We start from the raw sequence: 72,089 nt of genomic DNA, 5'->3' as shown, positions 1-72,089 counted from the left end.
CAAATTAATGATCGCAAGGCAACGTTGCATATTAATATCGCACAGTCTCACTTTTATTTTTGTAAAATTAAATTAAGAACAAAAATATGGGTCACACTCAAATTAATTTAGACATTGATTGATGACGGGCAATTGAGCACTTAGAAAACATGACAATATAGACAAAGACAGCTAACTTTCAGCATTAATAATTAATTAAGGTTGTGGGGTTCCATTCACAATGGGGTGTGAATTTTCAGCGCGAGGGCATCCCGTGCTACATGAAATGACAATCGTACAAGTTGTTCACTATCAATTGATTATAGCCAATTAGGAAAGATAAAATTCAAATTAAAACATGGCATGATATTATTGGGTTATTATAATAACGCTTTAGTATAGTGAAAAAATAAAATTTAAATTAAAAATATAAAAACATGATTTTTATTTTAAAAATAAAATTAAGACAATTAATGTAATTTTAATTTAGTGACAAAAATTAGAACCAGATTTACTGTTCAGTCACATTGCCTTATTCCCGTGTTCACCAAAGTGTTGAAAGGATTTCTTCGGTTCAATAATCTTGAAAAGGTGTGTGATTAGATTAGTTTATCAAAATTATTATTCTTCTTTGGTCAAAAAGGCAAATAAATAAAGAACATTAAGTTCAAACTACAGCTAATACATTATATCTAAATTAATGATTGCAACCTCAACATTGCATATTAATCAGACACTTTCACTCAAATTAATTTAGACATTTGATTTGATTTGATGACAGGGGCAATTGAGCATTCAGAAAACGTGACAATTTAGAGAAAGACAGCTAACTTTGAGACACCGTTTTCAGCATTAATAATTAAAGGTTGTTGGGTTCCATTCACAATGCAGAGTGCATTTTGGATACTTTGAATTTTCAGCGTGAGGGCATCCCATGCTACATGAAAATGACAATCGTACGAGTTGTTCACTATCAATTGATTGTAGCCAATTAGGAAAGATAAAATTCAAATTAAAACATGGCATGATGATATTATTGGATTACAATAATACTTTAGTATAGTAAAAAAAATAAAATTCAAATTAAAAATATAAAAAATATTTTTTTTTATTTTTAAAATAAAATTAAGACGATTATTGTAATTTTAATTTGGAAAAAATTATGAGTCCCTTAAAATTCAGAAGTTTCAAGTTGACTTATTGTTATATAGGTTTTTTTTAATAATTTTAAAACTTGTGTTATGTAATTGTGGTTGAAATATTCTAATATTTATAAAAAAAAAAAAGTAAGTCTCTGACTGTGAACATGTGGTGAGCCGCCCCTTGAAATATTCTACATGTGGTGAGCCCCCCTTGAAATATTCTAATATTTATTAAAATAAATAAAAATAAAAAAGTAAGTCTGTGAACATGTGGTGCCCCCCATTTGATGATTTATGAGAGGAGAGACTATGATTTTGTTCACCTCTTTAATGGGATTATTTTAATCCCATAAAAAATTAAGGGCGTCTCTTTTTTTTATTTTTCTTTTTTTCTCTAAGTCTCTTTTTCTTCTCTCTTCTCTCTCCCTTTTCTTTTCTTCTTAAACCAGCCTCATGCTGCCACCGCATCCTCTCACGCGTCAACCACCAAGGTTCCCTCGTGCGCTAATCTCCTCGCATTGCCGTTGTATCCTCACCTTGTCGTTTCAACGATGAAATAGGGTGAGGTGGCGAGGAAGTGGCGATACAGCAGTCTGGTGGTGGCAAGGCAGTTAGAGAAAGGTGACAAGAGCAAAGGAAGGGGAAAGAGAGAAACTGGGTGGGTATAGACCCCCCCAAGATGACCATTTTACCCCCCCCAAACTAACCGGGGTGAACAAAATCGCACTCGCCTTGAGAGGGTGTGTGATTAGATTAGCATTATCAAAATCATTATTCTTTCTTAGTCAAAAAGACAAATAAATAAGAAAAATTAATTCCAAACTATAGGTTGATGCATCACATCCAAATTAGGGTCATGCTATTTGTATAGGGAGACTTCTACATATTAGGTTACAAAGCAATATTATCACAATAAATTGAAGATATTTTGAATCTAAGTTGAAGCAATTTATTGCGACAAATTGGATTACTCAAATGGTGGCTGCCCACTGCAATTAGCGCGGGGCGAGGCGATGGACCACGACAATCGATGAGGGGCGAAGAGGCGAGGCGGCTGCTTGCGATGGTCGCTGAGGCTACGGCGAGGATGCAGCAGCAAGGGGCGAGGGGGTGAGAAGACAATGAGATGCAGTGGCAAGGGCAAGACAGCTACAATCGGGCCACGAAGATGCAGCGATGAGGGGGCAAAACAATGGTAAGGGGCGAGGAGGCATTAGAGGACGAGGCAACAACAGTTGATGGCAATGGCTAGAGCTTGGTTGCTGGAGGGGAACCGGAGAGAAAGGAGACGGGATGAAGGACAAAATGACCAGCAAAGAAAAAGTAAGAGAGGAAGGAGTTGAGAAAAAAAAGAATAAAATGATCTTTTTAACACTCTGTAAGCCTTCTATAAAAACTCTATTGATAAAATAATTTTATTTTCTAAATTAATAATTGTAACGCAACATTACATATCAATTAGACAGTCTCACTCTCACTTTTATAGGATTAAATTAAGGAAAAACATATAGTTTGGGCTCGTGGGCCTTTGTGTTAAAGCCCAAGGTTATCTCATCCAAATTGAATTGTTCAAAGCAAATTAATTTAATTAATTGTGAAACACAACATTTTGTAGGGTACCTTACTTCTAAATGTGTATTCTTATAACCGTAATGTTATTTATACATTAATTTTTTATACTTATAAAATTATAATTATTTTTTAAAATTATTAATAACACTTCTTTATAAATTATCAACTACATTTCATAAAAAGTGTTTATAATTTTTTAAAAATACACTTTTTATTGTGTAAAAATGTTTATAGTTTTAAAAAATTGAAAACACTTATAATTTTTGAAAAGTATTTAATAATTTACAAATAAATATTATTAATTTCTTAAGAAAGTATCCATGATTATGTAAGTGTTAAAAGTTAGTGTATAAATAAATTAGGTTGCGTTCTCTTTAATTATTTTCAGATCATTTTTAATTTTTAATTTTCTAAAATAATAAAAATACATTTACTTTATCATTTTTAAAAATATATTTTCAAAAATAAGAAAAAAATTTGTAAAGAAAATCTAAAACAACAAAATATTATTTTGGTTGTTTTCAGCCAAAATAATTTCTAAGTTCAAAACATGAAAAATAAAAAAAGAAGAAAAATTTATTCTTAAATTTTAAAAATAAAATTATGTATTTATTTAAAATTTTAAAAATATAGTATATTTATATTATAATTAAAAATATAAAATAACATATAGTATATTATTAAGTATATTACACATATAATGTATAATAATATTTAATATAAATTATCACTCAAATGTTAACAATTTATTATTTTATTTTAGTATTAAAATTTTATTAAAAAGAGTTGATTTTATCATTTAACAATCAAATTCATTGAATAAAATATTATAAAAGTAAACTTGTTTTTAATTTTCTATTTTAAGAAATAATTTTTTAAAATGACAAAAGGAACACGTCTTCAGTTTTTTTTAAAATAGACTATCAAAATAGAAAATTAAAAATAAATTTAAAATTGAAAACTAAAAATTGAAAACACAAACGCAACTTTAGGCTGCGTTCTCTTTGCTGTTTTTAAGTCACTTTTAGTTTTCAATTTTCTAAAATAATGAAAATGCGTTCTCTTTACTGTTTTTAAAAATGCATTTTTGAAAAAATAAAAAAATAAAAAAAAACTCAAAACAACAAAAATATTATTTTGAGTGTTTTCATCCAAAACAAACTCAAAATACATTTATTTATTCATATTTTATTATTGTGATGAAAAAATATTACAAAATTCATTAACTTTAAAATGTATATATATTTTTTAATAATATATTAACATTAAATATTTCTAATTTATTGAATAATCAAATTTATTGGATAAAATATCATTAAAAAATTATTTTCAAAATTTCAAAGAGAACGCATTTTTTAATTTTCTGTTTTGAAAAATAGTTTCATAAAATGATAAAGAGAACACGTTTTTAATTTTCTAAAAACAAACTATCAAAACAAAAAATTGAAAATGAATTCAAAACTCAAAATTAAAAATTGAAAGGCAAAGAGAATGTAGCCTTAGTGTTTTACAATTCAAATGTGTGAATTTTTAAGTCATAATTTTATAAACAATTTGATTATATTTGTTATCTTATATATCTTAATATTAATGTGATTATTTGCTATATATTACCACGTGGCACATTAATTTTCAATTTGGACAAATAGGTCCAAGACAATGTTAGACTAAGTCTAACTAGATAGATATTGTAAATTATTTAGATATTGTAGATTATTTAGACATTAAAAAACTTGTGACAAATATGTCTAAATTAATATTATTCTTTTCACGAGCTTAATGTATAAATATTCTAACTTATCTACTTAGTCAAGACCAATTTTTATCTCCCAATTACTCAAAGATTTGAATGTCATCAGATTCTTGAAAATGCACGTATAGATGATCGTGTATGTAGCAATATAAGTATAGCAGCAACAACTACAACTAAATGGGTTTAACTAAATAAATTATAATTCATCAATTATTATGGTGATATTTTTTTCATATCTAAAAATATCCTATCAAGTTTTATTTTTTGGTTATTTTGTTTGTCGCTTTTATTAAATGCTTGTTGTCATTCATTTACTTTTCTTATAGCAACTTTTGTTGGAATTCTAGATAAATTGACCATATATCCTCTTAATTTTGTCTATTTGGGTTAAACACTAACTGAAATTAAAATTCTCCCAATCAATATTTGAGTTTTTTAAAATTAGCCACGACACTTTTTTAAATGGACAAAGTTTAGGTGTGTTATGGCTAATTTTACCTTTTATATTAATTGGGTTATGGACCATCCATGCCCAATCTTGACCATCTTCTTGGGCCTAATCTCGGCCCCCTTCTCAAACCCAATCTCGGCCCTTTCCTCAAGCCTATCTCGGCCCATTCTGATCTTCCATTTGGATTTAGTCTTGGCTCAGCACCAGTCTGTCACGACATCATTCTGACTCTCGCTGGGTATCTGCGTGGCCGTCTCAGATCCCATCCTCATTAATGACGGATCTCATCCACATTAATGAGGGTCCCGTAGCTACCATGCTGTCACCTGGGACCCTCCACCGGCATCGGATACCCAGTTCCATCACCTGCAAGCACACGTCTCATGCATGCAAGATGATGACATCTCTTCCTTCTATATCAATTAGCTCTCTTTGGAGTGAATGTATGTTCTCATCACTAATCTACTAATATACTGCCCCATTTTATTCTCTTACTCACTAGACCGTCGGAGTGCTTGCAGGTGCCAGCTGCCACCCGGACGGACCTATTGTCGGAGCCCGTGCCCTACTTCTAATTACCCTCATTTGATCAGGAAGGAACATCTGGAGCCCATCATGGGGTCTGGTAAAACTTGTCTGTCCCATAAGCTCACTAAAAGCCTTTCAAACCACTTTCCCCGCGGCCGCACCATGGAAAGAGCTGGAAATACTTATACCCAAAGGACAAACGATGACCACCATCGCCTAAACATCCGCACCCTTTCCTACATTGACCCACCCCCGGTTAGTCGGATAACTAAGGCTGTCGACACCATCATTGAAGGTTTTACCAATTGAGTGTCAAGTTTGGAACGAAGTCAATACCCTCACACAGTCATGACAATAGATGACACCAAGAAGAAAGCGAGAAGAATGGCCTGACACCCCCCAATCTGCTTCACAGATAAAGATCTCAAAGGAATGAATCTGCACCCTGACGACCCCGTGGTAATTTCGGTTGTCGTCGAGGATTTTTTGATAAAAAAATGTTTTGGTAGACCAAGGTAGCTCAGTCGACCAGTTATACCTATCTATCCTAAGAAGAATGGGCAATCCCGAACGAAAGTTGGGACCCTTTAATGAAAGCTTGATCGACTTCTCATGAGAGTAGGTAGAGGTTAGAGATTGTAACATCCCAGATTTTCAACTCAAATATGATGTAATATCTAAGATTATTAGATTCTAATACTTGAGGAAATAGGTCGTTTTAAGGGATTATAGAAGTTTTGAGGCAAAGGTTCAGTTTCTGAACCAGTGGCAATATCATAACTACTGAAGTTCGGGTAGAAGTGTAATTAGGAATTGCAGGGTATGGGTTATGGCATGGCTGCCATCACTCATGCACATACACACGTACAAATATATATATAATTATATAATTATACATTATATTATACATTTAAATCCTATTTCTTATTTTTATTTTATTTGAGTAATTCCCTAATTACAATTATACCACCAAATACTGAATTAATTTGCATTTCAATACGCAAAATTAATAACCAAAGATTAACTCGATAATGATGATTCTGTCCCAGTGTCCTCACCAGGCTATCGTTTCATCCCGAAACCACTGAAGGGTTGCTCATTACGCAAAATTGAAGCCCCTCTAGGGTTCCGTTGATTTTTCGAGAGCCTCCTACAACGATTCGGTTTTTCAACCTAAATGACAACTGTATTTTAGGTGTACCGAAAATTATTCCCGATCTGATTTCTTTTAATACCATAAATCCTATCTCGGAACGCTCATTGAAACCATATCATTTGCCTTAGACAATTTCACCCCGAGGCATTCCCTGTAGTTGGTTGGGTACTTATAACTGCTATCAAACTAATTTTTTGGTATTCTAAACTTGCCTAAATTACGTGGCAATGTTACGTAAGTATGGGTTCTTACACAGGGGAGCTTCGGCTTAGGTCAGGTGGCGGGAGTATCGACCTAGGGGAGCTTCGACTCAGTTTTTAGATTAGCTCAGGGAAATCCCAAGGGAAGACTGTTAGATTAGCTTGGGAAGGTCCCGAGGGAAGACTTGATTAGACGTGGAGATTTGTGTGCGTGATTTATGGGTGGAGGGATTGTCTCGGGAAGACTTGGGATCCTGTGTTAGAGCATAGAGTACTGGAAGATTAGAATTTAGCGTGGGAGCACATAATATTTATTGCTTGCCAATTCATGGCTATAATACCCAAGAACTTTGGGTTATTATTTTAAAGGAAAAATATAAATTTGGAGAAAAATGGTATATGAAAAGCCCAAAAAATTGACTGAATCAGCCGAAGGGAGTACCCTAAAGCTTAAATATTTAAGGAAATAGGAATGCCTCTAATGAGCATATCGAGGCATGATTTTTAAGACTAAAAGAAATTGAATCAGAAACCGTTTTCGATACAGCTATGGATCAGGTTGAAAAATCGAATTCTCATAGGAGATTAACGAAAAGATAACGGAAGCCTTAGGAAGCTTCAGTAATTTATCAAGTAGAACAACTCTTCAAAAGTTTCAGGAAGAAATGAATAGGTTTAAAGCCAAAACGAAGAAGCGGGCCTAAGTGTAATTTTCTAAAGTTACCCGAGAAGTCAAAATGTCATTTTTTCCAAAATTTTTGAGGGAGAAATTGAAAGATTGGAACTTGAGGGACTTAGTAGAAATTATGGAAAGTAAACCAAAATTGAAGGGGCAAAAGTGCAAAAACTTGAAACTTCAGCCATGGAATCTGACCAAGCCACGGACCCTCGCCAACCAGCCATTTCAAGCATTGGGCCAGCAAGAGGGATGGTTGGGGATCTTGTAGGTGTGATCATTGGCCGTCATTGGGCATCGGGATAGTCGGATTTTCGAGAAATCCGACCAAGAAGCTGGCCGAAATGTCGAGGCCTGCAACTTGCTTTTACGGTCGGTTGAGGATGGTTCCAGGTCGATCCAGGGGAGGGGGAGACGCCTAAGCCAATGGGCAAGGCGGCCAAGGCCATTTCAAGCTTCGACTTTGCCTATAAATAGGACATGTGTTGGCTGAAAATTTCAAAGATTGGAGGCTAAAATCGAATGAGTTTTTAAACAAATTGAGAGGTAAGGATAGAAGGCTTTTGTTGCCCATAGGCTGAAGGTCATATCTAGAGCATTTCGTGAGCAACGGAGGAGATCCGAACCTTCGTCGGAAACCTAGGTTGTTCGCCTGGCCGAGAATTCGAGCTTCAAGTTGAGGAACTTTCGGACCTCCTTTCAAACTGATTCAGGTACCATCATGACCGATATAACATGTAGTTTCATGAGGTGCAAAAATCTAGATTTTTCGATGTGCCGTCGCGGAGAAGATGACTGGCGCGTGAAGCTCACGCGTCAGTCTCACACACCCTACCACGTGCCGGCGCGTGTGGCCTTGTATTTTTCTATAATTTTTTTAATATTATTAGAAAAATATTTTAGGATTTATTATGTAAAAATATTTTGAAAAAAAGTGACATAGGTATTTATTTTAGATTATTAGAGAAATTAATTGGAGAAAAATAGAGAAAAAAGGCAAGAAAAATGAGAAAAAATATTTTTTATTGATTATTTAAATAAATATATTGCCTAGGGTACTTTTGGATTTGAGGTGAAACATTTGGTGCGAATTTCAAAGTTAGCACGCAAATCGAGGCAGTTTGCATGCTTTTCGAGATATCACGATAATTGTGAAATGTGAGTTGTTTTGTCCCTATAAACCATATTCGATATGATTACATTTTTATGCATGATATTTACATACGTTATAATCATTTTCGCCATACTTGTTCATATACTGTTGCATGGGAAATCATGATATATGCATGACACGATATTTTTGACATATTGAAATTCGTGCATGGGGTTGGGATGTTACCCTGAGAGTGTAACCGTAATTCCCCTAAGGAAATTAATGGAACAACGTTAGGCTTATCCTGTAGAGGTTCGAGATTCTGCTTAAGGTTCCTTGCCGAGCTAGTGGGCCTGAGAAGTTACACTAGAGTATCTGTTTATAAATGTCCATACATCATCCATTTATTCATTCATGCTTATCTAACCATCACTTAGAAGATTTCATCTTCTAATATTAGACTAAGATCCCTGGCATATTCCACGTTCCAAGCGAGGTAAGCGGTCGGAAGGGCAAGGAAGTGATCGAGGCATCAGCGATGGAAATTTTGTGGGTCCCATGTGGGGCCAGGACCATTTATTGCTACCAGCTATATTGTTAGGTTTTATCAATATTTGTATGATGTATTGGGTAAACGATATTTATAAACCCATGTATGTTATGTTTTCGAGGTTTCTTACAGGTTCTGATCTTGCTTCCGCTTATGTTTTAAGTGTATTATTTTTCTCTATGTTTGGGAGTGATATATATAAAGGTTATGTTGAGAATTTATTGTCGATTTATATTTGATGTATATAAAAAAAAATCCTAGCATATATTAATACCCTAGAAGGCGGGGTGTTACAACGGCAACGATAAGTTTGTTAGGGACTTCGATGCTAGTGTCTTCTATGTGGGCCCCAAAAACCATTATGTACACATTTACTTATACAGTTAATCTTTGTCTGGTGTCTCATGCTGTGAATGTGTACATATTGGGCATGGGGTATGCAGGTTGCACCGGGTTATTCTCTTGAAGCTCTAGCATTTGTTTATTGTATTCACTTGCTGAGTCCGTGACTCACCCTTGTTTTCCATTATTCTAGGTAAGGTAAAAGCTTGAGTTGGTGGGTTCGTTCGATGGTGTTGGGATTGGTTCGTCGGGTCATAGTGCCGTGTGTAGAGCTCTCTTGAAGATGGGGTCTTGGGTGTCGTTTTATCTTGTTAATTTGTGGAACTTAAGTTCTTTGTTGTTAACCTCGTCTATATAATTCATTGCTAATTATGTGATAAGAAAGCCATGGTTCGTTTTGCATTGAGTAGATGTGAGTTGTTGCCGTGTGTTTCTATTCTATATCATCTTATTAATAACTCTCTCACAGATCATTTATGCTAACGGGAGCTCTGGGAGGTAGAACGTTATAAAATTAATTTAACTAATTGTGAAACCCAATATTTTGTAGTGTACCTTACTTCTAAAGATGTATTCTTATAATCGTAATATTCTTTATACATTAATTTTTTATACTTACAAAATTATAATTATTTTTCAAAATTATTAATAATTCTTTTTTATAAATTATCAACTACATTTCATAAAAAGTGTTTATAATTTTCTAAAAGTACACTTTTTATTATGTAAAATTTTTTATAATTTTAAAAAATTGAAAACACTTATAATTTTTGAAAAGTATTTAATAATTTACGAATAAATGTTATTAATTTCTTGAAAAAGTATCTCTGATTATGTAAGTGTTGAAAGTTAGTGTATAAATAAATTAGTGTTTTACAATTCAAATGTGTGAATTTTTAAGTCATAATTTTATAAACAAATTGATTATATTTATTATCTTATATTTCTTAATATTAATGTGATTATTTGCTATATATTACCACGTGGCACATTAATTTTCAATTTGGACAAATAGGTCCAAGACAATGATAAACTAAGTCTAACTAGATAGATATTGTAGATTATTTAGACATTAAAAAATTCGTGCCAAATATGTCTGAAACAATGTTAGACTCTTTTTACAAGCTTACTATATGAATATTCTAATTTATCTACGTAGCCCAAATCAAATTTTATCTCCCAATTACTCAATAATTTTAATATCATTGGATTCTTGAAAATGCATTTATAGACGATAGTGTGTGTAGCAATAAAAATATAGCAACAACAACAACAACTAAATAGGTTTAACTAAATAAATTATAATTTATCAATTATTACGGTGATATTTTTCATAAATTCCTTGTATCTAGATAAATTGACCATATATCCCTTTAATTTTTTCCATTTGGGTTAAACACTAAATGAAATTAAAATTCGCCCAATCAATATTTAAAATTTTTAAAATTAGCCATTTCACTTTTTTAAATGAACAAAGTTTAGGGGTATTTTGGCTAATTTAAAAAAATATATAAATTAATTCATAAATTTTAAAATTTAGGATATGCTCGAACCTAGTAATCAAAGTTCATAGAGTATTAAATCAATTTACCTTTATATTAATTGGGGTTAAATATATTTTATTTTCAATAAAAATCACTATAATATTATTACAAATAAGTGTTTCATCTATATATATATATATATATATATAGACGTTGTAAGCACCCCCGCCCGGATATCCTAGCCGCCCGGACTATCCGAATGGGAGCACTTACGGAAGGAAAAAAAAATAATGAAACACGAGACAAAGACCACCCTGGCATGCATACACAAAAATAAGAACAGTAGAAGCAAATCTTAAGACATGCATGCACTACGGGTACCCCGCTAACACAGCGGTCACAAGATAAATAAATAAATATAAACTCCTATGCCGGCATACATAAGACTCGAGGAAAGACCTGTCACAGTACAAAATAATAGGGTAAACCCTACTCAGACATCAGAGTTGATAGGGATTGACGGGACTACCTGTACACCATACTGACTCTGTCGCTAACTCTCTTGCTCGGACCCATGCTGGCACTACCTGGAATGATGGAAAGTAAAGTGAGTCGAGAGACTCAGCAAGCATGAAGAAAAGAAAGGCTGAAGGCTGAACATAACCAGAAAACTCTTCCCAAAATAAACCCCCAGGTACACACAAAGCGTGAGAAGCTACAACACATCAGAATAGCATAATAAAACACATACCGGTCCTTGGGGCCCACACAAGACACACGGCACCCAAGTCCAATACCAACCTGCCGCTGCCCTGAAAGGCAACAAATATCTCCATAAGCCTGCGCGCGCGATCCCAGGCCGGTACTCTCGTCGCTCGTCCCCGTCGGTACTCCCGACAACCGAGCCATAGGCTCCCTCGGAACGGTACTCTCGTTCGAGAACTAAATACTACTAATAGCCATGCAATGCACATAAAATTCAATGGCGTAGTGAGCATCAACGTGATACAAGGCGCCCATACATTCAGGCATCAGGCCATGCTCCGCCCACATAGTAAACCACACGCCATGTATATGCCGCGCTGGATGCAACCTAACCAAGCTAGAATGTCCGTGTCCAAGCATTCTCAATAAATGAATATCCCAACATGCATTCCGTACCCATGTGCATATCAAATCATGAACAGTGATACAATGTATCTAATCATGCAGTAAATCATATACCGGCAGAGCTTGTCAGCAGTGCGTGGCACCGGTCAACGGCCAGTGACTAGGGGTGTCCACCCGACGGTCCACATCAGGGCCGAACAATAGTCTACCCCAACGTCACCAACAATCGACCCCTGCCCTACTGCTCGATAACTCTAACCGAACCATAAATAAATCCGAGAAAAACTGTAAATAAACCCGATAAAATCATAAATAAACCCGCCCGTCTAGAAACCTAATTCTCAGGCTGGTTCGGCATCATTGCCAAGGGAGTGGGGGTGGTACAAACCCCCATAAACTCACAACAAACGAAACTCTAGAAGTCTCGGATTTAATTTAAATTAAAACAAATGAATAAGAATAATAAATAAGGTTAGGAGCCGAATTAGAGTAAGGGAGATGATAAAACACAGGAAATCACAGGGTCTTTCACAGGAATTAAAGATCAGGAAGAGAAGGTTAAGAGCTTGCCTTTACACGGCCGTTCCTTGCTTTTCTTGCACACCCGTTGCGAAGTAAAATGTTCGCTGGCAATAAATAAAATCGCGACTTTAATTAAATAAATCTATCGTGTAATATAATTAATTTAGCCTTTTAAAATCCCACGTAAACGTACCACGATTAAAATCTCAACGAGTCTCATATTTATTTTAAATTAAATCACGCTAATAAGATCCTCGAAACCAGCTTAATAAATTAAATTTAAATCAAACATCTCAAAATTCTATAATTAATAAACGAATCGAAACAGACGAAGGGAAGGTATAAAATACGAGAAATCATAGAGTTTCTCACGGGAATTAAAGATTACGAGGAAAGCATTAGGAACTTGCCTGAAACTAGCTGATTCCGACCTCTCTCAAGCTCCCGAGGCAAATTAAATCATTTCCTAGCAAATAACACAACCGAAACTCAAATTAATTACTTTTAATCGCGAAAAATTTATAATTTAAACATAACATGCTTCTATTAATTTTTACCTACGTACCTGATCACTTTCCACGCCGAAATAATTCCAAAATCCCTTTATTTTTCATATTTTTCCTCTTCTTTTATTTTCTTCTTTTTCTTCTCCTTTTTTTCTTCTTCTTCTTCTCCTCTGCGCCCACTGCTCCAATGCTTTTCTTCTGCCTCTTCCTTCTTCTTCTTCCCTTCTTCTTCCTTTCTTTTTCTCCCCTGTTCTTCTCCCAGCGACCGCTGCCCCCTTCTTCTCCTCCATGGCGCGCACGCCTGTGCGCACCAGTGCCGGCCTCTGCTACTGCCTCCGCGCGCCACCGCGCACTTGCTGGCCGCTGCTGCTCGCGTCGCTCCACCCCCGCTGTTGTTGCCGCGTCGTTGCCATGGCCGAGCAAAGCTCGACCAGCCTCCCATGGCCGCCACCTCCTTCTCTCTCCCTCGTTCGATCTCTCTCTCTCTCAATCTCTCCCTTAGCCGAGCCTTCTCACTCCCTGCTCACTCTTGGCTCCCTCTGATCTCTGTCTCTCACTCTCTGCTCCTCTGCTCTTCTTTGAAAAACATGGCCACTGGCCATTCTTAAACCTCCACGCACATGCACACAAGTACAGAAATGATATCACATTAAATAATTAACTAAATTTAATCTAGGTAGATTTAATTTACACTTTTATTAATTTTGGGTTATTACATACGTGGTAGATTTTACGTATCCCTAAAGTTTGGCTAAAAGACGCCAACCATCATATATTTACAGAAAAATATTTAATATAAATTATCACTGAAATGTCAGCAATTTATTATTTTATTTTAATAGTAAAATTTTATTTAAAAGAGTTAATTTCATCATTTAACAATCAAATTTATTGAATAAAATATTATAAAAGTAAACTTATTTTTTAATTTTCTATTTTAAGAAATAATTTTTTAAAATGACAAAAGGAAGTCTTCAGTTTTTTAAAAATGGACTATTAAAATAGAAAATTAAAAATAAATTTAAAATTCAAAACTAAAAATTAAAAACACAAACGCAACTTTAGTGTTTTACAATTCAAATGTGTGAATTTTTAAGTCATAATTTTATAAACAATTTGATTATATTTGTTATTTTATATATCTTAATATTAATGTGATTATTTGCTATATATTACCACGTGGCACATTAATTTTCAATTTGGACAAATAGGTCCAAGACAATGTTAGACTAAGTCTAACTAGATAGATATTGTAAATTATTTAGATATTAAAAAACTCATGACAAATATATCTAAAATAATATTATTCTTTTCACGAGCTTAATGTATAAATATTCTAACTTATCTACTTAGTCAAGACCAATTTTTATCTCCCAATTACTCAAAGATTTGAATGTCATCGGATTCTTGAAAATGCACGTATAGATGATCGTGTATGTAGCAATATAAGTATAGCAGCAACAACTACAACTAAATGGGTTTAACTAAATAAATTATAATTCATCAATTATTATGGTGATATTTTTTTCATATCTAAAAATATCCTATCAAGTTTTATTTTTTGGTTATTTTGTTTGTCGCTTTTATTAAATGCTTGTTGTCATTCATTTACTTTTCTTATAGCAACTTTTGTTGGAATTCTAGATAAATTGACCATATATCCTCTTAATTTTGTCTATTTGGGTTAAACACTAACTGAAATTAAAATTCTCCCAATCAATATTTGATTTTTTTTAAAATTAGCCACGACACTTTTTTAAATGGACAAAGTTTAGGTGTGTTATGGCTAATTTTTTTTAAAAAATATACAAATTAATTTACCTTTTATATTAATTGCGTTATGGACCGTCCAAGCCAAATCTTGGCCCTCTCCTCTGGTCCAATCTCGGCCCCCCTCCTCAGGTCCAATCTCGGCCCTCTCCTCAGACCCATCTCGGCCTAATCTAATCTTTCCTTCAGATTCAGTTTTGGCTCAGTGCCAGCCTGCCATGACATCATTGCGACTCTCGTTGGGTATCCATGCGGCCGTCTCAGATCCCATCCTCATTAATGATGGATTTCATCCACATTAATGAGGGTCTTGTAGCCACCTACATGGGAACCTCCACAGGTGCCGAATACCCAGTCCCATCACCTGCAAGCACACGTCTCATGCATGCAGGAAGACATATCTTCTTTTTATATCAATCAGCTCTCTTCAGAGTCAAGGTATGTTCTCATCACTGACCTACTGATATATTGTCCCATTTTACTCTTTTACTTACTAGATCGTTGGAGTGCTTACAGGTGCCAGCCGCCCTTAGGATGGACCCATAGTCGGAGCCTGTGCCCCGCTTCCAATTGCCCTCTTTTGGTCAGGAAGGAACATCTGGCGCCCACCATGGGGTCCGATAAAACTTGTCTACCCTATAAACTCACTAAAAGCATTTCAAACCACTTTCCCAGCGACCACACCATGGTAAGAGCTGGAAACACCTATACCCAAAGGTCAAATGACAACCACTACCAGCTAAACACCCGCACAATTTCCTATATTGATCCATCCCCAGTCAGTCGAATAGCCAAGGCTATCAACACCATCGTTGAAGGTTTTACCAATGGAGTGTCGAGCTTGGCACGAAGTCAATACCCTCACACAATCATGACAATAGATGACACTAAGAAGAAAACGAGAAGAATGGCCTGACACCCTGCAATCTACTTCACAGATAAAGATCTCAAAGGAATGAATCTGCACCCTGACGACCCAGTAGTAATTTCGGTTGTCGTTGTAGATTTTTTGATAAAAAAAGGTTTTGGTAGACAAAGGCAGCTCAGCCGACCTATTATGCCTATCTACCCTAAGAAGAATGGGCATTCCCAAACGAAAGTGGGGACCCTTTAATGAAAGCTTGATCGGCTTCTCATGAGAGCAGGTAGAGGTTAAAGGTTACGTAGATCTGCCAACCACATTTGGGATGACCCCGCTGGTCAAGACCATCACTATTCAATACCAGGTGGTGGATTGCCAGGCGCCATACAACGTGCTTTTAGGCTGACCATATCTCAACGCTTTGGACGTGGTAGTATTGATCTCTCATCTATCCATGAAGTTCCTGGTATCTAACACCAAGGTTGGGGTCATCCGCTCTGACCAAAAGAAAGCCCGACAATGTTACCACAACAACCTCGAAACCCGGGGTCTCGAACCTGATAAGGACAGAAAGAAAACTGATGCCCCGGGTGGCAGCCAAACAGCGGACATCAATAACCAGGATCCGTGGCACCATGCGCATATGGTTGAGCTAGACCCGCCGATTAATTTTGAACTTCTCACAATGATTTATTTTGAATTCATTTATAAAGTTGACAATAAAATTCAATAATCCCAAAAATTCAGGTAAAAAGAAATGCCAAAACTCAGTTATTGTAATTATTAATTTTGAACCTTCCACGCTATTGCAATGGCTATCCATTGGGTGGAAGTTACTGCTTTTTGTGAAAGAGTAGAAGCATAGGCAAGATAAAACTAAGGGCGGGGGCGGTGGCGGTGGCTTAACCGGCTTTTTAATTTTTTAATATTATCTCTTGAATCTAAAATATTGATTTTTTTAATAAAAAAATAAGATCAACTCAGAGAAAATAAAATGGTATTTTTATAGATTAATTTTTGTATACAAGAATATAAATTATTTAAAACTAACTATTTTTCAAAAAAAATTAACTTATTTTTTAATGAGATTTTATCGATGAATGTGTGAATAATACTCCTTAGAGTTTATTTAATATATTTAGTTTTTAAGATTTAAATATTCTTATTAATTAATAGAATATTTTTAAATATAATAAAAATATTTAAATACCATAAAAAATACATTAAATGTATCTTAACGCATCAAAGAAAATCCTGGGAAAAAAAACCCTTCACATTACCGGAGAAAGTATTTGCTAATTTTACTTAGCTTCAAAGTGATGGGCCAATTCTAGTTTAGGGCCGTCGGCCTTTGTGTTAAAACCCAACGTTGCCTCATCAAAATTGAATTGTTCAAAGCAAATTAATTTAACCCAACATTTTGTAGTGTACCTTACTTCTAAAGATGTATTCTTATAACCGTAAGGTTAATATTTATACATTCATTTTTGATACTTATAAAATTATAATTATTTTTTTAATAATTAATAAGACTTCATTATAAATTATCAACTACATTTCATAAAAAGTGTTTATAATTTTTTAAAAATACACTTTTTATTATGTAAAAATGTTTAAAATTTAAAAAAAATAAAAACACTTATAATTTTTGAAAATTATTTAATAATTTATGAATAAATGTTATTAATTTCTTAAAAAAGTATCTATGATTATGTAAGTGTTAAAAGTTAGTGTATAAATAAATTAGTGTTTTATAATTGAAATGTGTGAATTTTTAAGTCATAATTTTATAAACAAATTGATTATATTTGTTATCTTATGTATCTTAATATTAATGTGATTATTTGCTATATTTTGCCACATGGCACATTAATTTTCAATTTGGCCAAATAGGTCCAAGACAATGTTAGAGTAAATCTAACTAGATAGATATTGTAGATTATTTAAACATTAAAAAACTTGTACCAAATACAAAATATAACATTTATCAATAATAATGATGATGAACATTTATTTATGAACAATGACACAAATAAAAAGGGCCAAAACAATCATTCTTAACCAAATCAATCACTTCCACCGCCTATTTTGATCCACCAAATAGGACAAATCAAAACCTTTTATCACTCAAAGAGTGGAAGGAATTAAAGTCCAAAGAGATGAAAGATTCTCAAAACAAAGGTAATAGATTGTTCTATAATTCTTCTATACATGCAATGCACCATCCATGTAACATATATTGGGTGGGGGACTCTCAATTGATGGCACACTCAACGCATTGATTGTGCCACACCCGCCATCTAATCTAGTGGTAGTTGCATATGCCCCAATATTTTTACTTGTAATGCCTCGTTAATGATGATTTAAATTAATTTTGGAGTTATTTGATTTAAAAGAAATATTAAAATAATTTATTATAATTAAATAAAAATAAATTATGATATTTTAAGGAAATAAAAAATTAAGATAATTAATTTTGTTATTTTAAGAATTTCTGAAATTAGAAAAAAAATAAAATAAATTTAATTGTGGGATTTTCAGAAGTTTTGGGCATTACTGTAATTAATATAGGGGGTGAAAGTGTGATTTATGGAAGTTAGGGGTGGCTGGTGCGAATTGCGGAAAGGCCGGAAATTCACTTTAAATATAACTGAAGTTATATATAGGTTGAAGGTGTGTGTGGGCGCAGGCGTGCGTGTGTGCGAGGCGGTCGCGGGATCGAATCGCAGGGGGGCCTGCTTGTGCGAGGGCTGATTTTTAATCAGCCAAGCGTTCCAAAACGACATCGTTTTGGGTTGAAGGTGGAGGCCGCCCCAGCGCTGCCACGTGGCCGCGTTCTGACCACTTCTTTTGGCCAATTTAAGGCCATTTTTTCACTCGATTTCAGCATCCAATTTCACATTCGAACAGTAAGAAAAATTTCAGAAAATAACAGCGAGCTCGTGTTGTGAAATTGAGAGATTTTGGGCTTCAAATCAGGATTAAATCAAGTTTAATCAGTGAATTAATTATCCAGGTATGTAAACAAGATAGTAATTAATATTTTCTGCGGTCGAAGTTTTAATTAGAGCCCAATTTTATTAATTTTGTCAAATAATTGGGATATTGCAGTTTGTATAATTTTGACTGCGTTTGGTCAAATCGAGCCTAAGGTTATCTTCGGAAAGGCAAGTTCTTTATACCCTCATTGTCGATTATTTCGATGTCAATTTATTTGACCTCCCTTCGTTGACTTCAGCTGTTAATAAGTTATGGAATTTAAAACAGTGTGTTTTAAAATTTAATTTATTAAACTGATCTCGAGGGTTTTATTCGTTGGTTGCTTAAAGGGGTTTGTGCCACCCCCAAGCCTATGGAAATGATGTCGTACTCACCCAGAGCTAGGTTCATAGCTGTTCAGGTATTATTATGGATTTTTGGTTATTTATTTGCTAGAGTGGTTGTGCAGTGGGGGCAAGGATCGGCTGCTCGGTGACGGTATGACTGTTGTACGGTCTATCTTAGGCCGTCAGCTGGTCTCTCTTAGTCACGAACTGCTGACCGGTGCGAAGCACTGCTGACTAGTTCTGCCGTTATGTGATTATAGCATGTCTGGTTATGTTTTATTCTTGTTGCATGGTTTGGAATGTATATGGGTACGGGCTACATGTTGGGATTATTATGATTTGGTTATACTTGATCACGAACATTCTAGATTGGTCAGGTTGCATCCAGCACGGGCACATGCATTGCGTGTGATTTACTATATGGGCGGAGCATAGCCTGATGCCTGGATGTATGGGTGCTTTGTATCACGTTGATACTCATTACGCCATTGCATTTTATATGCATTGCATGGTTACTGGTGGTATTTAGTTCTCGGACGGGAGTACCGTTCCGAGGGAGCCTATGGCTTTGTTGTCGGGAGTACCGGCAGGGATACGGGTGATGGGAGTATCGCCCCGGGACAGTGTGCACAGGTTTGTTGGAGATATTTGTTGCCTTTCAGGGCAACAGCAAGCTGGTATGGGACTTGGGTGCCAGGTGTTTTATGTGGGCCCCATGGACAGGTATATGTTTTTATTATGCGGCACTGTTGCATTGTTGCGTCACATGGCTTGTGTGTACATGTGGGTTTATATTTGGGGTGATCTCCTCTTCTGTTTCATTTACAGCCTTTCTTTTCATATAAACTTGCTGAGTCTTGCGACTCACCTTGTTTTCCATCATTCCAGGTAAGGGTAAAACAAAAGTCGAGGGCGAGAACTGCGCCACCTAGCAGCCAGCCTTGTCGGTAGGGTGTACAGTTAGCTGCCCCCGTTTTCTCTGATGTTTTGTTAGGAGTTTTGACTATTATTTTTTACTGTGCCCGGTTGTTTCTTGTATCTTTTATTGTTAGCACAGGTGTCTGTATATTTGTATATACTCCTTGTCTGCTGTTCCAGCAGGGTACTTGTGGGCGTGCATGTATATTGTTTTGCTTCCGTTGTTGTATTTTTCGTATGCATGCATGCCAGGGTATTTTTGTCTTATGTCTATCTCTCTTTCCTCTACGTAAGCGCTTTCGTTCGGATAGACTGGGTGGTTGGGATATCCGGGCAGGGGTGCTTACAATGTTGGTATCAGAGCGTCATTAAGTCAGTTTGGGGGACAAGTAACTGTACACCAAGGCTGTTAGGTCGAGATAGAGTATTAGTTCGTGTCCTTAATTTCGAAATGTGTTCTAATTAATTTTGGTTATGTAGGTTTCATGGACGCATGCCATGGACGAGGTCGTGGTAGACCGCCGATGCGAGGTAGAGGGCATCTTATTCCTACTCCTGAGGTACAGGCGACAGATACAGGAGATGAGAGACAGCCAGGGCCTCCGGACATGCAGGAGACATTGGCAGGTCTTCTACGGGTCGTAGATGTACTAGCGGCATCTCAGTTACGTCAGGAGCGCAGTCATGATGGTAAGACCGCTACGGCCCAGGCGTCACATTCATGTACTCCGAGAGTAGGAGACAGTTCTAGTGCCGCATTACTTAAAGATTTTATGGCCCTACATCCACTAGAGTTTAGTGGAGGCGCCGATATGATAGAGGCCGAGGATTGGCTACTGGCTGTGGAGAAGCATTTGCGATCTATAGGCTGCGCAGAGGCCCATAGGGTTCGACTGGGGACTTTCCTATTGCGAGGAGACGTCAAGCAATGGTGGGAGACCACCAGACAGCGATATGGTGATGGGGGCCCAACATGGGCACAGTTTGTCGTGGCGTTCAATGAGACTTATGTACCGGCTTGGGTCAAAGAGCAGAAGGTGTTCGAGTTTGTTGACTTACAGCAGGAGAGCAAAACAGTTACACAATACGAGACTGATTTTATGGCGTTATCTCGATATGCTCCAGAGTTAGTGACCCCTGAGTCTCGCAGAGTTAGTAAGTTTCAGAGGGGATTGCGACCAGAGATTCGTCACGCTATGGCTGGTATCGAGGCACCCGACTTCCCTACAACTGTTCAGCAGGCCCACGCAGTGGAGAGGGACCAATTGGAGGCTCGATTAGATCAGTTAGTCATGAAGGGTGCAGGGAGTAGCAGTAAGAAGAGAAAGTGGGATGCGGGTAGTAAGAGTTTTGGGCTTCCACAGTGCCGGCAGTGCGAGTAGAGACACTAGGGTCAGTGCCGGGATGTACGTCGGGATGTGTGTTATCGCTGTGGTCAGCCGGGTCATTGGAAGAGAGATTGTCCACAGAGGCCTAGACCAGCTACACCGGCCCCACCAGCTACACCGACCACAGGGTAGGATGTCATTTGCTTTCGTTGTGGATAGGGCCATCGAGCGAACGTATGTACCCAGCCAGGACAGATTGGAGGGCCACGGACTGGAGGTGTAGGGCCCAGACCAGCTCAGAGACAGTTTACACCTAGGGCACAGGGTCCAGGAGCACCACTACCCCTACCAGCAGCCCATCGCCCAGGGCCCACAGAGAGGGTACAGATGTAGGGGAAGGCGTTTGCAGTGACAGCTGCCGAGGCAGCTGAGGGCAGTGACACGGTGCAAGGTATACTTTCTCTTCATGGCCACGATGTACGTGCCTTATTTGATACAGGTTCTACCCACTCTTTCATAGCATCCCATTTGTTGCATAAGATCCTGATCCCGTGTACCCCCTTACCATATGATTTGTCTGTTTCGACACCGGGAGGGACGGTATTGTTGGGGAGTGAGATGGTTAGGGATTGCGAGATAGGGATTCACGACCAGGTATTTTCAAGGGATCTTATTGTTTTGGCGATCCAGGATTTTGATTTATTGTTGGGTATGGATTGGCTCTCACGGCACTATGCTCGAGTTGATTGTTGACGGAAGGTGATTTCATTTGAGCACCCGAGGAGGCCAGTTGTTATATACTGGGGTGTGAAGCCAGTGGTGACTACGCCGATGATATCGGTTATGCACGTCGAGAGGCTTATACGACGTGGGTGTGAGGCCTATTTTGCATTTGTGACCGTGATAGCTGGGGAGAAGAAGGAGTTGGCTACCTATCCTGTGGTGCGAGATTTTCCAGATGTGTTCCCAGATGAGTTGCCGGGACTACCACCGCATCGAGAGATTGATTTTGCAGTCGATCTGATGCTAGGTACGTAGCCTATTTTCAAGACTCCTTACCGTATGACTGCTAATGAATTGAAAGAACTCAAGGTGCAGTTGTAAGACCTTTTGGAGAGAGGGTTTATTCAACCGAGCACATCGCTATGGGGGGCTCCGGTATTATTTGTGCCCAAGAAGGATGGGTCTATGCCGCTGTGTATCGACTATCGACAGCTTAATCAGGTAACAATTAAAAATAAGTACCCCCTACCCCATGTGGATGATTTATTGGATCAGTTGCGTGGTGCATTGGTGTTTTCCAAGATAGATTTGCGGTCAGGTTATCATTAGGTGCGAGTTAGAGATGAGGATATTGCGAAGATCGCATTTCGTACACGTTACGACCATTACGAGTTTGTGGTTATGCCATTTGGGCTGACCAATGCACCTGCAGTATTCATGGATCTGATGAATAGGGTATTCAAGGAATATTTGGATTCTTTTGTCATAGTTTTTATTGACGACATCCTAATTTACTCACTGAGCCCTAAGATACACGAGGCGCATCTGAGCGTGGTTCTGCAGAAGCTCAAAGAGGAGCAGTTGTATGCCAAGTTTTCTAAATGTGAATTTTGGCAGACCCGAGTGGTATTCTTGGGACATGTGGTCTCAGGTGAGGGTATCTCAGTAGACCCAGAGAAAACCAGAGCCGTGATGGATTGGCCGAGACCAGTTATAGTAACGGAGATTTGGAGTTTTCTTGGCTTTGTCGAATATTATCAACGATTCATAGAAGGCTTTGCACAGCTTGCATCACCCATGACGAAGTTGACGAGGAAAGGCGTCAGATTTATTTGGGACGAGTCTTGTGAGAGGTCTTTCCAGGAGTTGAAGGGGCGTTTGACTTCGGCGCCAGTACTGACGATACCCAGGTGTGGTGAGTTATTTACTGTATATAGTGATGCCTCGTATGCAGGGTTGGGATGTGTTTTGATGCAGGACGGCTGAGTGAATGCTTATGCATCCAGACAGTTGAAGAGGCACGAAGAGAATTACCTTACGCATGATCTGGAGTTAGCGGCCGTAGTGTTTGCCTTGAAGATTTGGAGGCATTATCTTTATGGTGAGAGAGTCCAGATTTACACTGATCACAAGAGTCTTAAGTACCTCTTCTCACAGAGGGAACTCAAAATGAGACAATGCCGTTGGATTGAGCTGCTTAAAGATTACGATTACGAGATCTTCTATCACCCAAGTAAAGCTAATGTAGTTGCAGATGTGTTGAGCCACCGTAGAGCATCAGCTGTAGCTATGATGGTGCAGGAGTGGTTCTTATTGGAGCAGATAAGTGATCTTACTATCTTAGTTGCATCAGACAACCCTACACTCTATTGTGCTGCCATGAGTATCCATTCGGATCTTGAGGATCAGATTCGCGATCGACAGCGACAGGATGTGGAGCTTGGCGGGATCATGGCTGATATGAAGAGATTTGGTCCATTGGGGTACAGCCAGAGGGACGATGGCTTGTTACTGTTTCGTGGGCAGATTTGTGTGCCTAGTGATAGTGATATCAGGCAGAGGATCCTAGAGGAAGCTCATCATTCTCCCTATACTATCCACATTGGGGCGACGAAGATGTATCAGGGCTTACGGCGTCAATATTGGTGGAGCGACATGAAGAGGAGCGTGGCAGAATTTGTATCACAATGTTTAGTGTGCCAGCAAGTCAAAGCTGAGCATCAGAGGCCTGCGGGATTGTTACGACCTTTATCTATGCCGGAGTGGAAATATGAGCATATAGCTATGGATTTCGTCTCGGGATTGCCGCGATCTAGCCGGGGGTACGATTTGATATGGGTGATTATCGACTGGTTGACTAAATTAGCGCATTTTCTACCTGTTAAGAAAACCTATCCTATTCATCGGCTGGCCACGTTATACATTAATGAGGTGGTGAGACTGCACGGAGTCCCAGCTAGTATTTTGTCAGACAGGGATCCTCGATTTACCTCATGATTTTGGGAGGCATTGCAGAGTGCTATGGTGTAAGCACCCCCGCCAGGATATCCCAGCCGCCCGGACTATCCGAACGGGAGCACCTATGGAAGGGGAAAAATAATGAAACACGAGACAAAGACGACCCCGGCATGCATACACAAAATTAAGAACAGCGGAAGCAAAGCTAAACACATGCATGCACTACGGGTACCCCGCTAACACAACGGTCACAAGATAAAAAAAAATACAGACTCCTGTGCCGACACACACGAGACACGAGGTATGACTTGGCACAGTCAGAAATGATAGAGTAAACCCTACTCAGACATTAGAGTTGATAGGGATTGACGGGACTGCCTGTACACCATACCGACTCTGCAGCTAAAAGCTGACTCCCTTGTCATGGCCACGCTGCCACTACTTGGAATGATGGAAAGCAAAATGAGTCGAGAGACTCAGCAAGCATAAGAGAAAAGAAAGGCTGAAGGCTACACAAAATCAGAAATCTCTCCCCAGAATAAACCCCCAGGTACACACAAGTCATGAGACGCTACAACACAATAGTATAGTATAATAAAAGCATATACCGGTCCTTGGGCCCCACATAAGACACCTGGCACCCAAGTCCCATACCAACCTATCGTTTCCCTGGACGGTAACAAATACCTCCAGCAAATCTGTATGCGCCATCCCGGGTCGGTATTCCCGTCACCCGTCCATGTCGGTACTCCCGACAGCCGAGCCAGAGGCTCCCTCGGAATGGTACTCCCGTCCGAGAACCAATCACCACCAGTAACCATGCAATGCTTATAAAATGCAATGGCGTAATGAGCATCAACGTGATACACCGGCGCCCATACATCCAGGCATCAGGCCATGCTCCGCCCACATAGTAAACCACACGCAATGCATATGCCCATGCTGGATGAAACCTAACTAAGCTAGCATGTCTGTGTCCAAGCATACTCAATAAATGAATATCCCAATATGCAACCCGTACATATGTGCATATCAAATCATGGACAACAATATAATAAATCTAAACGTGCAGTAAATCACATACCGGTAGAGCTAGTCAGCAGTGCCCGGCACCGGTCAACGGCCAGTGACTAGGAGTGTCCACCCGACGGTCCATTTCAGGGCCGTACAATAGTCTACCCCAACGTCACCAACAACCAACCCCTGCCCTACTGCTCGATAGCTCTAACCGAACCATAAATAAATCCGAGAAAATCATAAATAAACCGCACGTCTAGGAACTTAGTCCCCAAGCTGGGTTCAGCATCATTCCGAAAGGAATGGGGGCGGTACAAACCCCCGTAGGCACTCAACAAATAAAACCTAGAAGTCCCGGATTTAATTTAAATTAAAGCAATTGAATAATAATTCAATAAATAAAGCTAGGCGCCGAATCAGAGTAAGGGAGATGATAAAATACGAGAAACTACGAAGTCTCTAACAGGAATTAAAGAACACGAGGAGAGGGTTAGAAGCTTGCCTTTATACGGCCGTTTCTTACATTTCTTGCACTCCCGCTGCGAAGTAAAACATTTAATAGCGATTAATAAACCCGTGACTCACATTAATTAAATCTAACCGTGAAATATAAATAATTTAACCATCTAAAATCCCACGTAGGCGCACCGTAATTATAATCCTAATGAGTCTCATATTTAATTTAAATTAAATCACACTAATAAACTACTCATTTCATATAATTAATACGCGTAACCGAAACGAATTAAGGGAAGGTGAGGGGTTCACAAAATGCATAAGAATCGCAGGGGTAGAGGAAAGCTTGCCTCGTTTAAGCTGATTACAGCGTTTCCACGCTTAAACACCACCAAATTAATACACGCTGTAAAATAAATTAAACTCCAAAAATTAATAATATTGGACCTAAAATAAAATTTCAACCATACAAAATGATTTATACACATTTATTTACTTACCGGAATAATTAAACCATGATTAAACTTCTTTTAATCTGAGATTTCTCCCCCAAAAATGGCCCTGCATGCTGCTTCTTCTTCTTCCATTTTTTTCCCTCTGTTTCTGCTTCGAATTTGGCCGAAATCGGCCTTAAAATCGCAGCAAAAATGCTGCTTTAACACAAGGCAAATTGGGCGGCCCACAACACGCCACGTGGTGCGCCCAGCAACTGCACATGGCTGCCACCGCCTTGCCCAAAACGACGTCGTTTTGGGCAAGGTTTTGGCTGAAAAATCAGCCAAAACTCCTTCTGCGCGCGCGCACCAACGGGGTTTCGATCCCACGACCGCTGCCTTTGCACCCGCGCACGCAACCAGCTAGGCTGGCCGCTTCCTTTGCTTATTATACGCGGTCCATTAATTTTATTATGAACCGAAACCACTTCCGCAAATCACATTTGAACCCCCACAGTTTCCGTGAATTACACACACATCCAAACCCCAATTCCTTATTATTTCACTTTCGCCCCACAATTTTCAGAAACTCCACTAATTTAATTTATTTTATTATTTTCTTAAATAATCCCCAAATAAATAATTATTTTCTTTAAACACTAAACACTCAATAATTACCACAAATGCAATAATTAATAATTGTTAACCATTTCCAAAATAACATAAATAAATATTTTTCTTAAATCTCCAAATACTCGAATAAATTAATATTTTCAAATCTTGGGATATTACATATGGGGACCCAACTGACTTTCAGTACAGCTTTCCACCCTCAGACTGACGGGCAGTCGAAGCGGACCATACGGACTTTGGAAGATATGCTCCGCGCCTGTGTTTTGGATTTCTATGGGAGCTGGGATGATCATTTGTTGCTAGTGGAGTTTGCCTACAATAATAGCTTCCAAGCCAGTATTGGAATGACACCATTTGAGGCGTTGTATGGGCGACCATGTAGATCACCGCTTTGTTAGACTGAGATTGGGAAGCTAGCATTGCTTGGACCGGAGTTGGTGGAGTAGACATCAGAGAAGATCCAGTTGATTCGGGCTAGGATGAAGGTAGCTCAGGACAGTCAGAAGAGTTACGCAGACAAACGACGCCGAGATTTGGAGTTTGATGTGGGTGATCATGTTTTCCTTCGGGTCATGCCGATGAGGGGTGTTCGACGCTTTGGAGTATCTGGTAAGTTGAGTCCTCGCTATGTGGGACCGTTTGAGATATTTGAACGGGTCGGACCGTTGGCTTACCGGTTAGCTTTACCCCCTCAATTAACCCACGTACATGATGTCTTTCATGTTTCTATGCTTGGCAAGTACGTGGTAGATCCCGGGCATGTTATTGACTATCATCCGCTCGTGGTGCAAGATGATGTGTCATATACCGAGTTGCCTGCTAGCATTGTGGATCGGAAAGAGAAAGTGCTACGCAACCGTACGATTCCCTATGTAAAGGTCCAGTGGTAGCGACATACCCCTGAGGAGGCTACTTGGGAGCTAGAGGAGGACATGAGGCGACTTTACCCTCAGTTGTTTGCCTAGCCAGGTACGAATTTCGGGGACAAAATTCTTTTAAGGGGGGAGGATTTGTAACGCCCTGTTAATGGTGATTTAAATTAATTTTGGGGTTGTTTGGTTTAAAAGAAATATTAAAATAATTTATTGTGATTAAATAAAAATAAATTATGACATTTTAAGGAAATAAGAAATTAAGATAATTAATTTTGTTATTTTAGGAATTTCTAGAATTAGAAAAAAATTAAAATAAATTTAATTGTGGGATTTTCAAAAGTTTTGGGCATTACTGTAATTAATATAGGGGGGTGAAAATGTGATTTATGGAACTTAGGGGTGGCTGGTGCGAATTGCGGAAAGGCCGAAAATTCACTTTAAATATAACTGAAGTTATATATAGGTTGAAGGCGCGGGCGTGCGTGTGTGCGAGGTGGTTGCGGGATCGAATCGCGGGGGGGGGGGGCTGCGTGCGCGAGGGCTGATTTTTAATCAGCCAAGCGTCCCAAAACGACGTCGTTTTGGGTTGAAGGCGGTGGCCGCCCTAGCGCTGCCACGTGGCCGCGTTCTGGCCACTTCTTTTGGCTAATTTAAGGCCGTTTTTTCACCCGATTTCAGCATCCAATTTCAGATTTCAGCATCCAATTTCACATTCGAATAGTAAGAAAATTTTCAGAAAATAATAGCGAGCTCGCGTCGTGAAATTGAGAGATTTTGGGCTTCAAATCAGGATTAAATCAAGTTTAATCAGCGATTTAATTATCCAGGTATGTAGGCAAACTAGTAATTAATATTTTCTGCAGTCGAAATTTTAATTAGAGCCCAATTTTATTAATTTTATCAAATAATTGGGATATTGCAGTTTGTATAATTTTGACCGCGTTTGGTCAAATCGAGCCTGAGACTATCTTCGGAAAGCCAAGTTCTTTATACCCTCATTGTCGATTATTTCGATGTCAATTTATTTGACCTCTCTTCATTGACTTCGGTTGTTAATAAGTTATGGAATTTAAAACGGTATATTTTAAAATTTAATTTATTAAATTGGTCTCGAGGGTTTTATTCGTTAGTTGCCTACTGGGGTTTGTGCCACCCCCAAGCCTATGGGAATGATGCCGTACTCACCCGAGACTAGGCTCATAGCTGTTCGGGTATTATTATAGATTTTTGGTTATTTATTGGTTAGAATGGTTGTGCAGTGGGGGCAAGGATCGGCTGCTCGGTGACGGTGTGACTGTTGTACGGTCTATCTTAGGCCGTCGGCTGGTCTCTCTTAGTTACGGACCGCTGACCGCTGCCAAGCACTACTAACTAGCTCTGTTGTTATGTGATTATAGCATGCCTGGTTATGTTTTATTCTTGTTGCATGGTTTGGTATGCACATGGGTACGGGCTGCATGTTGGGATTATTATGATTTGGTTATGCTTGATCACATACATTCTAGATTGATCAGGTTGCATCCAGCACGGGCACATGCATCGCGTGTGATTTACTATATGGGCGGAGCATACCCTAATGCCTGGATGTATGGGCGCCTTGTATCACGTTGATGCTCATTACGCCATTGCATTTTATATGCATTGCATGGTTACTAGTGGTAGTTAGTTCTCGGACGGAAGTACCGTTCCGAGGGAGCCTATGGCTCGGCTGTCGGGAGTACCGGTAGGGATACGGGTGACGGGAGTACCGCCCCGGGACAGTGCGCATAGGTTTGTTGGAGATCTATGTTGCCTTTCAGGGTAGCAGCAGTTGGTATGGGAGTTGGGTGCCAGGTGTTTTATGTGGGCCCCATGGACCGGTATACGTTTTTATTATGCGGCACTGTTGTATTGTTGCGTCACATGGCTTGTGTGTACATGTGGGTTTATATTTGGGGTGATCTCCTCTTCTGTTTCATTTACAGCCTTTCTTTTCATATAAACTTGCTGAGTCTTGCGACTCACCTTGTTTTCCATCATTCCAGGTAAGGGTAAAACAAAAGTCGAGGGCGAGAACTGCGCTACCTAGCAGCCAGCCTTGTCGGTAGGGTGTACAGTTAGCTGCCCCCGTTTTCTCTGATGTTTTGTTAGGAGTTTTGATTGTTATTTTTTACTGTGCCCGGTTGTTTCTTGTATCTTTTATTGTTAGCACAGGTGTCTGTATATTTTTATATACTCCTTATCTGTTGTTCCAGCAGGGTACTTGTGGGCGTGCATGTATATTGTTTTGCTTCCGTTGCTGTATTTTTCGTATGCATGCATGCCAGGGTATTTTTGTCTTATATTTATCTCCCTTTCCTCTATGTAAGCGCTTTCGTTCGGATAGATCGAGTGATTGGGATATCCGGGCGGGGTGCTTACACCAATAATCATCCTTCCTCTCCCTTTTTAATTGGATACCCTGTCTAATTTTTATATCAATAGTCATAATTTATAAATAATTAGCGATCCAACCCAAACCACGAAAGAACTTTATTGTCGTAAAAATTCCTATTATTCCTCTTTCTTTAATGGTAGTTTAATCTACTATCTAGGGAGTTGTTTATCAAAGTTAATTTGATTCAGTTTCAGTGTAGGAATTATTATCATATCCTTTGTTTTGAAAAAAAAAAAAAAAACGTAAGTGAAAAATTATTATTTTAAAAAAACAAAAATGAATATAGGAAAAAATTTATAATATCTACAAATTCCAATACTATATATAATACAAAACTGGTAATTTATCACATGAAAATATATCATACAACTATACATACATCACATTTTTACATCACAAAAAGATGTTTCATGTATATAATGCCCCTTTTATATTGTATATGATATTTTTTTACATTACACCAAATACCAACACGATTGGATGTCATAGAATTTCCAATAAGGGGAAGAAATTGGGGGTGAGCGAGGAAAAATAAAAATGTTAAGATCGATTTAAGTCACCAAATCTTTAAACTATAAAATAAGTGATCGTTTATATTGAGGCCATTTTTAAAATTGCCTAAATTTATTTAGCTTATGTTTTGTGTTTTGGTAAATCTCCAAATTGATAGACCACAAAAACTAATTTTTTTATTTATCCACGAATTTATAAATGTTGATTGATTGTGGAGTAAAATAATAGATTTATAATTAAAATAAAAGTTTTAAATGAATTAAAATATCATTGATTTTTTTCCTCACTCTTGACAGAAAGTAAAAATATTATTGCTGATATATTTCTTATTTTTTATTAATTATTGCTAATTATCATAATTAAAATGACTTAAATCTCTTGCACCACTAAACTATAATACGAGTAATTTCAAGTATATAATAATTTAAAAAGCACATTTCAAATCTAGGAGTGGACAGTGAGCGTGGGGTGAGTGGTTGATGTTATTATTTGCAAGAAATAATGAGTAAATTATAGCCGCCACTGCTCGTCGAAACGACGGACTTAAGCATGTCAGTTTGAGTCTTTCAATGCACCCGTGAGCTAAACTGTGTTTATTTAACACCACTACATATTATTATTATTATTATTATTATTATTATTATTATCATTCAGAGATGTCCAAGTTCCGTTCGCTAAGTTTTAAAAAATATTAATCTTTTTTCCGTGATTCAACATCTAAATAAATTGGATTCAATTGTAAATTTATACATTCTCAATTAGACATGCGATCAATTTTACCAAATAAGTTATTTTTATCATCATTAAGAGTTAATCCCCCACCATTTCCTAAAAAATCTAAAAATTTTACCACTTATATCATATTTAAATTGGTGTTTGAGGACATTATTAAATATTTGAGAATTTAAGAGAAAGTATTTATTTATGTGATTTGAGGAAAATAAGGAATTAAATATAATTAATTAAATTATTTGGTTGATAATTATTAATTATTATATTTGTGGTGATTATTAAATATTTGTGGGTTAAAAAGGAAATATTAATTTATTTGGGTGTTTGGAGATTTCAGAAAATGTTTATTTATGTTATTTTTAGAAAATAATTACTTAATTGGGGAGTATTTAGGAAAACATTAAAATAAAATTATTTGGCTGAATTTCTGGAATGTTTGGAGTACAGGGAAAATGAAGATTAGGATGTGTGTGTAATTGAAGGAAATTGTTGGAGTTAAAATGTAACAAAATTCACAAATGGCAGAAAGTCACTATAAAATTAAATGAGGGCACTACATGTAATAAAGGAGCGGCCACCCCAGTGGTCGCGTGCGTGCGGGTGCTAGCGTGAGGCGTGGGTTCGAGCTGGGTCAAGCGCGAGCGGCTGGGAGGAAAGGAAATTAATTTTGGGCAGCAGGGGGCAGCCAAAACGGCGCCGTTTTGGGGCGCCAGTGCTGGCCCCTTACGCGGCCACGTGGCACGCGCTGGCGCGCCCAAGCGGCTGCTCCCCCGCCCCTCTAAGTTTGCACGAAATTTAAGGCTATATTGTCCATATTTTTAGCCAATTTTTGGCTGCTATTTATGCTTCAAATTGAAGCTAAACTTGAGATAAATTATGAGCAGAACAGAGAGCTCGGGAGAAGAGAAATGGCGCGAGGAAGCGAGGAAAAGGGAGAAAATAGAAGAGATTCAGGAAAAATAATTTTTTCTCCGTGCAAGTGAAGATCTGAAGAGCGAGGTAGGTTAATCAGCTTGTATTAAATATTTTCTACGGATTAAATCGTATTTTTAGGCTGTATTTTGATTTATTTTAGTGTTAATATTATTTTGCAATCCGTGGGCATTTAAGGCTAGAAATCTACAAAATAAGGCAAGCTCTCTTTACCCTCTAATTTTTAGTGACCTCATATACCCGTAATAGTTTCGATTTTATACCGATTTAGTTAGGTTATCGGAGATACGCGTATGAGTTTTATATCGAAGCTTAGTTTTATTAGTAAAATTTACTAAATTGTGTAGCGGCTGAGCTAGGAGGTGGAAATCTGCTATTCAAAGGCAAGTTTCTAACTCTCTTCTCATGATCTTTAATTCCCGTGAAAGACCCTGTGATTTCTTGTATTTTATCCTCTCCCTTACTCTAATTCGGCATCTAGCATTAATTATTGAGTTATTATTTATTTGTTTTAATTTAAATTAAATTCGAGACTTTTGGAGTTTTATTTATTGTGTACCTACGGGGGTTTGTACCGCCCCCATTCCTTTCGGAATGATGCCAAACCCAACTTGGGGACTAGGTTCCTAGACGTGCGGGTTTATTTACAATTTTTCTCGGATTTATTTATGGTTCGATTAGAGCTATCGAGCAGTGGGGTAAGGGTCGGTTGTTGGTGAAGTTGGGGTAGACTATTGTACAACCCTGATGTGGACCGTTGGGTGGACACTCTTAATCATTGGTCGTCGACCGGTGCCGGTCACTACTGACTAGCTCTACTAGTATGTGATTTACTGCACGTTTAAATTCATTATATTACTGTTCATGATTTGATATGCACATGGGTACGGGTTGCATGTTGGGATATTCATTTATTGAGTATGTTTGGACACGGACATTCTAGCATGGTTAGGTTGCATCCAGCACGGGCATATGCATCGCGTATGGTTTACTATGTGGGCGGAGCATGGCCTGATGCCTGGATGTATGGGTGCCAATGTATCACGTTGATGCTCATTAAGCCATTGCATTTCTATGTGTATTGCATGGTTACTAGTAGTTATTAGTTCTCGGACGGGAAGACCGTTCTGAGAGAGCCTATGGCTTGGGTGTCGGGAGTAACGACATGGATACACGGGTGGCGGGAGCACAGACCTGGGATGGCGCGCACAGGATACTGGAGATATTTGTTGCCTTTCAGAGTAGCGGCAGATTGGTATGGGACTTGGGTGTCGTGTGTCTTGTGTGGGCCCCAAGGACCGATATGTGCTTTTATTATGCTATACTATTGTGTTGTAGTGTCTCATGGCTTGTGTGTACATGGGGGTTGGTGTTCTGGGGGAAGTTTACCGATTCTATGCAGCCTTTAGCCTTTTTTTTTCTTATGCTTGCTGAGTCTCTCGACTCACTTTATTTTTCCATCATTCCAGGTATTGACAGCGTGGGTCATGGCAAGGGAGTCAGCTTCTAGCGGTAGAGTCGGTATGGTGTACATGCAGTCCGTCAATCCCTGTCAACCCTGATAGTTGAGTAGGATTTACTCTATTATTTTTACTGTGCCAGGTCATTCCTCGAGTCTCGTGTATGTCGGCACAAGATTTTGTATTCTTTTATTTATCTTGTGATCGCTGTGCTAGCGGGGTACCCGTAGTGCATGCATGTATATATGGTTTCGCTTCCATTGTTTTGAGTCTTGTGTATGTATGCCAGGATAGTTCTTGTCTCGTGTTTCATTCTCTTTCCCTTCCGTAGGCGTTCTCGTTAGGATAGTCCGGCTGGTTGGGATATCCGGGCGGGGGTGCTTACAATATTGGTATCAGAGCGTAGTTGGAGTTAGTTTTGTGGGACGAGTTCCTGTACACTAAGGTTGTTGAGTAGAGTTAGAGAGGTGTCTAGATTGTCTTTAGTGGCCAGATATGAGTTTAAATGAGGAACTCTATCCCTAAGTTGTGAAAAGGAAGAGAGTGAAGTGAAGTGTCCCCAACAGTGAGTATGAAGCATGGTATAGATTTGTGTTGGGATACCCTAGTAAGGGACCAAAAATGTTTTTGGGCCGGTTTTAGATTGAGGGGTAAGGAATTTGGTACTTAGCTTGATATTTGATTTTTGTGTGCAGATTACAGGGTCTCTTGCTATTCGGTATGGATCCAGGGGGATCAAGTTCTAGGGTGCCAGAGCCAGATCAGGTGGCACTTAACTTAGTTTGGAATCGTTGGGAGCGCGAGCTATTCCCCACCCTAGGCGGTAAGCAGCGAGATGGGGAACATGTGATGGCTTTCTTGTGGCGCATGGATTAAGTGTTCCTATTAACCACGCATGAGCACCTACTAGGGTACTCCGAAAAGCAAGTACTTTTCGTGAGGAAGTATATGAATGAGAGATGGAGGCAACTCACTTGGATTTTTATGGAGGATGCAACACTTTGGGTCCATTACGATCAGTTTGCCCATGCTGTAAAGCGACAGGCAGAGATTTGGGACCCATTGATTCCGGAAGACAACGGGTATCGTTTGTTGGTCGTTTAGTAGAGGCTATGGTGCAGAGTTCTGCTCATCTGAGAAATGAATCTATGGGACCCAACTTTAGTGTTGGGAGCAGCTGGGGATTGGTGAGCCTAGCAGATGAGGCCACATCCCGAGCAGAAGGGGACACGACGAGCACCACCTAGTGGGAGCAAGCCTAGGTTAGCAAGAAGAGGTGATAGGAAGTTGTCTGTAAATAGAGTTCATGTATGTATTTTCCTTTGGATGTTGTGGTGGATGTAATCTCTGTTATATAGGGTATGTGTAAATTAAAATAATAGGAGTTTTGTGTAAACTCTCCGTGTGTATGTGTGGGTATCTTGGAATGTGTATGGGTATGAGGCCTACATGTAATATTTGTGTTATGTTCTGATTGTATCAAAGGTGACGAAAAATGATTTATGCATATGAGTTAGGTGAGCAAGAGCACACAACGGTATAACAATAAAGTTTTGATTGGACATGGTACATGCTCGTGAGGCATGTCAGGGAACGAGTTAGGAGATGGGTTACCTGCCTGAGGAAATTATGTGTGTGGAGTTATATCCCATGATGCTCATCTGGTATGGATCTGGGCGCAGCAATAAGAGTAAGGTGTGATCGGATATAAACATTTTATGAAAATGGTTAAGGTGCAGGACCACGTGTGAGGGGACGTGATGTATGATGTTATTGTGACTTGCCAAGTCACTTTTATTGGTAGATGCGTATGCATGTGTACTGATGGGCAACTGTAAGGAAAGCGGTGAGGCGGTAGCGAGGCACAACAGGTAGTCGACTGTGGGTAAGGGAGCTGTTGGCAGGTGGCCAACGGACACCAGTTCTCTTCCTATCTGTCGGTCTCTTTGCTGGGAGCTCGGTATTTGCCATGTATAGCAATGGGAAGGAAATTACAAATTAGATGTGTTCGTTGCGTACTTGAGGACTTGGGTAAATGGGATAGGATGGAATGGAGTGATTAAAGGTTTATGAGTTGCCATGAGGTAGGAAAGAATTGACGATAAAAAAAGTCGGTGAAATAAGGAAAGGGACTCATTGGTATGTTTATAGGCCGTGTAAATGTGTGGACGTTGAAGTTTTGTTCTTAGGTATGATAAGCAAATAAATTGGAAGTTTCGTGCCTGGAAGGCTTAATTGCGATTTGATGATGACTGTTCTGTGATGCTTGGGCATTTCTTCGGATGTGGAATAGGCACTGTGTAAGCAATGAAATCGAAATGGGTTCGTGATAGTTTCCAGTCATTAAAGATTTGGAATTTTGGTGTAACTCTGTGGGGAGTTATCGTCTCGGACTCGTGTGGATGCGTTTTAAGGAAATGAGTAAATTAAGTAATCGGGACCTACTAGGTGAGGTATGCAGTTCACTCGAGACAGTTATTAATGGCTGTGTTGATAATAAAAACTCAGAGGTATTATGCTCGGGCGAGTATAGAAAGTATGTTGGGACATGAGGGTATACTCAAGTGAATTTCTGGGAAGAGTTACCCTCTGAGCTAGAGATTAAGACTAGCAATGGATTGATGTTCGTGGCTGTTAACGATGTAGCTTGGCTATGGGTGTTCCTTAGGGTGCATTTGTGTTTTGAGTGTAAAAAAAAAATGTATATATATATATATATATGGATTTGAGAGTGAGCAAGGATAATTGTACATAAATGGGAAGACCATCATTACCCTGTTACTCGGTTTGGGATAAAATAGCCCATTTATTAATGTTTAAGGTGGCTAACATACTGGTGACACTTATGGACGGTATGGGTTGAGCGTCCCGAGTATCTTTGGCTAGAATTTACCTTTGGTCTCATTGGTGTTGTTCAAGTTAGCTATCGGCGGGGTTGTGGGTGGACTCCTGAGGTGCAGACCGTGAGGGAAAGGATCACCGTGGGTCGTCCTAGTTTCATCGATTTGTCTGCTATTTGTATGGACAGTCGGGCCATATGTGATGAATTTTCCGCAGACATTGGGGACGGTTGTTGGTCCGATGATCGTTTGCTTTCTGTCTAACCAAAAAGAGGTCATGAAGCAAGTGACTGTAAACAACTGCCATAGCTTGATGAACAGAGGTTTGGAGGTCAAGGTGGAGGGTTGGTAGTTATCGAATGAGACGTAGGAGGGATCCACAATTGGGTAAGTCGATTCCTTTAAGAGGGGAGATCGGGTGACATTTTAGATCTAGAGATGTATTGAGTGGAGAATATTTATTTCTTGATAATCTTGATTACATGACTATCCATAGTTATTGACAGGACCCCGATCATAGCGGCAAAATGTGAGAGAAAGTATTGCCGAGAAAATGCTGTGTACCTGGTTAAGAATCAGTTGGAAAAAAGGTCAGACTAAAGGATATTGTTGTTGAATTCTTGATTGAGTATGTCGTATCTTTTCCACGCTCCTATGGACCATAAGTACGTGGCAGGTTCCCGTCACATTACCAAGTATTAGCTTCTCGACATGTAGGAGGATGGCTTTACTCTTGTCTCTACCGGTTGCACTTGAAGTTAGCTGCATTTGCATTGAGCTTTGTGTTGCGGATCGGTTTGTTATTGGGATTGAATACCTCTAAATTTTGAGCTTACCTTTAGATTGATATGTGGTCGAGATAGATTTGGGGAACGGTTGAGTTATGATATTATAATAGGCGAACCATGTTGGTGTGTAATATGATTGATAACGTTCCTTAAGTCGGTTAAGGTATTAGTGGTCATAACATGGTCCAAGTGAGGTGATGGATTAGGGAGAAGTGCTAGTGTGTTAAGTCAAGTAGGATATGTTGTAGATTTGGACTTGTGGGAATACTGGAAAATGATGATATGGAATGTTCCAGAGGTGTTGTTGTGTAATATCATGAGAATTGCGAGCATGTCTTGAGGAGACGGAGTGAATGCGAATTTCGAGGACGAAATTCTAATAAGAAGGGGAGAATTGTAATATCCCAAAATTTGAAAATAAATAATAATTATTTAAACCGGTGTTTGAGGACATTATTAAATATTTGAGAATTTAAGAGAAAGTATTTATTTATGTGGTTTGAAGAAAATAAGAAATTAAAGGTAATTAATTAAATTATTTGGTTGATAATTATTAATTATTGTATTTGTGGTAATTATTAAATATTTGTGGGTTAAAAAGGAATTATTAATTTATTTGGGTGTTTGGAGATTTCAGAAAATGTTTATTTATGTTATTTTTAGAAAATAATTACTTAATTGGGGAGTATTTAGGAAAACATTAAAATAAAATTATTTGGGTGAATTTCTGGAATGTTTGGAGTACAAGTGTAATAAGGGAAAATGGAGATTAGGGTGTGTGTGTAATTAAAGGAAATTGTGGGAGTTAAAATGTAACAAAATTCACAAATGGCAGAAAGTCACTATAAAATTAAATGAGGGCAGTATATGTAATGAAGGAGCGACTAGCCCAGTGGTCGCGTGCGTGCAGGTGATGGCATGAGGTGTGGGTTCAAGCTGAGGCAAGCACGCGCGGTTGGGAGAAAAGGAAATTAATTTTGGGCAGTAGGGGGCAGCCAAAACGGCGCCGTTTTGGGCGCTAGTGCTGGCCCCTTACGCGGCCACATGGCACGCGCTGGCGCGCCTAAGCGGCTGCTCCCCCGCCCCTCTAATTTTGCACGAAATTTAAGGTTATATTGTCCATATTTTTAGCTGATTTTTGGCTGCTATTTATGCTTCAAATTGAAGCTAAACTTGAGATAAATTAGGAGCAGAACAGAGAACTCGGGAGAAGAGAAATGACACGAGGCAGCGAGGAAAAGGGAGAAAATAGAAGAGAAATTCAGGAAAAATAATTTTTTCTCCGTGCAAGTGAAGATCTGAAGAGCGAGGTAGGTTAATCAGCTTGTATTAAATATTTTATATAGATTAAATCGTATTTTTAGGTTGTATTTTGGTTTATTTTAGTGTTAATACTATTTTGCAGTGCGTGGGCATTTAAGGCCAGAAATCTACAAAATAAGGCAAGCTCTCTTTACCCTCTAATTTTTAGTGACCTCATATACCCGTAATAGTTTCGATTTTATATCGATTTAGTTAGGTTATCGGAGATACACGTATGAGTTTTATATTGAAGCTTAGTTTTATTAGTAAACTTTACTAAATTGTGCAGCGGGTGAGTTAGGAGGTGTAAATCTGCTATTCAAAGGCAAGCTCCTAACCTTTTTCTCATGATCTTTAATTCCCGTGAAAGACCCTGTGATTTCTTGTATTTTATCCTCTCCCATATTCTAATTCGGCACCTAGCATTAATTATTGAATTATTATTCATTTGTTTTAATTTAAATTAAATTCGAGACTTCTGAAGTTTTGTTTATTGTGTACCTATGGGGGTTTGTACCGCCCCCATTTCTTTCGGAATGATGCCGAACCCAGCTTGGGGACTAGGTTCCTAGATGTGCGGGTTTATTTACGGTTTTTCTTGGATTTATTTATGGTTCGGTTAGAACTATCGAGTAGTGGGGCAGGGGTCGGTTGTTGGTGACGTTTGGGTAGACTATTGTACGGCCCAGATGTGGACCATCGGGTGGAAACTCTTAGTCATTGGCCGTTGACTGGTGCCGGGCACTACTGACTAGCTCTACCAGTATGTGATTTACTGCACGTTTATATTCATTATATTACTGTTCATGATTTGATATGCACATGGGTACGGGTTGCATGTTGGGATATTCATTTATTGAGTATGCTTGGACACGAACATTCTAGCTTGGTTAGGTTGCATCCAGCATGGGCATATGCATCACGTGTGGTTTACTATGTGGGCGGAGTATGGCCTGATGCCTGGATGTATGGGCGCCAGTGTATCACGTTGATGCTCATTACGCCATTGCATTTCTATGTGCATTGCATGGTTACCGGTAGTTATTAGTTCTCGGACGGGAGGACCGTTCCGAGGGAGCCTATGGCTCGGGTGTCGAGAGTACCGACACGGATACACAAGTGGCGGGAGCACCGACTCGAGATGGCGCGCACAGGCTGCTAGAGATATTTGTTGCCTTTCAGAGGAGCAGCAAGTTGGTATGGGACTTGGATGCCGTGTGTCTTGTGTGGGCCCCAAAGACCGGTATGTGCTTTTATTATGCTATACTATTGTGTTGTAGTGTTCCATGACTTGTGTGTACACAGGGATTGGTGTTCTGGGGGAAGTTTACTGATTCTATGCAGCTTTTAGCCTTTTTTTTTTCTTATGCTTGCTGAGTCTCTCAACTCACATTGTTTTTCCATCATTCTAGGTAATGGCAGCGTGGGCCATGGCAAGGGAGTCAGCTTCTAGCGGTAGAGTTGGTATGGTGTACATGAAGTCCCGTCAATCCCTGTCAACTCTGATGGTTGAGTATGATTTATTCTATTATTTTTACTGTGCCAGGTCATTCCTCGAGTCTTGTGTATGTCGGCACAGGACTTTGTATTCTTTTATTTATTTTGTGACCGCTGTGCTAACGGGGTACCTGTAGTGCATGCATGTATATATGGTTTCGCTTTCGTTGTTTTCAGTCTTGTGTATGTATGTTAGGGTAGTTTTTGTCTCGTGTTTCATTCTCTTTCCCTTCCGTAGGCGTTTCCGTTCGGATAATCCGACTGGTTAGGATATCTGGACGGGGGTGTTTACACAAGTCGTCATAATTATTAAGTTTAAACTTAGGACAGGGGGCAGGGTTTAACCGGGTTTTTAATTTTTTAAGATTATCTCTTGAATCTAAAATATTGATTTTTTTTAATAAGAAATAAGTTCAACCAGAGACAATAAAAAAGTATTTTTATAAATTAATTTTTGTACACAAGAATATAAATGATATAAAACTAACTGTTTTTCAAAAGAATTTGACTTATTTTTTAATGGGATTTTAACGATGAATCCATGACGAATACTCGTTAGAGTTTATTTAATATATTTAGTTTTTAATATTTAAATATCATAAAAAATACATTAAATGTACCTTAACGCATCAAAGAAAATCCTGGGGAAAAAAATCCTACACATTACGGGAGAAAGTCTTTGCTATTTTTACTTAGCCTCAAAGTGATGGGGCCAGGTCTAGTTTGGGCTCACGGGCCTTTGTGTTAAAGCCCAATGTTGCCTCATCCAAATTGAATTGCTCAAAGCAAATTTGTAACGTCTCGAAATTTTAAAAATAAATAATAATTGATAATTTTGGTGCTTAAAGTCATTATTGAGTATTTGAAGATTTAAGTGAAAATACTAATTTATGTTATTTTTAGGGAATAGGCAATTAGGGAAATTCATTATTTTATTTAGGAGTATTTTATGGAAATAATAAAAGAATAAAATAAATCAAATTGGTGATTTCTTAAAATTTTGGGACACAAGTGAAATAAAGAAGAAATAAAGTATCGGGTGTATGTGTAGAGTTTAAAAAATTATGGGATTTAAATGTAAATTTTGGAAGTGAGCTAGGGATTTCTTTAAAATTAATGGTGTGCGTACATATGTTGAAGGTGGCTGTAGCTCGTGTAATGCTCTTGTTTCCATTACGAGTATTACTAGTGAATAATCAACCCAACTTGTAACGACTCGTTAGTGGGTTTAAGAATTTATTAATATTTTATTTATGAGAATTGAAAAGTTTGCCCTATTAAATTAAATGTGAAAAATATTTTTTTATGTGTCAAAATATATGTATTTAAATTAATGTATTGGGTTGCCTATTTGGGCCTAAGCCCATGTATTAGTGGACTATATTTTAATTAAATGAGAAGGATTTGATTGGGCCAAAGCCACATGTTTTGTGACGTAAGTAAATGAAAGTGGACTTGGACCATATGTTTAAGGCCAATGAAAATGGTGGGTTAGAAAAATCCCAAGGGCCTAAGATGAATTAGGCTTTTGATTGGGCTTGGGCCATTAGTAAAGTGGGCCTTGACATTATATATATATGTGTATGATTTGTGTGCGCACAAAATTTGTGAATACAAAGAAAAGAGAAAAAAAATGGTAAATGAAGCTAAATGTCTACAAGGGGCATGAGATACACTACAAGGAAAAGGGGTATTGCCGGAGAACTTTTCCCGGCAATTTGAACAACTGTCGGGAAAACACCATTATCCCCAGCGATTTTTAACACAATCCCCGTCGGTTTTTGAAAATCGCCGGTGATGTTGGCCCCGCCGGGGATATATGATTTATATACCCCCGCCCTCGCCCTTGCCCCCGCCCAAATTAATCTTCCCTTGATCCCTTTTTCTTCCAAAATCCCCCCTACATGCAAACCCTAACCCTCTCTCGCTCTCTTTCGTCGCTGCCTCCCTCGCCATCGCTTACTCTCAGTTGCTCTCGCCATCGCTCACGCTCAATCGCTCTCGGCTTTGCGAGTCACGTTGTCTCTCTCACCCAGTCGTTGCTTCTCTTTGAATCATCAGGTAAGTTGAAACTTTTGTAGTATGTCTGTAAGTATTAATATTCTCAAATATAGCCTGGGTAAAATTATTAAGAAACTTTATTACATCATGCAACTCCAAAAATCCCCGTGGGAAAGTCATTGGAATCTGCTTATTATTTTGATTCCTAACTTAATGGAAGTTGAACTCTGGTCCTTTTAATTGATGAATGTATCCTAAACTGCTGGATGCCCCATAAAATTACTATGTTTATGTGGTCTCTAGTCTTTATGTATATAACACAGTTGTTACTTCTCAAATTCAAAAGAGCTAAATTTTAGCTTATGTTTTTTGCACCGATATCACGTAGCTCCTGCTTTCTTTATGTGGATATCATGGTGTGAACTGTAATCAGCTGCAAGGCTGCTATCACAAAGCCTAGTTGATGGTAAATCCCAGTTTGGATGTGATATTTGAAATTCTATGGTCAAAGACATATTTTTATCATCACAAATTGGATGTGATATTTGAAATTCTATGGTCAAAGACATGTTTTTATCATCACAAAATGACACAGCATTGTCTTGGGTTTCACTTTTAAGTCAGTGAGTCATTAATTAGTACTATGCAAAACAGAAACTTGGGTCATTTTACTTTGCTTTAGGCAAGACAAAAGGACACCTGAGATTCAAACATTTTGGTTATGTGTTCAATTGGATCCACCTAGCCTTCAATATGCTAATTACATTGTTCATTTGTTTTTGGTATTATGTCTGCCAAACTTTATGTCAGAAAGTTGGCCCCCTTTTGTTTACCTTTGTATTTCATTACCAATAATAGCTGGGAAATTAACTTTTAATTTATAATATTATTTATGAACAGCTGCAAGCTGCCTTGTATATAGGCTTTTTTTATGCATCTGTAAACGATGGGGAAGCTTTTGATGGCATTCCACTCATCACTTCAAACTCAAACTTAAATGCCATGCATTTATTAAAAAATTGCATAGATAAGAGTTTGATTGTATCTTGGTTATATCATAACAGCAACTTTTTATTTCAGTAGGTGGGGTTGATAGCATGAATTTTAGATTTTTAGCTATTTTTATTTGTGACACTATTCTATATTAAGTCATTACATTAAATGTCGTGTAAGTGTCTCCTAACAAATTTTTGATCGCCATCTCATTTAGTAAATAATGTGATTTTAGTCTTTTATGCATTTCAATTGGCTAATCTCTCTCTCTCTCTCTCTCTCTCTCTCTCTCTCTCTCTCTCTCTCTCTCTCTAGCAGTTTATATGTATTTCTTTTCTCCCTTGTGTTTAAGTTGATGTAAATTTTCATAACCTTCTGGCTTTGCTTCACTAGGCTTCATTTTGGAGAAATTCATGGAATTGATTATCATTATGTCCTTGGAATACGAACATGTGGCTTAACTTCAAAAAGAACACCCTTTTCTGTTTTCACATACAAAGCTCGCAACTTCCCAGAACATGTGGCTTAACTTCAAAAAGAACACCCTTTTCTGTTTTCACATACAAAGCTCGCAACTTCCCAGAACATGTGGCTTAACTTCAAAAAGAACACCCTTTTCTGTTTTCACATACAAAGCTCGCAACTTCCCAGCTTTATTTAGTGGGCTGTAGAATTGCTAGAATAGCCTGGAAAGTATCAATTATGTGATTAGAATACTTTGGAGACAAGCTAATAGAATATAACTTAAGCCTGAATAACATATTTTATAAACAATACTGTGACTTCGGACAAACACAAGCTGGAAATGCCCTAATAACACAGCAAACATAGCATGCAGAGACCAACTAAACAAAGTTAGTAATGAAATTCAAATGGCCAACCTAAAGCTCTGCTTCCAATTGAAATAATAGATACAGGTACAAGAAGTTGCATAACTAATATATGTTCCAGGCCTGTAAATAATTTTCCACTTTGAAATTATGCAGTCTTATTGAGAAGTCCATTTGAAGACATCAACCCAATCAACAGTGCTTTGATATTTCCTTTAGTCGCAAGTAAGCTTTGCTTCATTTACAATCCAGTTAAATTCAATGATAAACACTTATCTGCATTCTGACTTTTGACAATTGAGTATCTCCATTTACCTCTTATGCATGGAAAAGAATTTGGTAAAATATACGCAAACTATGTGATGAGACCCTAGGCGAGGAGAAAGAGACAAGTTTGAAACAAATAATGAGGGATTCAGCCCTCAAATGAATCCTCACCTTTGCTGAGTACTGCAGACTTGTTCATTTGTTATATCTGTTAAGAGACTGGAGAACCTCCCCGTTCACAAAGGGTAAACATGAAACACATGGGATATAGAGAAAAATCCCAATTCAATAACTTTTTCCTTTTGGTCAAAAAGGAAAGGAGTGATAGGGTCAAAAAAATTTCAGGATGGCCAAATCTGTCACAAAGACCGGGAAGCTATGATATTTAGAAGCCGGAATTTCAATTGGCATACCTTTGAGTTCAAAAATCAAGTAAGCCGGAAAGCAAATATTTCATAATAACAGTGACTGGGAATGTAGGGCTACTAAATTCTCTTGATGCTAAAGCTAGGGTTTATACATCACATGGTAAATGTCCCATTAGAAACCTGATAAGGCAGGGTGCCTCTCCTTCAACTTGCCTTCTCCTAGTTACCTATCCTGAAACTCATTTGTTTCATTAAATTTAGGGAGCATTTTTTTTTTAAATGTTTCATCTTTCATCCTACTGTACAAGAATTTTGGGTTCAATCATCCTATTTGGTTTAGGAAAACTGGTAACACATCTAGAATGTAGTTTTTCTCAAATAGAAATCTCCATTTTTAGGAACACTAAATTATTGGGATGACAATTGGTCCTGACACATGATTATACATACTAATATAGAGCATATAAAAAACTTGAAAGAAGTTCAAGCAAGGAACTTTTCAAGAAAGGGGATGGTCAGCAATTCTAAAGTTCACTAACCTGATGAGCAATATCTGGACGGTAATCAGCAGGGTTTCGTTATTTCTTTTCAAAAAATTGGCATGATCATCTGAGTTCAAAAGCTGGTAAGTCTGAACAAGAATGAAAAAAAATATATTAGAGCACAGATGGTAAGGTAATTAAAGCACAAAAAAGAAAAAAAGTCTGTCAAGTAATATAAATGCACCAAATTTCTCAAGACAAAGGTAAGAAAAGGCTACTGGAAGAAATCCAAATCACAATTTAAAGAGACCTTTCCAACTTTTGCAACTTCCAGTGAAGCCTTCTCAAGAATGAAAATAGCACCAGTCTGGCTCTTCGGTTCATATGGTTGAATTGGAATTCCAGAAAGTTCATATGCATCTTCTGTTTCTTTTTCTTCATGTGGTGCATTTTCTGTCTCATCCTCTACAGATTGTTCTTAATTCATCTTATCTATCATAGTTCTCTTCCCTCTTCTTTCTTTTACGCCCTTTGACCGCATAAGGCCGTACCATTTTTCAGTTCAAGCTAAAAAATTTTCTGCGGGAGAAAATAAGATGACACCATGAACAAGCTAATTAAACATGGAGCAATTAATAATTGGCTTCGGTAGAGAGAAACCAAGTCAATAACATTTGTCTTTTCTTTTTCCCTAAACACAGTGCACAGACTGGCCGTACAATTTAAAGTTTAGCGTTCTATGTTTTGATATGTTATTTTTGTTTAACCTAAATTGATATGCTAACAAATTATTTTTTACATTCAAATCAATAATAGCCAATTACACTAATGGCACCTAAGAGGAAGACTCGTTGGCTAATTTGATTCATGTCACGTAGTACAGATTCACACCACAATGATTCACAGTTAGTTCCATCCCATCAACCAACCCCAAACCCAGTCCCATCACATCCTCAGCATCTTGAAGAAGACTTGATCGACTCACAATCCAACCCCCAAGACTCATGTTGCCAGCAAGGTAAATACCAAAAGTTTATATGAACAATAATAAATTACTATTCTTTCCTAATTCAATGTGAATTTATTGTGTTGTTATGTGTTAGCAGGTACAAGCTCCATGTTATCTACGGTTAAGAAATGAAGAGGAATATCAAGACAAATTTCAAAGTGGGGAAAGGAAAAGATTCATATTGAATTTGATGCTAAAGGACAACCAATTGGGGAGATGGCAACTAAGTTGGAAACCCACCTAGGTGTGATGGTAAGGAGTATTGCTCCCCTTACATTTACTAATTGGAGGTCATCGGGGATGGAACCATATAAGGAGTGCATCTGGTAAGAGGTCTTGGTGAGTAAATAACATCTTTGATTCTTAGCTATCTAACCTTAAGCTTTTATACTCTAATAAGGGTATCATTGTAGAATAACACTAATGTACCCACAACATGGAGATCAATTTGCTTGCAACAAGCTTCCAAGAAGTGGAGAGAGTACAAAGCCACCTTAAAGAGGCATTATGATTACCATGAGACAGATGCGGCTCGTCTGTCAAAAATACCACCTGGGGTGGACCCAGAACAGTGGAAGGTTCTTGTGGAGTATTGGGGATGTGAGCAAGCACATGTATGTATGATTTGTGTATGATAGATATATTGGATGGATTCTCTATACCTAGTTCTAATATCATATTACAATTAGGAACGTAGTGCGATAAATCGTGTCAATCGAGATAAACAAAAGATGGGTCACACCAGCGGTAGGCGATCACATCCTCAGGTTAGGCACCAGGTAAGAATAGAATGGATATTAGTTATATATATTTTTTGATAATTTAATTAGTAATGCTTAAACTTTAAACATTTAATATATTTAATCTCTTATATATGTTTTTAGATGATTATTGAAAGTGGAGATGAGCCAGATAGAATCAAACTTTTTAAAAAGACACACACCAAAAAGAGTGGAGAGATAGTAGACTCTATATCTTTATATATAATTGTATGTCTTTCTAAAATTTGAAAGTTGTAGATATATTTTGTTTCTTTCACTTGTCGATTTATGTAACTAACTTGTGAAATATTTATTGAGGAACAAATGGATGAAAGGTTGTCACAAATACCTGGTGATGAATGAACTCCAGATTCGCTAGAGGATGTCTTTACTCAAATACTAGGCAAAGATGGGCATGGCAGGGTACGGATGGAAGGACTTGGAACATGTCCAACTAAGGTTAGACAAAGACAACAGTATCAGGTGCCCCAAGAACAGTATAACCAAATGCGTGCACAAATTATTGTCGAGTTAGAAGAAAAATTTCAAGCTCAAATCCAAAGTGAAGTTCAAATGTAAGTTCGTGCAATACATGGGACATACACCACCGGCTCCAGACAATACACCACAACCGAGACATGTATGTTGTTTCATTAGTGCATTTTGTGATTTCACTACAAGAAAACAGTCAATTTGAGACGGATTTAGAGACGGATTTAGAGACGGATTTCTAGTTTGAGACGGATTTAGAGACGGATTTTGACCGTCGCAAAAACTCCCGTTGGTAAATTTCAGACGGATTTACAGACGGATTTAAGACGGATTTTGAGACGGAAATTTTCCGTCTCCATTTGAGACGGATTTACAAACGGATTTAAAGACGGTTATAGAGACGGATTTTGAGACGGAAATATTCCGTCTCTGTTTGAGACGGAATTAAAGACGGATTTAGAGACAGATTCTATCTATATTAGAGACGGATTTAGAGACGGATTAGAGACGGATTTACAGAGGGATTTAGAGACGGATTTAGAGACGGAATTTGAGACTGATTGGGCGATGATTTGAGACGGATTAGAGACGGATTTAGAGACGGATTTAGAGACGGAATTTGAGACTGATTGGGCGATGATTTGAGACGGATTAGGGACGGATTTAGAGACGGTTATAGAGACGGATTTTGAGACGGAAATATTCCGTCTCTGTTTGAGACGGAATTAGAGACGGATTTACAGAGGGATTTACAGACGGATTTAGAGACGGAATTTCAGACGGAGTTAGAGACGGAATTTGAGACGGATAAAAGGCGATGATTTGAGACGGATTAGAGACGGATTTTTATCCGTCTCTAAATCCGTCTCTAATTTTAATTTTAATTAAAAAAAATTATTATTCCTACAAAAATATAAAAAAACCTGATATACAAAATATAAATCATGCATAAATATATAAACCTGATATGCACAATATAAACCTGATATACATAAACCTAATATACACAATATTAAATCCATATAATATTAAATTCATACAAGAAATTCATACAATATTAGTCAAACACATCGTCCATGAACATTAAAAATAATACAATGTAATATATATCCATGGCAATGATAGATCCTCCTAATGATCCGAGGGCGGCGACGATGAAGAAGGGTTATGAAACCTTTCTTCTATAGCTGACAAACGATGATTAAATGGTTCTATAGCTGCATTAATAGCGCAACTAACAGCTTGTTGAATTTGATCAGCCAGTGAAATTGATGATTGTGGAGGCGGTGGCGGTGGCGGTGGCGACAACACATGATAAGAACCAGGGATGACATGTGCTTCAGATCCCATGCCATACACACGACCCTTCTTTTTCCCGCCTGCAACCTCCAACCATAATGATGTCTCATGTAAAGCTGCCTGCGAGGGCTGTCCAGCAGCGTCACTATCTTCTGTCGGGCCAACTGCTGATGATTGTGATGATGCTTGCCGCATCTGAAAGTCAGCCTTCAAGTATATATATAATGGTATATAAGTTGTACTATCAAAATGTCAATTAAGTATAATAAAACACAAGTATTGTTATATACTTACATAAGTTTCCTCGGACCTGCTGTCAACAAATCCTGAATTATCTTTTCTTTGATGTGTTGCAATGAATAACTCGGCCTGCGTAGGTGGACGACCTAATAGCTTAGACTGCAAAGGCAAAAAAATAAAATGTTAATGCAACCATACTTAACTAATTAAGTAAAATGAAAATAATAAAAAAGTTAAAAAATTACCAGTCGCTTCTTATGTTCAGACATAGGGATGGAACCACAAGTGTGCTTACTACCACCAATATCTGAGGACCGATTTTTCTTTGCCTTTTCTGATTTGCTCTTAAATTCTGGAGTATTCCAATACTCCTTGAGTGCTTCAAATACAACAGGACACATCCAAGATGGTTTTTTTGTCAAATCCCTCCTCACACGGAACAAAAGGTCAGTCAAACGATCAGAGGCTGTCTTTTCAAAATTTATCCTTATTTGATTTTCCAATTCACTCTCCCAAGACCACCTCTTCTGTAATGTAAAGCAAAGCAAAATTTAAACAAAATAATTAATTAAATTAATCTATCCTAATCCATACTCCTACAATCTCTCCAGTCTATGTAGTTTCACTAGTAATGAGCAATCCACACTAGTAATAAGCAATCCACAGCAAGGACGTGAAAAGGAAAACATTATAATCACAAAACAAAAAACAAACCAAAGTAGTGGATTTGAAGTTACATGAAGATAAAAATGCTGGGTATTGAGTCTGTATATTTAAAAACTTACAAGAAGTCAATACAGAGCTTATCCTCATCTTCATGTAATTTCAATAGTCATATGCAATCTGGTTTATGTTCAAAAACAAGCTTCAGGAAACTTAATTCTGCACCATACCAATGTAGCTCTACTCCTATTTGCTACTTTTTCATCTAGATATGGGTGTAAAATATAGCAATTGATATTAGCATAATAAAGCAACGAACTAAGAGTTCAATATCCACATAAGCTGTACACACTTGTAAAAACCCTCCTAATCAATCTTATTACTTTTAACATATTTAATTTATTTTAAACAAACTGCTATTTTATACTTTCAAAACTTTTTGCACTCTTTTGTGTTAATCCCTATAAATATAAATATTGGAGCCATGTTTACATTAGGGCTGGGGCATTGACATTAATTAGAATAATATTATGAGTCATTAGTTATGAATTTCACTTACTAGTAATATGCATGGAAGGAAGAAGGAAGATGTGGACGTGGACAAAGAGGGGAGGGAAGGCATGCCATTAACATTTATCATTGAATAGAATATTCTTTGGAGAACTTTGAGAAATCTGATTTGAAATGTATGCTAATGACATAACTAATGAGATCACAGATTTTAGCTCAGTCAAATAGCACAAAGCATAATACATCAATGTATGAGGGTTGCTAAAAGTGTCCTAACTGATTATCCAAACAGCATTTCCATTTCCCTTAGTTTCAAGGTTTAACTCCTACTACTGATTATCCAAATTTAATTGCATGATTCAAGTTCTCAGCATGCAATGATTCTCATGGAGATACTGTTGGACTGAGCATAACAATGATTCTCATGCATTGCTTGCATTAACCTATGAAATAACTAGGGGTCTTGCTGTCCTCATGGCTTGTTCTGGTTTATTGTGCAGATTATTTTGGTGGTGGAGAGTGTGGGTACCATGCTAAATCATGACAGGAAGATAAGGAAGTTATCAGCCACGAGTACTTGAGATTATGGATTGTCTAGAACATGCAAAGGAGCTTTTTATGATGGTTTGCTTTGGCTTGCTGTGATGGAGGCTGCTACAGCAGAAAAAACTTGGAGGCAGCCACTTGAAATATGGTCCTCCTGACCTTACCAAATATTGAAATAGATTCTTGATTATCTTTTGTACGTGTTCTTGATATAAAATATAAAGGGTTATTGGCAATGCAAGGCAAGATTTTTATGGTTTTTCTGTCTAATAGTTGAGTGTCCTGATGGATTTAGTGCAGAAAATAGAATATCAGTTTTGCTTTTAGTATCTATCCCTTATTTTCCGGGATGTGCTTGTATTTCTCTGAGATTATCTTTCTGAAAAATGTTATACGTTACCCAACTGATCTAGGTATTTGGCTGAATCATTGATTGTGATTGATGTTTCATTGCCGAGTAAATCCACATGCACATCTTTTACTACGCTACTCTCATACTGTACTTTGGTAAAATCACTCTTGGAACTCCCTCTGATGGTTTTGGGTCTTGTGTAGGTAGAATCTGCTTGCTGCTTAATGAAGATGCATACAAAGCACTACAGAACTGGGCCATGACTTGCTAGTTCCAGGCTTGGCTTAGTTGTAAGATTCTTCTCATTATCCCATTTCTATCAAGTTGTAGAGATCTTTATTTTGACATTGTGGCCGTCATTTGAGTCCGTCTGGGAACTTTGTTATGATAATAATAAACCAGACTGCTTTGTTCAAGTCAAACTAGTAGAGTTAGCTGAAACCTTTGGAATCATCTGTTGAGGGTTGAACTGTTGAACAATCCATCTTGTTCAGAGTGTATTTGCCAGTTCCTTATTAAGCTAGTCCTAGTTTTGTGTGTGTGTGTGTGTATATATATATATCGAGAGAGAGAGAGAGGAGAGAGATTGGGGTTTGGCTGCCATTGGGAACAAAGTCATCTGCAGTTACTTGCCAACTGGGATAAGGATTCTATGTAGTGTGCATTAAGTTAGGAGATGGCTTGTTTCAACAAGGCTCAATCAGTGTTTTGTTTATTGGCATTTTACAACCTAAGCTACTAGGTTCATGGTTCCTAAGCCATATTTGCAACATCCCTAGATCATGGTTGACCTAACCATATCAAGCTAATTGCTTTACATTAATCCCCTACTTGTTTACTTGTCACACAAAATTAAATGCGAGAATTTATGTTTAAGCCAACTAAGCTACAATATGCATGCAAAAACTAAATTATTTTTCTTCAAGCACTTAAAGCTAGCTAGTTTTTTTTTTCTTTTACTTAAATATATAGATAAATTCATCATGAATTGAAGTTTGGGGCCTGACCCTTCATATAGAAGTCTTAATAGGCTATTCAGCATTTTCTGGTTATTAAAATCTCAATTTTTGTGCTCTTAAATAGTCTCCCTCGATACTGTTTAACTATTTCATGTTGCAAAATGTATGATCTTTCACCAAATTCTTTGGCAACTAATTAATGATGAAACAGTTTATAGAGAATGGATGATGCAAGAAAAGAAACTTGGAAATGAAGAAGATGAATGTGTATCTGACACAACATGATACTAACTGGTAGAATGTAACTATAACAGCTATCTTCTTTATGAAAAAAACGTAATTATAGCAGCTGCCTAATTGAAAGTTCTTCACATAGACTACTTATAGAAAGTAAGGCCTGTGATGGAATTGGAACACTTCAAAGAGACCAATAGAGAAATAAAAGGGGAGAATAGGAGAGCAATGAACCGCATGAAATTAGTTTTCTTCAGGTATAAATAATAGAAACAAAAACATATCTGAAAGTACGTTAGGGAGCTTCACACATGTGAATGCAGTTCATTTATTTACTAATAAAGAGAAGCACAAAAGTCTTATTTAATTTGGAAAAAGCTGCAATATTCAATTTTTACTATAAAACCAAAGCCTAAGATCCAAATTACCTAAGCCAGATAGATGCTCAATTCAGCTTATATAGAAAACCCTTGTTCCCTTCCTCTTTCTTTAGGGCTCAGCAAGGAGAACCGTTGTTCTCCTTTACTGGAGAGGAATATGAGGTTTCTAAATAATCAAATGCAAGAATTACAGCAATATATTTGGAAATCTTGCATTTCTTATGCATAAGATGATGGGGCAAAAAGTCAATAAAGAGAAGACTAAAACCCTATAAATAAGACCTGATTAATCATTTTTGAGTTATGGGTTTTTATCCAATCACATAGGCTAATGTTGCATCAGATTTTGTAAACCCTAGGCATGGATGATATTAATCAAAAAGCTTGTGATTCGAAGTAAATTTGTAACACATTATCAACCAAAGTGAGTTTCAGTAAAGAGTTTGTATGGAGCAATCTGCAATCCAAGATATATAACATTTCAAATAAAGGGTACAAATTTAAATAAATCAGATCAAACACACCAGTTTTTTTTTTTTCTGTAAATAGATCAAACACACCAGTTATAGATCAATTTCCAGGAAGAAAGGGGAAGTACGACAGCAATTGGTTAGACAAGAGAGAGAGAGAGAGTGGTGGTGGAGAGAAAATAAAATCATCGTACATCAAATGTATCTTATTTTGATCTAGAAAAGCGTAAATAAAATCTCTGCAGTGCACTGCACTACACCATGCCCAGTGTGATTAAAGCCTTCGAAAATTTTGACAAAAAAGGGAAAAAATGGAATTGAGAAACTTGAAGAAACGTACTTGGAGCTTGAGAACTCGTTTAATCTCCCTTTGGGAGAGAAAATGATCAAAGCCACTTCAGCATCGCAAAGAACAGAGAACTTTTACTCAAAAACTGGTAGAACATTGTTTCATGGCCCCTTATTTCACACTTTCAATAGCAAACCAATGGGAACCAATGTTCATAAACACAACAAGAGTAATACTTTGTTAATATTTTACATATGTTTGGTGCTTAAATGTTAAACTACTAGGGCATAAATATAGTAAAAAGTTATCCATTGGGTTAAAACAGGTTAAAAGCAAAAAACAAGTATGGCTTCTAAAACTTTAAACAGTTTAGACATACTGAAATAACACATTACCTTAAATTCGCCAAACCACATATCCCTAACAGCAGGGTCTGTCTTTTTCCAGCTTGTGTATGGCTTCTCAAACTTACTTTGAATTATTCGTGTTATATCTCGTTTGCACCAAATGTTATCAAACCTGTTGGAACACACATTAGTTGGTGAAAACATGTATTAAAACTTTGTGCAAATAAAAATTGATTAATAAAATCAAGAATGCTTACGAGGAACCCAAGGGACGTATCATGATACAGTTTTGACGGGGAGCAGGGGGCGTTGATGAACCCCCAACCTCAACAGGCGTGGAAGAAGGCCCATCAGCGTAGGAGTGAGGTGTATGTGGGCTAGGGGAATCAAATCTCACATCAGAAGGAGATGAATGTCCCCCTACAAAAATAAATAATTGTTAGGGGTTCAACATGTAAGTAATGAATAATTTAAAGATGGAGTGTAGAGTGTACCAATGTAGTCGTCGCCAGCACTCTCTCTAAACTGACGTCGTCGCATACCTTGACCATATGGTGTTCTCTGTGACATATCCTGTCATATAAAGAAAATAGTTAGTAGGCATGTGATGACAACTTTTAAATACTTTCACAATAAAATATGATTTATCATGTACAAAATGGTTTATGTTATATTCATGAACCCGTTTTAAAATTGTGTTTTTGAACCAATAACTTAAATGTAAGCATAACATTATAGTTAGTTAGCGTATGTTTAGTTGGCTATGTGATTTATGAATTATTATAAATATTTTTAAATTTACAAAATATACATTGAAGAACTAGTGACCGCAAATTATTATAAGAAAGTATTATGTATAAATACATATATATATATTTCAATGTAAGTACCTAATCAACCTCGGGAGTTCACAAATAACATTATTGATATCTTAGATATTAATAGTTTGAAATTGAAACTCACAACATCAAACTTTCTGATCTATAAAATGATCATACCGATTGTGATAACAACTTTTAAATACTTTCGAAATAAAATATGATTTATCATATAAATCAATGGTTTGTGTTATATTCATGAACTCGTGTTTCAAATTGTGTTTTTGAACTAACAGATTAAATGTAAGGATAAGATTGCAGTTGTTCACTATCACCTATGTAGCTATTCTGTGTCGTCTGATTGCTCATCTTCATCCTCATCTTCGTCCTCATCTTCATCCTCATCTTCGTCCTCATCTTCGTCCTCTTCAGCATCTACCTCCTCATCACCCGCAACAAGGTTCTGATCAAATGAGTGCTCATCCACCCATTCGAATTCACCAACTTCATCTCTAAGGGTGTTGAGTTGTTCATTTCCAACTGGCTGCACTGACGTTTCCTCATCTGCCTGATATGCATCCCTTGGTCTCTCGATAGTTGGGGCGTGAACTGTGCTCCTAGCCTTAGCTCGAATAACCACCCACCAGTCTACCAAATTTCGTTGTCGAGATGGATACGGAGCATAATAAACCTGATGCGCTTGAGAGGCAAGTATAAAAGGATCATACCGATTGTACCTTCTGTTAGCTCGAACCTCAACTATTCCATATTGATCATGTATTCGAGTCCCACGTCTAGGAGTCGGGTCGAACCATGTGCAATTAAATAGCACCACTTGTTTGATTGGTAATCCCGGGTATTCTAATTGGATTACCTCTTGAAGTATACCATAATAGTCATCTTCGGGTTGCCCGTATACTGACCCTCTAGTGCAAACGCCGCTGTTTCTTGTTGACTTGCCTTGACTCCATGAATCTGTGTGAAACTTATACCCATTTATGATGTACATAGGCCATGTGCGCACCATTCTCAAGGGCCCCCATGACATGTCACGTATTTGTTGATCATTAATCTCATTCGTTGGATCATGCACCTGTGCACATGAAATACATGGCATAATTCGTATATTTGTCACAATAATAATTTCTGTAATTTAAGATAGACTTACGTATTCCTTAAACCATTTCGGGAAATCAACCTCTATCCTCTTATCTACATCGATTTCAGTAATGTGTGGTGCATCCGCTTTAATATAATCCACAAATAAACTGCGTTTATATAGGCCATGTTAATCATATATGCAAATAAGAAACCTAAAGTTGATAATACCAAAGATATGAGTGATTACTTACTTAATGTATGGTTGGACCTCATCACAATTCAAAAGAACATACAACGTGGCACGGTCTATTTCTCGATCATCCAATAATCGATCTTTATATGCACCTGATGGTCGACCAGATTGATTGAAGATGGAAAAAGTTGATTGATCTGGCGATAAGTCAACACCATAATCATTCCGTGGACCTCGTCTGATTCTTGATTGTACATCAGGTCCAAAATAATGCGAACAAAAAGTGGAGGTTTCCTCTGTGATGTATGCCTCGCAAATGGAGCCCTCCACACGTGCCTTATTTTTAACTTTACGCTTCAATGTGTGCAAAAACCTATTGGGTAACAAAAATATATTAACTCAAGTTTCTAAGTTACATAACAAAGGATATTGTGTAATGTTTCAATTATAATTACCTCTCAAATGGATACATCCAACGATAGTGCACTGGGCCGCCAACACGTGCCTCATAAGCTAAATGTATAGGCAAGTGCTCCATTGAGTTAAAGAACCCAGGTGGAAAAATTTGCTCCATCTTGCAAATGATTACCTTAATATTTTCCTCCATTATTTCTAGCTTATCTACTCTGAGACTTGAAGAACACAATTCCCTAAAGAATTGACTCAACTCTGCTAGAGGCTTCCATATAGGGTCTGGAAGTGCTCTTAGTGCAATTGGGAGGAGGCGTTCCATGAAAACATGACAATCATGGCTTTTCATGCCATGCAACTTTGCTTCTCGCATGTCTACACAACGACCCAAATCAGATGCATATCCATCAGGAAGTTTTAATTCACATACCCATTCGCACACTGCTCTCCTTTGTTCCACATTGAGTGCATACCGAGCCTTTGGCTTTAAGTACTTGCCATTACCTTGTGCCACTAACTCAAGTTCTCTACGTCGACAATACTCTTTTATGTCCATCCTAGCCTTAATGTTGTCCTTTGTTTTTCCCTTCACATCCATCACAGTGTGAAAAACATTATCAAATACGTTCTTTTCAATATGCATTACATCCAAATTATGGCGAATGAGATTTGTTTTCCAATATGGCAACTCCCAAAAAATACTTTTCCTTGTCCAATTGTGGTCTACCCCGTAGCCTTGCGTGCGAATTGGACCTGTTTCAATTATTTCTGGCAATGCCCAAACTCGACCCCATATTCCATCACCGCTCAATCGTGGTGGGGGCCCACCCTTCTCAATCTTATTCTTAACAAAAGCATCTCGGTTCCTTCGAAATGGGTGATTCATGGGTAAAAACATTCGATGACAATCAAAAAAGGATGTCTTTCGACCATGCTTCAGCGTGAATGCTTTTGAATTCTCCATGCAATACGGACATGCTAACTTGCCTGCAGTCATCCAACCTGATAGCATACCATAGGTTGGGAAGTCATTAATAGTCCACATCAGTGCAACCCTCATTTGAAAGTTTTGTTTTAATGAAATATCATATGTTGGCACGCCAATATCCCATAACATTTTCAACTCATCTATGAGAGGTTGTAGGAACACATCTATTTTGGATTTCGGATTGTGAGGACCAGGGATGATTATTGTAAGAAACAAATACTCTTGTCGCATGCACATCCATGGAGGAAGATTATAAGGAGTGACAATCACAGGCCAACATGAATAGGTTTTCCCAGATTGACCATATGGTGTGAAGCCATCAGCACATAGCCCAAGCCTGATATTGCGTGGTTCACAAGCAAAATCAGGATGCACATTATCGAAGTGCTTCCATGCTTCTCCATCAGATGGGTGGGATAACACACCAGGCTCCCGTGGGTTTTCATAGTGCCATCTCATCTCCCCAGCTGTTGTCTTCGACGCGTAAAGCCTCTGGAGCCTAGGTGTTATAGGTAAATACCACATCCGTTTAATTGGAACATCCTTTCGCCTCCCAGGACCTACCTTGCGGCTTGTATATCGTGGGGCATGACAAAACTTGCACTCGGTTGCATTTGTATCATCTTTAAAATAAAGCATACACATATTAACACAACAATCAATCTTTTGGAACCCAAGGCCCAGCTTAGAAACCATCTTCTTTGTCCTGTAAAAGTCGTTGGGCATCCGGTTTCCTTCGGGCATCAACTCATTTATTAGTTGCACCCAAGCATTATAGCATTGCTCAGGTAAGTTGAAATCAGCCTTAATACTAAGCATCCTCATCGCTGTAGAAAGTTCGGTGTGAGTAGTGCAACCATCATATATTGGTGTTCTTGCATTATCCAACATTTCATAGAAGTCTTGCGCATCTACATTGGGCTCTTCTTCTTCGTTTTCCAACGTATGTGCCCTAACAGAAGGACCTGCACCATCCATCACCATTGCATCATATGGATTTGGATTATCCTCGTAAACCCCTTGTGCTTCATTATATGCACCAGCATTCGTTCGGACCTGGGATTCCATGGGAGGCTCGTCTTCCCCATGGCATGTCCAGTAATAGTAATGGGCCATGAATCCCTTCTGATAAAGATGCAACTTCACATCATCCACACTTAGAAATTTTCTACATTGACACTTAACACACGGACACCTTAAGGTCTCATCGTCCTGTGTGAACTGTGGTCGAGCACATACATAATGTATGAAGCTCTCAACTCCGCATATGAACTCATTTGTTATCCCTCGACGATTAGGTGCCACTCTATTATACATCCATGCTCGCTGCTCACGTACGTCCATGATCTGCAATAGATTCACATCAATTCTTAGCGCACATCAAAACTCTCAACCCCTATGACTAATATATATAATATTCCCCTAGCCATATATGTACAAAGACAATTATAAAAGTTTTTTTATTTGAGTTTTTTTTTAATCTTTATCCACTGAACCACTCCTTATAACTCCTTAAAATTTGAAGGTTGGGACCTATCCCATCTGGAAATGAGTCGTGATATGACCACTAGCGGACGCATTTACTCACGGTACAAAATTTCGGCAGCATCCCAACGCAATTCTCCAAATGCACGATAAGGATTATGTGTTGATCCATACGAGTTACACTCAATTTGAGTCAATCGCATAAATCAGAACATATTCCTATATGCAACTGGAGAACAACATGAGATGCTACCGAATTTTCGTATCATGCATCAGTAAATTAATGCGTATCCACCGGGCACACAACATGACATCAAATTTTCAGACTGTCCAACTGGACAATTCAGTGACCTCCTCGCTCCATCGAGGAGGTCACCGAATGGGAACCTAAGGCTAATTTCTAACAAATTTAACTAAATTGATGAAAATTATTTAATTAATTATATTCTTTATTTAATATAATTTCCTTTTTAAATCTAGCAGAGTCTCCCCTCTAACCGGACTATACCCCCTATAAGATTGTTTAAAATCACAAAAAATTCATCTTACAGATAATTACCAACATGTTCATAATGATAGATCATTCGCACAAATAGCAATTGAAAATGCAAGATCATAATATATCATATTATGACAAATTAAATACAAGTTCTATATAATTTTTATATGATCTCGATGCAATTAAATTATAATCAAATTTTTAATTTTAGAGTTAGAACTCAACCAATTTAGCCATCAAAATCAAGTATGGTTGGTCTAAATCAAGGCTTCAAGACTTATACAGTGATACCAATATTATGCAACTTCCAAGAACAAAAAACAAAATTATGCAATTGTATTAATAACAATCATAATAGAATTGTCAAATGCTTCAATTCCAGAATTTTCTTTCAAGCATACAAAAATAAAGGTCCCACTTGTTTCTTTTTTATGTATTTGTTTATTGTTGTTTCAAAATTAAAATAAAAAGAAAAGCCTTAGAAATACCTTTGTTTACCAACAAAATCAAAGCACAGACATGTCTCAAATCACCACATCTACACACCAAACCCAGCAAATGGAAGTTCAACACCTCATTTTTTGGCAACAAAATCAATCAGACGCACATAAAAATTAAATGCAGAGACATCACAATGCAAGAACCCGCAATAATCACATGGGTTTCAAATCATAAAAATAAAAAATCCATCAATGCATGAAATCGGCGACATTGGTAAATTTCAATTAAGTAAAAGAAAAGAGAAAAGAATTACTCACTTGCTCTGACCTTGGATTTACTGATTTTCCGCCTTTGGTAGAACTTCAGAATAGAGATTTGGAAGAGCCTCTCCGAAATGACAGTGGTCGCCTCGACTGAAGTAGCTGGTGGAGGTTTTAACAGTGTCGATGGAGAGAATGGGGGCGGGCTGGTGATGGTTATGACTTCAGTAGCTTGGGAATGAGGGCGAGAGCGACTGAGATGCGAGCGAGCGAGGGCGAGGGCGGGAGCGACTGAGATGCGAGCGAGGACGAGAGCGACTGAGAGTGAGCGAGCGAGGGCGAGGGCGAGGGCGAGGGCGAGGGCGAGGGTGAGGGCGAGGGCGAGCGAGAGAGACACAGCGAGGCGCGAGCGCTAGGGCTAGGGCGAGCCGCGAGATCGAGGACGAGGGGGAGGGCGAGTGCGAGCCAGTGAGCGAGGGCGAGGGAGAGATGCGAGAGCTAGAGCGAGGGCGAGAGCTAGGGCTATGGCGAGCCGCTAGATCGAGGACTAGGAGGAGGGCGAGGGCGAGCCAGTGACCGAAGGCGAGGGCGAGAGCTAGGGCTAGGGCGAGCCGCGAGATCAAGGACGAGGGGGAGGGCTAGGGCGAGGGAGAGCTGCGAGGGCGAGAGCTAGGGCTAGGGCTAGGGCGAGCCGCGAGATCGGGGACGAGGGAGAGCTGCGAGAGGTGAGGGCGAGAGATCCAGAGATGAGGGAGAACCAGAGAGAGGCGCCGATTGACTTAGGTTTTTCGGGAGCGAAAGAGAGGGGGGAAGAGAAGGGATTTTGGGGAAGAGGGAAATATATTTAAAATTTTATATTAAAATTAAAATTAAAAAATAATAATTAATATTAATTATTTTTTAATATGTAATATTAAATAAAAAAATATAATTTATTAAAATATAAACAATTATTATTTAATTAATAAAAATAATATAATTTAAAATTATAATAGAGGATAAAATTATTTAAATTATGAAAAATAATATTATTGCATCAAATTAATATTTATTTAAAATTATAATTATATTATAAATCTAATAATTCTAATAAATAAGTTTGATATATTATAAATCTAAAATTAACTTTTCATTTTTATATTTTTTGGTATTTAAACAAATATTAAATAAAAATATCAAAAAAATAATTTAATACATAACAAATAAAAAAAATAAGAAAAATAATATTAGGGACTCAAATTGTTTAATGAAGTTTAATTTATATGTATTTAATATCGATTCAAAATATATAAAAAAAAATATCAATTTTATTTTTCAAATCCTAATTAAGTTGATTATTGAATGAATATATTAAACATAGTGTGCACTTATTGAATGAATTGTTTTCAAATTAGTCAATATACTTTATAATAGTTCAATAATAAATTATTTTACTTTTAGAATTAACTAAGAATCTAATTTTGAGTTAGTATTTAAATTACGACTTAAATTTCATAGTGTGTTGCAAGAGCTATTATTTCTATAAAAACGCTCGTATTTTGAGTTTTAACACCAATCATTCTTCTACCAATATACTCACAAAAATAAAAATGATAAAATAATTAAATAAATCATACATAAGCCCGCAAACTTCTAAAGAAAGAGTTTGCACTGTCAATTGTCATCGGCCACCGTAGCCGACCATTTTTTACGATCAGAGGCAAGCACTCGGCACCCTTACCCCCATCGACCAATATACCAATAAATCAACAAAATCCAATGATCGGATTTCTGTATACCTATGTTTAAACTTCCGCCTAAACAACCAAATCCCACATATATGTGTATATATATATATATATCATGGATATATATTGAAAAAAATATGCTGATGAAACTGAAAGACTTACCTACTTCTACTTGTACATCGAGTTCACTTTCACACTGAAAACATTGTCGGATTCGACCTGGTCTGCCTGTCTTATATATATATATATATTTTTAATATAGATATATGTATATATATATCTATTTTTTAATATAGATATTATTATTATTATTATTATTATTATTATTATTATTATTATTATTATTATTTAGATTAGGATTTTCTCTCGTCTCTTCCATCTTTAAATTTTTCTCAAAAAATTTCATCTAAAAAATCTGTGTCTAAACTGTTATTTTATTGTAGTGTCATTTTGTCACAATAAGTATGTTGTCAGAATTTTCATACCTATTGTGACAAATTAGTTTATCAGAACAAGTCTAAATTCTTATACTAAAGGTGTACATAATCTTAGGAGTTAAATTGAATGTATCTTTAACCTATCATACATCCTTAAATAAATAAACAATCCTTAGATTGCTCATAAAAAAAATATGATAAATCGATTATAAATTGACACATAGACTATTTCTTTTAATTAGCATAAAATATTAATCTTAAAGCATAATGAATCACATGCCTATATTCATGAGATGAATATAATAGATATAAATAAATGTTAGTTGAACATTTACTAAATGTGACACGAGTCGCATAGGTAGCATAACATTTACTAAATGTGACACCAATCCTTAGTCGCATAACTATTTTTTTTTTGTTGATTCCTCTAAGAAAATTAATATTTATATATTTATTATTGCATATCTATAATTTTATTATTTCATATTTTTTTGAATTGATTTAAATTTTTTTAATTATTTAATCATCTTAAGTTGTAGATTGATTAACTTTTAATTTAATCCTCATTGTACGTCCTTCAAATTTAAAATGTAGTGTATGTTTAGTATATATTTTATTTATAAGGTTTTATAATATTAAAATGTAGTATTTATATTATTAATATTACTAATTAATAATATAAAATGTGTGTTTTATATGTTTTATAAAATTTTATATTTAGTTTACATTTTCTAATATACTGTTCATTAAATTTTTTATTTTATTATTTATATATTTAAATAAACTTTCAATAGACTTTAAATTAAATAATTATATTTAATTTCAAATTAAAAACAAATTTTGAGACGGAAATAAATCCGTCTCAAAATTCGTCTCAAATTTGAGGCGATTTTTGGGACGGATTTTTATCGTCTCAAATTTGACACAAAATAAATCTGTCTCAAAATCCGTCTCAAATTTGAGACGGATTTTGAGACGGATTTATTTCCATATTTATTTCCGTCTAAAATTACAAACGGATTTACAGACGGGAAAAAATCCGTCTGAAATTAGAGACTGAAATAAATCCGTCTCAAAATCCGTCTTAACTATTTAAGACGGATTTTTATCGTCTCAAAATCCGTCTCTAATTTGAGATAGATTTATTTCCGTCACTAAATCCGTCTCTATTTTGAGACGGATTTTTTTCCGTCTCAAAATCCGGCTCTAATTTGAGACAAAAAAATCCGTCTCAATATCCGTCTCAAAATGATTCAGTATCTAAATCCGTCTCTAAATCCGTCTCTAATTTGAGATAGATTTCTTTCCGTCTCTAAATCCGTCTCTATTTAGAGACGGTTTTTTCCCGTCTCAAAATCCGTCTGTAATTTGAGACGGAAAAATTCCGTCTCTAAATCCGTCTCTAAATTATTCAGTCTCTGAATCCGTCTCTAAATCCGTCTTTAATTTGAGACGGAAAAATCCGTCTCAAAAATCCGTCTCTAAACGCAGATTTTCTTGTAGTGTTTAAAATTGCATGTTTACTATAAATATTAACTAAACTATTTTGAAATGTAGCCATCCTCACATGCTAGTGCTTCTGCTGCACATGCAAGCACACCATCACCTGAAGCTAAATGTGCTGGATTATCGACACCAGAATGTGGTCATAATTTAGAGGTAATTCGCTACCAAATAGTTAATATACTAAAATGTAAAATATAGTTCAAAATCATTTATGCTTGTTTAAACACAGATTGGTGAATTTGTTCACTTGATGAATGGACGAATACCTCGTCACATTGTTGTTGAGACAATCATTGTGTCCATTGATCCAACCAAGTATGTAGGGGGAGTAGAGCTAGGTAATGAGTTTGTTGAAATTAGTATTCAGAAAGTGTTGAAGCCTTTATATCCATTGCCTCGACAATTTTCTGGGATGCGTGTTTTGAGGGATGCTAATAATAGTAAAAGTATGATACCGGGGAGGGTCTTTGATGTAAGTGTTTTTGTCTTATATGCATTTATTATGATATGCAATTTCATAGTTAACGTACATACAAATTTGAAATGCGTTGTACTTAAATAGATTTATTGTATACAATTGTTATGTAATTTTGGATATGTTTTATGTAATTTCATAGTTAACATACATATTTAAATAGATCTATTGTTTTTCAATACAGATCGACAAAATATGATATGCAATTTTGGTTGGAGAATGGCATGGTGGAGTAATCAAGGGTTATTTGAGGCCACTAGGACATGTTTTAGTTTAGAGTTGCTTTGTATGTGCTTTTGTATGGTATTGTGTAATAAGACGAGACAAGATATTGATCTTTTTAAATGATGTTGTATTTAAATAGATCTATTGTATATAGTTGTTATACTTATTGTGTGCGGGTGAATCTTTTAAAATTGTTGGTGGTTTTTTGTTACCGTGGTTATTGATATACAAGTTATTGATATACAGATTGTATATATAGTTTTTTAAAAAAAAAATTTAAAAATTACCGACAATTTTTGGGTTTTGCCGGTGATTTCAAAAAATCGCCTGGAAAATAAATATATTTTCCTGGTGGTTTTAAAACCTCCGACAAAGTAAATATATTTTGGTGGCGATTTTAAAACCATCGGCAAAGGAAGAATTTTTCCGGCAGTTTTAAAACTGCTGGAAAAGGTTATTTTTACCGGCAGTTTATGAAAACCACCGGTAAATTGTTTTTTTCGGCTGTTATAATTACTACCGGTAAAACTTTTACTGGCGATTTTTCAACTTTTTCTGACGATTTTTTCACTGCCGAAAAAAGTTGAAACTCTTATAGTGATAGTTGTATGTATGTGTGTTAGGAGGAGGGTAGTATGGTAAAAGCAAAGGGGAGAGTAGTTGGCAGACCATTCTCTTCCCCTCACCTCTCCATACTTTGTCTAATTCTTCCCCTTTCTCATTCTCAATTTCTCCTTCTCTCGTAACCTTGCTTTTCTTCTCATTCTTTTCCATTTTCTTCTTCTTCTCCTTCCATTAAGCTTAAATGAATTAAAGCTTCAAACGTGAAGGGATTGCATCTTAGAGGCTTCTTCTTCTCTTCGGTCTAAGTTTGAAAAGGCAAGCTCTCTTACACTCATTTTTTTTAATGGTTGTGCAAGCTTCCTTTTCCGTTGTAGCAATGAAATGCTTCATGGTTTTCTCTTCCTCAATTTTTTAAAAGTATGTCGATTGCGGTTGTATATTTTCGTTATTTTTTCCTTTGATCCGTATGTCATGTCAAGGCTTGTTGGGTTTTGTTGATGGTTTCATTGGGGTTTGTTCACCCCATTCTTCCTTCAAAGAATGACTTTGGTGGGTTAGGAAGCTAGAATGAGAGTTTTGGAGTGTTTGGTGACCATTTTGAGTGTTTTCGATGGTTTTTTGGCCATTTTTGTTTGTTCTCGGCCAAGTCGACTCGTCCAGGAGGTCAAGTCGACTCGGTCCAAGTCAACTCGATTTCAGGTGAGTCGACTCGGCTCAAGTTGACTCGGATTTTTGCTGAGTGGACTCGGTCGCAACTTGACTACTCTGTGCATGTCTTACTGGTTTGGCCATAACTTTTGACGTAGAACTCGGAATTATGTTATGTTTGAAGCCTTATAAACTAAACTTCGAGGGCTTCAATTTGATATATGATATCATATATTTTTGTTGTGATTTGAGTTGGTTAATGCTTTTATTAAACCAAATCAAGTAAAATTGTCAAAGTAAAGTGTTTTAAATGCTTCCTCCAATACCTCTCAATCCTCTAAAATAATAAGATGTGTTTGAAGATATATATACATAAATACATGGAGTTCATGAGATAAAAATATAATTGTCTTGCACGAGGAAGAATAATAATAATAATTGGGAGGTTGTTATGAAATGTCTTTGGTTGGTATGTCCATGTGGTCTCATGGGTGATGCATTGCTAACACTATATGAATAATTGCCCTTCATTGATGTGGTTTCCATAAATGGATGTGAATGAAGTCATATGCATGATCATGATATGATGTGGCCTAGAATTCTAGTGGGTGATTTTAGGCATGTTGTTGTGAAGATGTGGAATGTGTATGCATAGTAATATGTATATATGTATATATATTGCCTTTGCGCACCTATTATTTTGCGCGGAAGAAAGTAAGTGGATATCCCCAAAGCATGCCATGGTAAGAAGGGCGATTCGTCCGTGAGGAAAGAAATGTGAAAGAAAGCGGCTCGTCCGTATGAAAGAAAGAAATGGGGATATCCAACCAAGGCGGTTTGTCCGCATTTGCGTATATGTGTGCATCATGTATTATCTCATGCTATGGATTATGTTGATTAAGTGCGTTGCACTATGGCGTCAAGTGTGTGCATGTTACTTGTTGTAATTGTACTTGCGGTTGTGTTGCATTGCATTGCGTAATCATATTGCAAAAGACGGTGTATTTGCAATAGGGCGGTGTGTCCGCATTATTTTTGTGCTATAAGCTATGTTGATAAATTGGCTTTGTGCCATGGTCTAAATGGGTGAATGTATTCTTCCATGATGGTAAAGTGTGTGAATTGTGGTAAGAAAAAAAAGCATGGTATATATATATATATACACAAATTGAATCATGGTTAGTGAGAAGGCATGACTTGTGTGTCATCTATGTTTATGGAGATTGGCAAGTGTCCATATGCTTCATTTATGTTTGATGCTTGGGTATGTCTAGTCATATCCAATTTTCGTTGTTTTAGACACTTGCCAAGCCTTGTGATTCACTTTGAAAAATGAAATATAATTTCTTGGGAGATGATGTTGTCAAGTGTAGAAGGCATGAACTCAATTGAGGTTAGTGGTCGGGTAGTGAGTTTCCCTTGGCTCTTTGTTATTCATGCCTTCGTATATTGAGCTTGTTGTTGTTTCCCTTTTGCTATATGCTTGCTGAGCCTTGTGGCTCACCCTTACTTCTTTGTCATTTTAGGTAAGTGGAAGATTATTATTTGTGGCGAGTCATGGATAGATGTGTATAGAGATGTTCGGGAGTGGGCCCTGACACAACTATTCACTCGCTAAGGCAATAATGAAGAGACAAGATATCTTTCAATGAGAAATGCTCTAGGTGGGAACTAAGCTTTGCCCCTCCCTTCGCTTTACTCAAGAATTCGAGGAAAGAATATCAAAAAGATCTCCCAGAGATAAACCTGAAACCTTGGTGAGCGTCTGTAAGCACCCCTGCCTGGATATCCCAACCACTGGACTACCCTAACGGGAGCGCTTACGGAAGGGAAAAAAAGAATGAAACACAAGACAAAGACCACCCTGGCATGCATACACAAAAATAAGAACAACGGAAGCGAGGCTAAACACATGCATGCACTACGAGTACCCAGCTAGCACAACGGTCACATGATAAATAAATAAACACAGACTCCTGTGTCAACATACACGAGACTCGAGGAAAGACCTGGCATAGTACAAAATAATAGAGTAAATCCTACTCAGACATTAGAGTTGATAGAGACTAATGGGACTGCCTGTACACCATACCGACTCTGCCATTAGAAGCTGACTCCCTTGCCCTTGACTCACGTTGCCACTACCTGGAATGATGGAAAAATAAAGTGAGTTGAGAGACTCAGCAAGCATAAGGAAAGAAAGGGTGAAGGCTGTATAGATCCAATAAGCTCTCCCCCAGAACACCAACCCCTAAGCACACACAAGCCATGAGATGCTACCACACAATAATATAGCATAATGAAAGCACATACCAGTCTTTAGGGCCCACATAAGACACATGGCACCCAAGTCCCATACCAACCTGCCGCTGCCCTGAAAGGCAACATAAATCTCCAACAAACATGTGCGTGCTGTCCCGAGTCGATGCTCTCATCACCTGTGTATCCGTGTCGGTACTCCCGACACCCGAGCCATAGGCTCCCTTGGAACGGTCCTCTCGTTCGAGAATTGATAACTACCAGTAACCATGCAATGCACATAAAAATGCAATGGCGTAGTGAGCATCAACGTGATACACTGGCGCCCATACATCCAGGCATCAGGTCATACTCTGCCCACATAGTAAACCATACGCAATGCATATGCCCGTGCCAGATGCAACCTAACCACGCTAAAATGCCCGTGTCCAAGCATACTCAATAAATGAATATCCCCACATGCAACCCGTACCCATGTACATATCATGTAAGGCCCTTTCCCAGGTCCCCAAAGAACTAGAGCGGGTGCCCTACTAAAATAGAGACAACCTGATCTGAAAGGACCTGTCATGCATGTCACTGCTAAAGGAAACTTGCCATCTTGGCATGCATATCAAAACCTTAACTTGCTATACAACAACTGATCACTAGGCTTACATAGCCCAGGCATGCATAACATACAACACTGGCACACCAGCTACAAAATAAACACAAACCATATAAACCCAAATAAACTGAAGGAAATACAGTCTAGAAGCAGTAAAATGAACAAAAAGAAACCCCTAGGCTGACAACTACTACATGACCCTGTACACTGTCTACCCTGGAAGTCGGGAACTGCTAGACTCGCCCACAACTGGGTCCTTACCTTTACCTGGAATGAAGAGAAAACAAGGTGAGTCCAAATGACTCAGCAAGCTCATAAAGAAAGGAATGACGAATAGAATAGGTGCTAAGAGTAAACTTGCGTCTCAAGTGCATAACAAATCGAAACTCATGCATAACATGCCATGCAATCTCATAAACTGTCACAGGTACCAACTGCATAAGTAACAATGCACATATATAGGATCTTAGGGCCCAAATAAAGAATGCACTAGCACCCAAGTTTTATCACGAACCTGCTACTACCCTGAAGGCGGTCTATACCTGTACTATGAGCCTAAGCTCGCCTGGGTGGGAGCGACCACAATAAAAACTGGGCACGCCGAGGCGTCCCTAATAACTTGGTCCGGGAAAGCCTGACACCGTACAGCTGTATCTCAAGAACTGGCGCCAAGATTGTGCAAATGCAACAAATAAGGGGTGGCGTAGTAGACCGAACAAGATACAAAGCCCCCATAAGCCAAGCATCTCGCCAAGCCTCACCCAACTAATAAAACACACGCCAAATGTAAATGCTTGTGTTTAACATCTAATAAATAAATGGTCGTGTGACAAGCACTCAGGATTAAATAGATAACCCAAAAATGCACAAACCCATCTTGAGCATATAAGACATGCGTTTGAAAATACCATTTGTGTTCAACTGGTTAGAACCGGAAAAGTCGTGATACCAAAATAACCTTTTGTGCATAATAAGATTTGTGTAACCCATCACAGGAGTCTACCTAAATTTACCTAGCTTCATTCCTCAAATAAATAGGAGAGTGAACAAACTCTTCCCAAGGCCACTAAATTAAGACTCAACAATTCGACAACACTCAACTAATATTTACCACAATTTAGTCTGCCAATACCCAAATTCAGTCAATCCATGCGTCATTTAGGAAGAAGGTTTCCATTTTAGTCAAATATGGACCTTTATATATATATATATATTTATATATATGTATAAGTGAGTGGGGAACTCACGGGTGTCTATGGACTTGGCCTCCAGTGATACAAACTACCCATATTGTAACAATCCAAACTTGATTGAAAGCTTAATGAAAGGAAGGAAAAGGAAACTTGTTACACCCTTGGCCAACAAAGATTCTGATACAGAAAACTATATATATAAGTAAATATGTATATACAGCCGTGAACCACTAGCATCAACGCGCACACATTACAGCTCACCCTCCCAACCAAAATTATACACATCTAGTTAGGAAATCAGGGGTAATTAGGAAGAGGAGAGCTTGCCTGAGAATTTCTTCTCTTTCTTCTTCTTCACTGTGCTTCTTCTGCCCACTGTTCTTCTTCCTCCGTTATCTTTCGGCCGAACTATAATGGGCTCTCTTTCTTAGTTATATATATATATATATCATAAGAACGCTTAGGACACGAGTGGGACACGCATCAACTTTTAAAGATGATTCTCCACCGCCTAAGCTCCATTTCACTGAGATAATGCTCTGGAATTTCGCTGAAAGTGGAGGATATCCGAATATCCCTTGTCATATCCGGATATGAGAGGTAAAAACTGAAATTCTGGCAGATTCGATATCCTTTCGAATTTTGGTCATAACTTTATCATCCGAGCTCCAATTGAGGTGATTCAAGATTCTATGGAAAGATAAAACAAATATCTACAACTTTTATGTTTTGAGTTTTTTGATATTCGGACTGGATCTAGACGAAAATCTGGCTATAAGATGAAAATCGCATTGCAGAAACATGGCCATCCGGATGTAAAAACTCATATCCGAATATCAACAATTCATATCCAGATGTTACAATTCCATATCCGGATGTTACTCACAAAAACTCAAAGAAACATTCGGATATGCCTCCAACCATCCGGATATCACTCACATAACTCAAAGAAACCATCCGAATAAGCCCTTGTCCATCTTGATAACCTTCCAAATCTACACCAACTATCCGAATGGATCACTTTCCCATCCGAATACATGATTCCAATCCAAACACAACTTTTATAACACTAAAATACTCCAACTTATACCCTAAAATTAATTAATAAAATCCAAAAACAAGATAGATACACATACGCTGCACCCAAATACTTAGGAAATAACCGCAAAAAAAATTATGCTACACATTAAAGTTAACCAATTCAACCACAAGGTATGTCACAACATTAATTAATTAAATTCGAGTCATTACAAATCCTCCCTCCTTAAAAGAATTTGGTCCCCCAAATTCATACCTGATTACTCGAATAGGTAGGGGTAGTCGGGCCTCATTGCATCTTCTAATTCCCAAGTTCCTTATTCGGGCCCGTGCCGCTACCACTGAACTTTAACATAAGGAATTGAGCGGCTTCGAAGTATTTTCTCCTTCCTATCTACAATGCATACGGGTGACTCTACATATGATGCATTTTCTTCCACTTGGAGGAGATGATAGTCTATAACTTGACGGGGATCCGCAATATATTTGCGTAGCATGGAGACATGAAAAACGTCATGCATGTGCACCAACTGCGGTGGCGAGGCTAGATGGTACGCTAATGGCCCAACTCGCTCCAGAATCTCAAATGGACCCACGTAGCATGAACTGAGCTTTCCTGTAACTCCAAAACGTCGAATACCCTTCATAGGCATGACACGAAGAAATACGTGATCTCCAACTGAAAATTCCAAGTCTTGACGTCTCCAGTCCGCATAACTTTTCTAACGATCCTGGGCGGTCTTCATTCAGGCCTTTATCAACTTGATCTTATCCGTAGTCTCTGCCACAATATCTGGCCTCAACATGGAACTGTCACCAACCTTAGTCCAACACAACGGAGATCTGCAGGATCTGCCATACAAGGCCTCAAAAGGTGCCATCTGAATGCTAGACTGGTAGCTGTTATTATAAGCAAATTCCACCAAGGATAAGTACTCTTCCCAACTACTTTGAAAGTCTAACACACAAGCCCGGAGCATATCCTCCAAAATCCTAATAGTCCGTTCCGTCTGTCCGTCTGTTTGAGGATGAAATGCAGTGTTGAAAGTTAGCCTAGTTCCCATGGCACTCTGCAATGCCTCTCAGAAATGCAAGGTAAAACGTGGATCTCAGTTTGACACTATGTTGGCTGGCACTCCATGCAATCTTACTATCTCATCCACATACAATTTGGCTAAGCGGTGCATAGGGTAAGTCTTTTTAATAGCTAGAAAATGTGCAGACTTGGTCAACCTATCAATAATCACCCATACTACGTCGTGACCCCTCCTAGTACTTGGCAGTCATGAAATAAAGTCCATAGCAATCCTATCTCACTTCCACTCGGGAATAGACAATGGACGAAGCAACCCAGCTAGTCTCTAGTGCTCAGCCTTCACCTGCTGGCATACTAAACAACAAGACACAAACTCTGCCACCTACCTCTTCATACCACTCCACCAGTACTGACGGCGCAAGTCTTGATACATCTTGCCTACTCCTGGGTGAATAGTATAATGCGAACAATGTGCCTCTGATAGTATCTCCTGTCTAAGTTCTTCATCCACTGGTACACAAATCCTGCCCTAATATAACAATAAACCATTATCCTTCAGAT

At 37.7% G+C, this 72,089-nt stretch overlaps 3 protein-coding genes and 1 pseudogene across 3 annotated transcripts; 1 reads left to right on the top strand and 3 right to left on the bottom strand.

Moving 5' to 3' along the window:
- The first annotated feature begins 20,464 nt into the window (after positions 1 to 20,464).
- LOC127791653 (uncharacterized) lies at positions 20,465 to 21,322 on the top strand. Its single transcript, XM_052321630.1, has one exon. The coding sequence runs from the start codon at positions 20,465 to 20,467 to the stop codon at positions 21,320 to 21,322; it is 858 nt and encodes a 285-aa protein (XP_052177590.1).
- Positions 21,323 to 43,548: 22,226 nt separating this feature from the next.
- LOC127791932 (uncharacterized) lies at positions 43,549 to 45,620 on the bottom strand (annotated as a pseudogene).
- A 2,839-nt stretch (positions 45,621 to 48,459) lies between these two features.
- LOC127791652 (uncharacterized) lies at positions 48,460 to 54,187 on the bottom strand. The gene is made up of 6 exons (XM_052321629.1): positions 54,160 to 54,187; positions 53,875 to 54,037; positions 53,666 to 53,789; positions 49,113 to 49,394; positions 48,922 to 49,026; positions 48,460 to 48,834 (listed from the first exon to the last, which is right to left on the bottom strand). The coding sequence occupies exons 1-6, from the start codon at positions 54,185 to 54,187 to the stop codon at positions 48,460 to 48,462; spliced, it is 1,077 nt and encodes a 358-aa protein (XP_052177589.1).
- A 591-nt stretch (positions 54,188 to 54,778) lies between these two features.
- LOC127791651 (uncharacterized) lies at positions 54,779 to 71,145 on the bottom strand. The gene is made up of 5 exons (XM_052321628.1): positions 70,900 to 71,145; positions 56,185 to 58,475; positions 55,788 to 56,102; positions 55,604 to 55,703; positions 54,779 to 55,528 (listed from the first exon to the last, which is right to left on the bottom strand). Exons 1-5 carry the CDS (start codon positions 71,143 to 71,145, stop codon positions 54,779 to 54,781), a joined length of 3,702 nt encoding a protein of 1,233 aa, XP_052177588.1.
- Positions 71,146 to 72,089: the final 944 nt, after the last annotated feature.

Source organism: Diospyros lotus, chromosome 15, assembly GCF_014633365.1.
Source record: "Diospyros lotus cultivar Yz01 chromosome 15, ASM1463336v1, whole genome shotgun sequence".
Classification (NCBI taxonomy): Eukaryota; Viridiplantae; Streptophyta; class Magnoliopsida; order Ericales; family Ebenaceae; genus Diospyros; species Diospyros lotus.
Note: the sequence above shows the minus strand (reverse complement) of the source record. Positions and strands in the feature narration are given on the sequence as shown.

Coding starts and splice junctions, on each gene's coding strand:
- LOC127791653 (XM_052321630.1), top strand. CDS start 20,465: ATGCGAGGTAGAGGGCATCTTATTCCTACTCCTGAGGTACAGGCGACA.
- LOC127791652 (XM_052321629.1), bottom strand. CDS start 54,187: ATGTCACAGAGAACACCATATGGTCAAG. Junction 54,038..54,159: donor GAGAACACCATATGGTCAAG/GTATGCGACGAC, acceptor TTATTTTTGTAG/GGGGACATTCATCTCCTTCT. Junction 49,395..53,665: donor TGTGGTTTGGCGAATTTAAG/GTAATGTGTTAT, acceptor TTTACATTACAG/AAGAGGTGGTCTTGGGAGAG.
- LOC127791651 (XM_052321628.1), bottom strand. CDS start 71,145: ATGCCTATGAAGGGTATTCGACGTTTTGGAGTTACAGGAAAGCTCAGT. Junction 56,103..56,184: donor TGGATGTATCCATTTGAGAG/GTAATTATAATT, acceptor GTTACCCAATAG/GTTTTTGCACACATTGAAGC. Junction 55,704..55,787: donor GAGGTCCAACCATACATTAA/GTAAGTAATCAC, acceptor ATATAAACGCAG/TTTATTTGTGGATTATATTA.